Source organism: Tachypleus tridentatus, chromosome 7 (genome assembly GCF_004210375.1).
Source record: "Tachypleus tridentatus isolate NWPU-2018 chromosome 7, ASM421037v1, whole genome shotgun sequence".
In the NCBI taxonomy this organism is placed as follows: domain Eukaryota; kingdom Metazoa; phylum Arthropoda; class Merostomata; order Xiphosura; family Limulidae; genus Tachypleus; species Tachypleus tridentatus.
The window spans coordinates 93382548-93444416 of NC_134831.1; the positions used below are offsets into that span (position 1 = coordinate 93382548).

At 31.9% G+C, this 61869-nt stretch overlaps 1 protein-coding gene across 1 annotated transcript; it reads right to left on the bottom strand.

Moving 5' to 3' along the window:
- Positions 1–28897: 28897 nt before the first annotated feature.
- LOC143256210 (inhibitor of nuclear factor kappa-B kinase subunit alpha-like) lies at positions 28898–60240 on the bottom strand. The gene is made up of 11 exons (XM_076513095.1): positions 60107–60240; positions 58871–59088; positions 51498–51656; positions 49536–49625; positions 48400–48524; positions 44122–44229; positions 36288–36408; positions 34804–34995; positions 29815–30034; positions 29133–29234; positions 28898–28937 (listed from the first exon to the last, which is right to left on the bottom strand). Exons 2-9 carry the CDS (start codon positions 58967–58969, stop codon positions 29837–29839), a joined length of 1092 nt encoding a protein of 363 aa, XP_076369210.1. The 5' UTR covers positions 58970–59088; positions 60107–60240; the 3' UTR covers positions 28898–28937; positions 29133–29234; positions 29815–29836.
- Positions 60241–61869: the final 1629 nt, after the last annotated feature.

Below are 61869 nucleotides of genomic sequence, written 5' to 3' on the forward strand. Positions count from 1 at the left end.
AATATAGAACTGTCACTATAATGTACCTGTATGTAGTACCACAGGTGATCATAAAATAAAGACTGAATATCAGTATTCTGTCTAGTACAAACCTGAATATAGAACTGTCACTATAATGCACCTGTATGTAGTACCACTGGTGATCATAAAAATAAAGAGTAAATATCAGTATTCTGTCCATTACAAACCTGAATATAGAACTGTCACTATAATGTACCTGTATGTAGTACCACTGGTGATCATAAAATAAAGAGTAAATATCAGTATTCTGTCCATTACAAACCTGAATATAGAACTGTCACTATAATGTACCTGTATGTAGTACCACGGGTGATCATAAAAATAAAGACTGAATATCAGTATTCTGTCTATTACAAACCTGAATATAGAACTGTCACTATAATGCACCTGTATGTAGTACCACTGGTGATCATAAAAATAAAGAGTAAATATCAGTATTCTGTCTGTTACAAACCTGAATATAGAACTGTCACTATAATGTACCTGCATATAGTACCACAGGTGATCATAAAAATAAAGACTGAATATCAGTATAAACCTCAATATAGAACTGTCACTATAATGTACCTCTATGTAGTACCACAGATGATCATCAAAATAAAGACTGAATATCAGTATTCTGTCCATTACAAACCTGAATATAAAACTGTCACTATTATGTACCTGTATGTAGTACCACAGGTGATCATGAAAATAAAGACTGAATATCAGTATTCCATCTATTACAAACCTCAATATAGAACTGTCACTATAATGTCCCTGTATGTAGTACCACAGGTGATCATAAAAATAAAGACTGAATATCAGTGTTCTGTCTATTACAAACCTGAATATAGAACTGTTACTATAATGCACCTGTATGTAGTACCACTGGTGATCATAAAAATAAAGAGTAAATATCAGTATTCTGTCCATTACAAACCTGAATATAGAACTGTCACTATAATGTACCTCTATGTAGTACCACAGATGATCATAAAAATAAAGAGTAAATATCAGTATTCTGTCCATTACAAACCTCAATATAGAACTGTCACTATAATGTACCTGTATGTAGTACCACAGGTGATCATAAAAATAAAGACTGAATATCAGTATTCTGTCTAGTACAAACCTGAATATAGAACTGTCACTATAATGTACCTGTATGTAGTACCACTGGTGATCATAAAAATAAAGAGTAAATATCAGTATTCTGTCCATTACAAACCTGAATATAGAACTGTCACTATAATGTACCTGTATGTAGTACCACTGGTGATCATAAAAATAAAGAGTAAATATCAGTATTCTGTCCATTACAAACCTGAATATAGAACTGTCACTATAATGCACCTGTATGTGATCATAAAAATAAAGAGTAAATATCAGTATTCTATCAATTACAAACCTGAATATAGAACTGTCACTATAATGTACCTGTATGTAGTACCACTGGTGATCATAAAAATAAAGAGTAAATATCAGTGTTCTGTCTATTACAAACCTGAATATAGAACTGTTACTATAATGCACCTCTATGTAGTACCACAGATGATCATAAAAATAAAGACTGAATATCAGTATTCTGTCTATTACAAACCTCAATATAGAACTGTCACTATAATGTACCTGTATGTAGTACCATAGGTGATCATAAAAATAAAGACTGAATATAAGTATTCTGTCTATTACAAACCTGAATATAGAACTGTCACTATAATGTACCTGTATGTAGTACCATAGGTGATCTTAAAAATAAAGAGTAAATATCAGTATTCTGTCTATTACAAACCTGAATATAAAACTGTCACTATAATGTACCTCTATGTAGTACCACAGGTGATCATAAAAATAAAGACTGAATATAAGTATTCTGTCTATTACAAACCTGAATATAGAACTGTCACTATAATGTACCTGTATGTAGTACCATAGGTGATCTTAAAATAGAGTAAATATCAGTATTCTGTCTATTACAAACCTGAATATAAAACTGTCACTATTATGTACCTGTATGTAGTACCACAGGTGATCATAAAAATAAAGACTGAATATCAGTATAAACCTCAATATAGAACTGTCACTATAATGTACCTCTATGTAGTACCACAGATGATCATCAAAATAAAGACTGAATATCAGTATTCTGTCCATTACAAACCTGAATATAGAACTGTCACTATTATGTACCTGTATGTAGTACCACAGGTGATCATAAAAATAAAGACTGAATATCAGTATTCCATCTATTACAAACCTCAATATAGAACTGTCACTATAATGTCCCTGTATGTAGTACCACAGGTGATCATAAAAATAAAGACTGAATATCAGTGTTCTGTCTATTACAAACCTGAATATAGAACTGTTACTATAATGCACCTGTATGTAGTACCACTGGTGATCATAAAAATAAAGAGTAAATATCAGTATTCTGTCCATTACAAACCTGAATATAGAACTGTCACTATAATGTACCTCTATGTAGTACCACAGATGATCATAAAAATAAAGAGTAAATATCAGTATTCTGTCTATTACAAACCTCAATATAGAACTGTCACTATAATGTACCTGCATGTAGTACCATAGGTGATCATAAAAATAAAGAGTAAATATCAGTACTCTGTCCATTACAAACCTCAATATAGAACTGTCACTATAATGCACCTGTATGTAGTACCACTGGTGATCATAAAATAAAGAGTAAATATCAGTATTCTGTCCATTACAAACCTCAATATAGAACTGTCACTATAATGTACCTGTATGTAGTACCACAGGTGATCATAAAAATAAAGACTGAATATCAGTATTCTGTCTAGTACAAACCTGAATATAGAACTGTCACTATAATGCACCTGTATGTAGTACCACTGGTGATCATAAAAATAAAGAGTAAATATCAGTATTCTGTCCATTACAAACCTCAATATAGAACTGTCACTATAATGTACCTGTATGTAGTACCACAGGTGATCATAAAATAAAGACTGAATATCAGTATTCTGTCTAGTACAAACCTGAATATAGAACTGTCACTATAATGCACCTGTATGTAGTACCACTGGTGATCATAAAAATAAAGAGTAAATATCAGTATTCTGTCCATTACAAACCTGAATATAGAACTGTCACTATAATGTACCTGTATGTAGTACCACTGGTGATCATAAAAATAAAGAGTAAATATCAGTATTCTGTCTGTTACAAACCTGAATATAGAACTGTCACTATAATGTACCTGTATGTAGAACCATAGGTGATCTTAAAAATAAAGAGTAAATATCAGTATTCTGTCTATTACAAACCTGAATATAAAACTGTCACCATAATGTACCTCTATGTAGTACCACAGGTGATCATAAAAATAAAGACTGAATATAAGTATTCTGTCTATTACAAACCTGAAGATAGAACTGTCACTATAATGTACCTGTATGTAGTACCATAGGTGATCTTAAAAATAAAGAGTAAATATCAGTATTCTGTCTATTACAAACCTGAATATAAAACTGTCTCTATAATGTACCTCTATATAGTACCACAGGTGATCATAAAAATAAAGACTGAATATAAGTATTCTGTCTATTACAAACCTGAATATAGAACTGTCACTATAATGTACCTGTATGTAGTACCATAGGTGATCTTAAAAATAGAGTAAATATCAGTATTCTGTCTATTACAAACCTGAATATAAAACTGTCACTATTATGTACCTGTATGTAGTACCACAGGTGATCATAAAAATAAAGACTGAATATCAGTATAAACCTCAATATAGAACTGTCACTATAATGTACCTCTATGTAGTACCACAGATGATCATCAAAATAAAGACTGAATATCAGTATTCTGTCCATTACAAACCTGAATATAGAACTGTCACTATTATGTACCTGTATGTAGTACCACAGGTGATCATAAAAATAAAGACTGAATATCAGTATTCCATCTATTACAAACCTCAATATAGAACTGTCACTATAATGTCCCTGTATGTAGTACCACAGATGATCATAAAATAAAGACTGAATATCAGTGTTCTGTCTATTACAAACCTGAATATAGAACTGTTACTATAATGCACCTGTATGTAGTACCACTGGTGATCATAAAAAAAAAGAGTAAATATCAGTATTCTGTCCATTACAAACCTGAATATAGAACTGTCACTATAATGTACCTCTATGTAGTACCACAGATGATCATAAAAATAAAGAGTAAATATCAGTATTCTGTCCATTACAAACCTCAATATAGAACTGTCACTATAATGTACCTGTATGTAGTACCACAGGTGATCATAAAATAAAGACTGAATATCAGTATTCTGTCTAGTACAAACCTGAATATAGAACTGTCACTATAATGCACCTGTATGTAGTACCACTGGTGATCATAAAAATAAAGAGTAAATATCAGTATTCTGTCCATTACAAACCTGAATATAGAACTGTCACTATAATGTACCTGTATGTAGTACCACTGGTGATCATAAAAATAAAGAGTAAATATCAGTATTCTGTCCATTACAAACCTGAATATAGAACTGTCACTATAATGCACCTGTATGTAGTACCACTGGTGATCATAAAAATAAAGAGTAAATATCAGTATTCTGTCAATTACAAACCTGAATATAGAACTGTCACTATAATGTACCTGTATGTAGTACCACTGGTGATCATAAAAATAAAGAGTAAATATCAGTGTTCTGTCTATTACAAACCTGAATATAGAACTGTTACTATAATGCACCTCTATGTAGTACCACAGATGATCATAAAAATAAAGACTGAATATCAGTATTCTGTCTATTACAAACCTCAATATAGAACTGTCACTATAATGTACCTGTATGTAGTACCATAGGTGATCATAAAAATAAAGACTGAATATAAGTATTCTGTCTATTACAAACCTGAATATAGAACTGTCACTATAATGTACCTGTATGTAGTACCACTGGTGATCATAAAAATAAAGAGTAAATATCAGTATTCTGTCCATTACAAACCTGAATATAGAACTGTCACTATAATGCACCTGTATGTAGTACCACTGGTGATCATAAAAATAAAGAGTAAATATCAGTATTCTGTCAATTACAAACCTGAATATAGAACTGTCACTATAATGTACCTGTATGTAGTACCACTGGTGATCATAAAAATAAAGAGTAAATATCAGTGTTCTGTCTATTACAAACCTGAATATAGAACTGTTACTATAATGCACCTCTATGTAGTACCACAGATGATCATAAAAATAAAGACTGAATATCAGTATTCTGTCTATTACAAACCTCAATATAGAACTGTCACTATAATGTACCTGTATGTAGTACCATAGGTGATCATAAAAATAAAGACTGAATATAAGTATTCTGTCTATTACAAACCTGAATATAGAACTGTCACTATAATGTACCTGTATGTAGTACCACTGGTGATCATAAAAATAAAGAGTAAATATCAGTATTCTGTCCATTACAAACCTGAATATAGAACTGTCACTATAATGTACCTCTATGTAGTACCACAGATGATCATAAAAATAAAGAGTAAATATCAGTATTCTGTCCATTACAAACCTCAATATAGAACTGTCACTATAATGTACCTGTATGTAGTACCACAGGTGATCATAAAAATAAAGAGTAAATATCAGTATTCTGTCTAGTACAAACCTCAATATAGAACTGTCACTATAATGTACCTGTATGTAGTACCACAGGTGATCATAAAAATAAAGACTGAATATCAGTATTCTGTCTAGTACAAACCTGAATATAGAACTGTCACTATAATGCACCTGTATGTAGTACCACTGGTGATCATAAAAATAAAGAGTAAATATCAGTATTCTGTCCATTACAAACCTCAATATAGAACTGTCACTATAATGTACCTGTATGTAGTACCACAGGTGATCATAAAAATAAAGACTGAATATCAGTATTCTGTCTAGTACAAACCTGAATATAGAACTGTCACTATAATGCACCTGTATGTAGTACCACTGGTGATCATAAAAATAAAGAGTAAATATCAGTATTCTGTCCATTACAAACCTGAATATAGAACTGTCACTATAATGTACCTGTATGTAGTACCACTGGTGATCATAAAAATAAAGAGTAAATATCAGTATTCTGTCTATTACAAACCTGAATATAGAACTGTCACTATAATGTACCTGTATGTAGAACCATAGGTGATCTTAAAAATAAAGAGTAAATATCAGTATTCTGTCTATTACAAACCTGAATATAAAACTGTCACTATAATGTACCTCTATGTAGTACCACAGGTGATCATAAAATATAAAGACTGAATATAAGTATTCTGTCTATTACAAACCTGAATATAGAACTGTCACTATAATGTACCTGTATGTAGTACCATAGGTGATCTTAAAAATAAAGAGTAAATATCAGTATTCTGTCTATTACAAACCTGAATAAAAAACTGTCACTATAATGTACCTCTATGTAGTACCACAGGTGATCATAAAAATAAAGACTGAATATAAGTATTCTGTCTATTACAAACCTGAATATAGAACTGTCACTATAATGTACCTGTATGTAGTACAATAGGTGATCTTAAAAATAGAGTAAATATCAGTATCCTGTCTATTACAAACCTGAATATAAAACTGTCACTATTATGTACCTGTATGTAGTACCACAGGTGATCATAAAAATAAAGACTGAATATCAGTATAAACCTCAATATAGAACTGTCACTATAATGTACCTCTATGTAGTACCACAGATGATCATCAAAATAAAGACTGAATATCAGTATTCTGTCCATTACAAACCTGAATATAGAACTGTCACTATTATGTACCTGTATGTAGTACCACAGGTGATCATAAAAATAAAGACTGAATATCAGTATTCCATCTATTACAAACCTCAATATAGAACTGTCACTATAATGTCCCTGTATGTAGTACCACAGGTGATCATAAAAATAAAGACTGAATATCAGTGTTCTGTCTATTACAAACCTGAATATAGAACTGTTACTATAATGCACCTGTATGTAGTACCACTGGTGATCATAAAAATAAAGAGTAAATATCAGTATTCTGTCCATTACAAACCTGAATATAGAACTGTCACTATAATGTACCTCTATGTAGTACCACAGATGATCATAAAAATAAAGAGTAAATATCAGTATTCTGTCCATTACAAACCTCAATATAGAACTGTCACTATAATGTACCTGTATGTAGTACCACAGGTGATCATAAAATAAAGACTGAATATCAGTATTCTGTCTAGTACAAACCTGAATATAGAACTGTCACTATAATGCACCTGTATGTAGTACCACTGGTGATCATAAAAATAAAGAGTAAATATCAGTATTCTGTCCATTACAAACCTGAATATAGAACTGTCACTATAATGTACCTGTATGTAGTACCACTGGTGATCATAAAAATAAAGAGTAAATATCAGTATTCTGTCCATTACAAACCTGAATATAGAACTGTCACTATAATGCTCCTGTATGTAGTACCACTGGTGATCATAAAAATAAAGAGTAAATATCAGTATTCTGTCAATTACAAACCTGAATATAGAACTGTCACTATAATGTACCTGTATGTAGTACCACTGGTGATCATCAAAATAAAGACTGAATATCAGTATTCTGTCTATTACAAACCTGAATATAGAACTGTCACTATAATGTACCTGTATGTAGTACCATAGGTGATCTTAAAAATAAAGAGTAAATATCAGTATTCTGTCTATTACAAACCTGAATATAAAACTGTCACTATAATGTACCTCTATGTAGTACCACAGGTGATCATAAAAATAAAGACTGAATATAAGTATTCTGTCTATTACAAACCTGAATATAGAACTGTCACTATAATGTACCTGTATGTAGTACCATAGGTGATCTTAAAAATAGAGTAAATATCAGTATTCTGTCTATTACAAACCTGAATATAAAACTGTCACTATAATGTACCTCTATGTAGTACCACAGGTGATCATAAAAATAAAGACTGAATATAAGTATTCTGTCTATTACAAACCTGAATATAGAACTGTCACTATAATGTACCTGTATGTAGTACCATAGGTGATATTAAAAATAGAGTAAATATCAGTATTCTGTCTATTACAAACCTGAATATAAAACTGTCACTATTATGTACCTGTATGTAGTACCACAGGTGATCATAAAAATAAAGACTGAATATCAGTATAAACCTCAATATAGAACTGTCACTATAATGTACCTCTATGTAGTACCACAGATGATCATCAAAATAAAGACTGAATATCAGTATTCTGTCCATTACAAACCTGAATATAGAACTGTCACTATTATGTACCTGTATGTAGTACCACAGGTGATCATAAAAATAAAGACTGAATATCAGTATTCCATCTATTACAAACCTCAATATAGAACTGTCACTATAATGTCCCTGTATGTAGTACCACAGGTGATCATAAAATAAAGACTGAATATCAGTGTTCTGTCTATTACAAACCTGAATATAGAACTGTTACTATAATGCACCTGTATGTAGTACCACTGGTGATCATAAAATAAAGACTGAATATCAGTGTTCTGTCTATTACAAACCTGAATATAGAACTGTTACTATAATGCACCTGTATGTAGTACCACTGGTGATCATAAAATAAAGAGTAAATATCAGTATTCTGTCCATTACAAACCTGAATATAGAACTGTCACTATAATGTACCTGTATGTAGTACCACAGGTGATCATAAAAATAAAGACTGAATATCAGTGTTCTGTCTATTACAAACCTGAATATAGAACGGTTACTATAATGCACCTGTATGTAGTACCACTGGTGATCATAAAAATAAAGAGTAAATATCAGTATTCTGTCCATTACAAACCTGAATATAGAACTGTCACTATAATGTACCTCTATGTAGTACCACAGATGATCATAAAAATAAAGAGTAAATATCAGTATTCTGTCCATTACAAACCTCAATATAGAACTGTCACTATAATGTACCTGTATGTAGTACCACATGTGATCATAAAAATAAAGAGTAATTATCAGTACTCTGTCCATTACAAACCTGAATATAGAACTGTCACTATAATGTACCTCTATGTAGTACCACAGATGATCATAAAAATAAAGACTGAATATCAGTATTCTGTCTATTACAAACCTCAATATAGAACTGTCACTATAATGTACCTGTATGTAGTACCATAGGTGATCATAAAAATAAAGAGTAAATATCAGTACTCTGTCCATTACAAACCTCAATATAGAACTGTCACTATAATGCACCTGTATGTAGTACCACTGGTGATCATAAAAATAAAGAGTAAATATCAGTATTCTGTCCATTACAAACCTCAATATAGAACTGTCACTATAATGTACCTGTATGTAGTACCACAGGTGATCATAAAAATAAAGACTGAATATCAGTATTCTGTCTAGTACAAACCTGAATATAGAACTGTCACTATAATGCACCTGTATGTAGTACCACTGGTGATCATAAAAATAAAGAGTAAATATCAGTATTCTGTCCATTACAAACCTCAATATAGAACTGTCACTATAATGTACCTGTATGTAGTACCACAGGTGATCATAAAAATAAAGACTGAATATCAGTATTCTGTCTAGTACAAACCTGAATATAGAACTGTCACTATAATGCACCTGTATGTAGTACCACTGGTGATCATAAAAATAAAGAGTAAATATCAGTATTCTGTCCATTACAAACCTGAATATAGAACTGTCACTATAAAGTACCTGTATGTAGTACCACTGGTGATCATAAAAATAAAGAGTAAATATCAGTATTCTGTCCATTACAAACCTGAATATAGAACTGTCACTATAATGCACCTGTATGTAGTACCACTGGTGATCATAAAAATAAAGAGTAAATATCAGTATTCTGTCCATTGCAAACCTGAATATAGAACTGTCACTATAATGTACCTGTATGTAGTACCACTGGTGATCATAAAAATAAAGAGTAAATATCAGTGTTCTGTCTATTACAAACCTGAATATAGAACTGTTACTATAATGCACCGCTATGTAGTACCACAGATGATCATAAAAATAAAGACTGAATATCAGTATTCTGTCTATTACAAACCTCAATATAGAACTGTCACTATAATGTACCTGTATGTAGTACCATAGGTGATCATAAAAATAAAGACTGAATATAAGTATTCTGTGTATTACAAACCTGAATATAGAACTGTCACTATAATGTACCTGTATGTAGAACCATAGGTGATCTTAAAAATAAAGAGTAAATATCAGTATTCTGTCTATTACAAACCTGAATATAAAACTGTCACTATAATGTACCTCTATGTAGTACCACAGGTGATCATAAAAATAAAGACTGAATATAAGTATTCTGTCTATTACAAACCTGAATATAGAACTGTCACTATAATGTACCTGTATGTAGTACCATAGGTGATCTTAAAAATAGAGTAAATATCAGTATTCTGTCTATTACAAACCTGAATATAAAACTGTCACTATAATGTACCTCTATGTAGTACCACAGGTGATCATAAAAATAAAGACTGAATATAAGTATTCTGTCTATTACAAACCTGAATATAGAACTGTCACTATAATGTACCTGTATGTAGTACCATAGGTGATCTTAAAAATAGAGTAAATATCAGTATTCTGTCTATTACAAACCTGAATATAAAACTGTCACTATTATGTACCTGTATGTAGTACCACAGGTGATCATAAAAATAAAGACTGAATATCAGTATAAACCTCAATATAGAACTGTCACTATAATGTACCTCTATGTAGTACCACAGATGATCATCAAAATAAAGACTGAATATCAGTATTCTGTCCATTACAAACCTGAATATAGAACTGTCACTATTATGTACCTGTATGTAGTACCACAGGTGATCATAAAAATAAAGACTGAATATCAGTATTCCATCTATTACAAACCTCAATATAGAACTGTCACTATAATGTCCCTGTATGTAGTACCACAGGTGATCATAAAAATAAAGACTGAATATCAGTGTTCTGTCTATTACAAACCTGAATATAGAACTGTTACTATAATGCACCTGTATGTAGTACCACTGGTGATCATAAAAATAAAGAGTAAATATCAGTATTCTGTCCATTACAAACCTGAATATAGAACTGTCACTATAATGTACCTCTATGTAGTACCACAGATGATCATAAAAATAAAGAGTAAATATCAGTATTCTGTCCATTACAAACCTCAATATAGAACTGTCACTATAATGTACCTGTATGTAGTACCACAGGTGATCATAAAAATAAAGAGTAAATATCAGTACTCTGTCCATTACAAACCTGAATATAGAACTGTCACTATAATGTACCTCTATGTAGTACCACAGATGATCATAAAAATAAAGACTGAATATCAGTATTCTGTCTATTACAAACCTCAATATAGAACTGTCACTATAATGTACCTGTATGTAGTACCATAGGTGATCATAAAAATAAAGAGTAAATATCAGTACTCTGTCCATTACAAACCTCAATATAGAACTGTCACTATAATGCACCTGTATGTAGTACCACTGGTGATCATAAAAATAAAGAGTAAATATCAGTATTCTGTCCATTACAAACCTCAATATAGAACTGTCACTATAATGTACCAGTATGTAGTACCACAGGTGATCATAAAAATAAAGACTGAATATCAGTATTCTGTCTAGTACAAACCTGAATATAGAACTGTCACTATAATGCACCTGTATGTAGTACCACTGGTGATCATAAAAATAAAGATTAAATATCAGTATTCTGTCCATTACAAACCTCAATATAGAACTGTCACTATAATGTACCTGTATGTAGTACCACAGGTGATCATAAAAATAAAGACTGAATATCAGTATTCTGTCTAGTACAAACCTGAATATAGAACTGTCACTATAATGCACCTGTATGTAGTACCACTGGTGATCATAAAAATAAAGAGTAAATATCAGTATTCTGTCCATTACAAACCTGAATATAGAACTGTCACTATAATGTACCTGTATGTAGTACCACTGGTGATCATAAAAATAAAGAGTAAATATCAGTATTCTGTCCATTACAAACCTGAATATAGAACTGTCACTATAATGTACCTGTATGTAGTACCAATGGTGATCATAAAAATAAAGACTGAATATCAGTATTCTGTCTATTACAAACCTGAATATAGAACTGTCACTATAATGCACCTGTATGCAGTACCACTGGTGATCATAAAAATAAAGAGTAAATATCAGTATTCTGTCTGTTACAAACCTGAATATAGAACTGTCACTATAATGTACCTGCATGTAGTACCACAGGTGTTCATAAAAATAAAGACTGAATATCAGTATTCCATCTATTACAAACCTCAATATAGAACTGTCACTATAATGTACCTGTATGTAGTACCACAGGTGATCATAAAAATAAAGACTGAATATCAGTATTCTGTCTAGTACAAACCTGAATATAGAACTGTCACTATAATGCACCTGTATGTAGTACCACTGGTGATCATAAAAATAAAGAGTAAATATCAGTATTCTGTCCATTACAAACCTGAATATAGAACTGTCACTATAATGTACCTGTATGTAGTACCACTGGTGATCATAAAAATAAAGAGTAAATATCAGTATTCTGTCCATTACAAACCTCAATATAGAACTGTCACTATAATGTACCTGTATGTAGTACCATAGGTGATCTTAAAAATAAAGAGTAAATATCAGTATTCTGTCTATTACAAACCTGAATAAAAAACTGTCACTATAATGTACCTCTATGTAGTACCACAGGTGATCATAAAAATAAAGACTGAATATAAGTATTCTGTCTATTACAAACCTGAATATAGAACTGTCACTATAATGTACCTGTATGTAGTACAATAGGTGATCTTAAAAATAGAGTAAATATCAGTATTCTGTCTATTACAAACCTGAATATAAAACTGTCACTATTATGTACCTGTATGTAGTACCACAGGTGATCATAAAAATAAAGACTGAATATCAGTATAAACCTCAATATAGAACTGTCACTATAATGTACCTCTATGTAGTACCACAGATGATCATCAAAATAAAGACTGAATATCAGTATTCTGTCCATTACAAACCTGAATATAGAACTGTCACTATTATGTACCTGTATGTAGTACCACAGGTGATCATAAAAATAAAGACTGAATATCAGTATTCCATCTATTACAAACCTCAATATAGAACTGTCACTATAATGTCCCTGTATGTAGTACCACAGGTGATCATAAAAATAAAGACTGAATATCAGTGTTCTGTCTATTACAAACCTGAATATAGAACTGTTACTATAATGCACCTGTATGTAGTACCACTGGTGATCATAAAAATAAAGAGTAAATATCAGTATTCTGTCCATTACAAACCTGAATATAGAACTGTCACTATAATGTACCTCTATGTAGTACCACAGATGATCATAAAAATAAAGAGTAAATATCAGTATTCTGTCCATTACAAACCTCAATATAGAACTGTCACTATAATGTACCTGTATGTAGTACCACAGGTGATCATAAAAATAAAGACTGAATATCAGTATTCTGTCTAGTACAAACCTGAATATAGAACTGTCACTATAATGCACCTGTATGTAGTACCACTGGTGATCATAAAAATAAAGAGTAAATATCAGTATTCTGTCCATTACAAACCTGAATATAGAACTGTCACTATAATGTACCTGTATGTAGTACCACTGGTGATCATAAAAATAAAGAGTAAATATCAGTATTCTGTCCATTACAAACCTGAATATAGAACTGTCACTATAATGCACCTGTATGTAGTACCACTGGTGATCATAAAAATAAAGAGTAAATATCAGTATTCTGTCAATTACAAACCTGAATATAGAACTGTCACTATAATGTACCTGTATGTAGTACCACTGGTGATCATCAAAATAAAGACTGAATATCAGTATTCTGTCTATTACAAACCTGAATATAGAACTGTCACTATAATGTACCTGTATGTAGTACCATAGGTGATCTTAAAATAAAGAGTAAATATCAGTATTCTGTCTATTACAAACCTGAATATAAAACTGTCACTATAATGTACCTCTATGTAGTACCACAGGTGATCATAAAAATAAAGACTGAATATAAGTATTCTGTCTATTACAAACCTGAATATAGAACTGTCACTATAATGTACCTGTATGTAGTACCATAGGTGATCTTAAAAATAGAGTAAATATCAGTATTCTGTCTATTACAAACCTGAATATAAAACTGTCACTATAATGTACCTCTATGTAGTACCACAGGTGATCATAAAAATAAAGACTGAATATAAGTATTCTGTCTATTACAAACCTGAATATAGAACTGTCACTATAATGTACCTGTATGTAGTACCATAGGTGATATTAAAATATAGAGTAAATATCAGTATTCTGTCTATTACAAACCTGAATATAAAACTGTCACTATTATGTACCTGTATGTAGTACCACAGGTGATCATAAAATAAAGACTGAATATCAGTATAAACCTCAATATAGAACTGTCACTATAATGTACCTCTATGTAGTACCACAGATGATCATCAAAATAAAGACTGAATATCAGTATTCTGTCCATTACAAACCTGAATATAGAACTGTCACTATTATGTACCTGTATGTAGTACCACAGGTGATCATAAAAATAAAGACTGAATATCAGTATTCCATCTATTACAAACCTCAATATAGAACTGTCACTATAATGTCCCTGTATGTAGTACCACAGGTGATCATAAAAATAAAGACTGAATATCAGTGTTCTGTCTATTACAAACCTGAATATAGAACTGTTACTATAATGCACCTGTATGTAGTACCACTGGTGATCATAAAAATAAAGACTGAATATCAGTGTTCTGTCTATTACAAACCTGAATATAGAACGGTTACTATAATGCACCTGTATGTAGTACCACTGGTGATCATAAAAATAAAGAGTAAATATCAGTATTCTGTCCATTACAAACCTGAATATAGAACTGTCACTATAATGTACCTGTATGTAGTACCACAGGTGATCATAAAAATAAAGACTGAATATCAGTGTTCTGTCTATTACAAACCTGAATATAGAACGGTTACTATAATGCACCTGTATGTAGTACCACTGGTGATCATAAAAATAAAGAGTAAATATCAGTATTCTGTCCATTACAAACCTGAATATAGAACTGTCACTATAATGTACCTCTATGTAGTACCACAGATGATCATAAAAATAAAGAGTAAATATCAGTATTCTGTCCATTACAAACCTCAATATAGAACTGTCACTATAATGTACCTGTATGTAGTACCACATGTGATCATAAAAATAAAGAGTAATTATCAGTACTCTGTCCATTACAAACCTGAATATAGAACTGTCACTATAATGTACCTCTATGTAGTACCACAGATGATCATAAAAATAAAGACTGAATATCAGTATTCTGTCTATTACAAACCTCAATATAGAACTGTCACTATAATGTACCTGTATGTAGTACCATAGGTGATCATAAAAATAAAGAGTAAATATCAGTACTCTGTCCATTACAAACCTCAATATAGAACTGTCACTATAATGCACCTGTATGTAGTACCACTGGTGATCATAAAAATAAAGAGTAAATATCAGTATTCTGTCCATTACAAACCTCAATATAGAACTGTCACTATAATGTACCTGTATGTAGTACCACAGGTGATCATAAAAATAAAGACTGAATATCAGTATTCTGTCTAGTACAAACCTGAATATAGAACTGTCACTATAATGCACCTGTATGTAGTACCACTGGTGATCATAAAAATAAAGAGTAAATATCAGTATTCTGTCCATTACAAACCTCAATATAGAACTGTCACTATAATGTACCTGTATGTAGTACCACAGGTGATCATAAAAATAAAGACTGAATATCAGTATTCTGTCTAGTACAAACCTGAATATAGAACTGTCACTATAATGCACCTGTATGTAGTACCACTGGTGATCATAAAAATAAAGAGTAAATATCAGTATTCTGTCCATTACAAACCTGAATATAGAACTGTCACTATAATGTACCTGTATGTAGTACCACTGGTGATCATAAAAATAAAGAGTAAATATCAGTATTCTGTCCATTACAAACCTGAATATAGAACTGTCACTATAATGCACCTGTATGTAGTACCACTGGTGATCATAAAAATAAAGAGTAAATATCAGTATTCTGTCCATTACAAACCTGAATATAGAACTGTCACTATAATGTACCTGTATGTAGTACCACTGGTGATCATAAAAATAAAGAGTAAATATCAGTGTTCTGTCTATTACAAACCTGAATATAGAACTGTTACTATAATGCACCGCTATGTAGTACCACAGATGATCATAAAAATAAAGACTGAATATCAGTATTCTGTCTATTACAAACCTCAATATAGAACTGTCACTATAATGTACCTGTATGTAGTACCATAGGTGATCATAAAAATAAAGACTGAATATAAGTATTCTGTGTATTACAAACCTGAATATAGAACTGTCACTATAATGTACCTGTATGTAGAACCATAGGTGATCTTAAAAATAAAGAGTAAATATCAGTATTCTGTCTATTACAAACCTGAATATAAAACTGTCACTATAATGTACCTCTATGTAGTACCACAGGTGATCATAAAAATAAAGACTGAATATAAGTATTCTGTCTATTACAAACCTGAATATAGAACTGTCACTATAATGTACCTGTATGTAGTACCATAGGTGATCTTAAAAATAGAGTAAATATCAGTATTCTGTCTATTACAAACCTGAATATAAAACTGTCACTATAATGTACCTCTATGTAGTACCACAGGTGATCATAAAATAAAGACTGAATATAAGTATTCTGTCTATTACAAACCTGAATATAGAACTGTCACTATAATGTACCTGTATGTAGTACCATAGGTGATCTTAAAAAATAGAGTAAATATCAGTATTCTGTCTATTACAAACCTGAATATAAAACTGTCACTATTATGTACCTGTATGTAGTACCACAGGTGATCATAAAAATAAAGACTGAATATCAGTATAAACCTCAATATAGAACTGTCACTATAATGTACCTCTATGTAGTACCACAGATGATCATCAAAATAAAGACTGAATATCAGTATTCTGTCCATTACAAACCTGAATATAGAACTGTCACTATTATGTACCTGTATGTAGTACCACAGGTGATCATAAAAATAAAGACTGAATATCAGTATTCCATCTATTACAAACCTCAATATAGAACTGTCACTATAATGTCCCTGTATGTAGTACCACAGGTGATCATAAAAATAAAGACTGAATATCAGTGTTCTGTCTATTACAAACCTGAATATAGAACTGTTACTATAATGCACCTGTATGTAGTACCACTGGTGATCATAAAATAAAGAGTAAATATCAGTATTCTGTCCATTACAAACCTGAATATAGAACTGTCACTATAATGTACCTCTATGTAGTACCACAGATGATCATAAAAATAAAGAGTAAATATCAGTATTCTGTCCATTACAAACCTCAATATAGAACTGTCACTATAATGTACCTGTATGTAGTACCACAGGTGATCATAAAAATAAAGAGTAAATATCAGTACTCTGTCCATTACAAACCTGAATATAGAACTGTCACTATAATGTACCTCTATGTAGTACCACAGATGATCATAAAAATAAAGACTGAATATCAGTATTCTGTCTATTACAAACCTCAATATAGAACTGTCACTATAATGTACCTGTATGTAGTACCATAGGTGATCATAAAAAATAAAGAGTAAATATCAGTACTTCTGTCCATTACAAACCTCAATATAGAACTGTCACTATAATGCACCTGTATGTAGTACCACTGGTGATCATAAAAATAAAGAGTAAATATCAGTATTCTGTCCATTACAAACCTCAATATAGAACTGTCACTATAATGTACCAGTATGTAGTACCACAGGTGATCATAAAAATAAAGACTGAATATCAGTATTCTGTCTAGTACAAACCTGAATATAGAACTGTCACTATAATGCACCTGTATGTAGTACCACTGGTGATCATAAAAATAAAGAGTAAATATCAGTATTCTGTCCATTACAAACCTCAATATAGAACTGTCACTATAATGTACCTGTATGTAGTACCACAGGTGATCATAAAAATAAAGACTGAATATCAGTATTCTGTCTAGTACAAACCTGAATATAGAACTGTCACTATAATGCACCTGTATGTAGTACCACTGGTGATCATAAAAATAAAGAGTAAATATCAGTATTCTGTCCATTACAAACCTGAATATAGAACTGTCACTATAATGTACCTGTATGTAGTACCACTGGTGATCATAAAAATAAAGAGTAAATATCAGTATTCTGTCCATTACAAACCTGAATATAGAACTGTCACTATAATGTACCTGTATGTAGTACCACGGGTGATCATAAAAATAAAGACTGAATATCAGTATTCTGTCTATTACAAACCTGAATATAGAACTGTCACTATAATGCACCTGTATGCAGTACCACTGGTGATCATAAAAATAAAGAGTAAATATCAGTATTCTGTCTGTTACAAACCTGAATATAGAACTGTCACTATAATGTACCTGCATGTAGTACCACAGGTGTTCATAAAAATAAAGACTGAATATCAGTATTCCATCTATTACAAACCTCAATATAGAACTGTCACTATAATGTACCTGTATGTAGTACCACAGGTGATCATAAAAATAAAGACTGAATATCAGTATTCTGTCTATTACAAACCTGAATATAGAACTGTTACTATAATGCACCTGTATGTAGTACCACTGGTGATCATAAAAATAAAGAGTAAATATCAGTATTCTGTCCATTACAAACCTGAATATAGAACTGTCACTATAATGTACCTCTATGTAGTACCACAGATGATCATAAAAATAAAGACTGAATATCAGTATTCTGTCTATTACAAACCTCAATATAGAACTGTCACTATAATGTACCTGTATGTAGTACCACAGGTGATCATAAAAATAAAGACTGAATATCAGTGTTCTGTCTATTACAAACCTGAATATAGAACTGTTACTATAATGCACCTGTATGTAGTACCACTGGTGATCATAAAAATAAAGAGTAAATATCAGTACTCTGTCCATTACAAACCTGAATATAGAACTGTCACTATAATGTACCTCTATGTAGTACCACAGATGATCATAAAAATAAAGACTGAATATCAGTATTCTGTCTATTACAAACCTCAATATAGAACTGTCACTATAATGTACCTGTATGTAGTACCATAGGTGATCATAAAAATAAAGAGTAAATATCAGTACTCTGTCCATTACAAACCTCAATATAGAACTGTCACTATAATGTACCTCTATGTAGTACCACAGATGATCATAAAAATAAAGAGTAAATATCAGTATCCTGTCCATTACAAACCTCAATATAGAACTGTCACTATAATGTACCTGTATGTAGTACCACAGGTGATTATAAAAATAAAGACTGAATATCAGTATTCTGTCTAGTACAAACCTGAATATAGAACTGTCACTATAATGCACCTGTATGTAGTACCACTGGTGATCATAAAAATAAAGAGTAAATATCAGTATTCTGTCCATTACAAACCTGAATATAGAACTGTCACTATAATGTACCTGTATGTAGTACCACTGGTGATCATAAAAATAAAGAGTAAATATCAGTATTCTGTCCATTACAAACCTGAATATAGAACTGTCACTATAATGTACCTGTATGTAGTACCACGGGTGATCATAAAAATAAAGACTGAATATCAGTATTCTGTCTATTACAAACCTGAATATAGAACTGTCACTATAATGCACCTGTATGTAGTACCACTGGTGATCATAAAAATAAAGAGTAAATATCAGTATTCTGTCCATTACAAACCTGAATATAGAACTGTCACTATAATGTACCTGTATGTAGTACCACTGGTGATCATAAAAATAAAGAGTAAATATCAGTATTCTGTCCATTACAAACCTGAATATAGAACTGTCACTATAATGTACCTGTATGTAGTACCACGGGTGATCATAAAAATAAAGACTGAATATCAGTATTCTGTCTATTACAAACCTGAATATAGAACTGTCACTATAATGCACCTGTATGTAGTACCACTGGTGATCATAAAAATAAAGAGTACATATCAGTATTCCATCTATTACAAACCTCAATATAAAACTGTCACTATAATGTACCTGTATGTAGTACCACAGGTGATCATAAAAATAAAGACTGAATATCAGTGTTCTGTCTATTACAAACCTGAATATAGAACTGTTACTATAATGCACCTGTATGTAGTACCACTGGTGATCATAAAAATAAAGAGTAAATATCAGTATTCTGTCCATTACAAACCTCAATATAGAACTGTCACTATAATGTACCTCTATGTAGTACCACAGATGATCATAAAAATAAAGAGTAAATATCAGTATTCTGTCCATTACAAACCTCAATATAGAACTGTCACTATAATGTACCTGTATGTAGTACCACAGGTGATCATAAAAATAAAGAGTAAATATCAGTACTCTGTCCATTACAAACCCGAATATAGAACTGTCACTATAATGTACCTCTATGTAGTACCACAGATGATCATAAAAATAAAGACTGAATATCAGTATTCTGTCTATTACAAACCTCAATATAGAACTGTCACTATAATGTACCTGTATGTAGTACCATAGGTGATCATAAAAATAAAGACTGAATATAAGTATTCTGTCTATTACAAACCTGAATATAGAACTGTCACTATAATGTACCTGTATGTAGTACCATAGGTGATCTTAAAATAAAGAGTAAATATCAGTATTCTGTCTATTACAAACCTGAATATAAAACTGTCACTATAATGTACCTCTATGTAGTACCACAGGTGATCATAAAAATAAAGACTGAATATAAGTATTCTGTCTATTACAAACCTGAATATAGAACTGTCACTATAATGTACCTGTATGTAGTACCATAGGTGATCTTAAAAATAGAGTAAATATCAGTATTCTGTCTGTTACAAACCTGAATATAAAACTGTCACTATTATGTACCTGTATGTAGTACCACAGGTGATCATAAAAATAAAGACTGAATATCAGTATAAACCTCAATATAGAACTGTCACTATAATGTACCTCTATGTAGTACCACAGATGATCATCAAAATAAAGACTGAATATCAGTATTCTGTCCATTACAAACCTGAATATAGAACTGTCACTATTATGTACCTGTATGTAGTACCACAGGTGATCATAAAAATAAAGACTGAATATCAGTATTCTGTCCATTACAAACTTGAATATAGAACTGTCACTATAATGTACCTGTATGTAGTACCACAGGTGATCATAAAAATAAAGACTGAATATCAGTATTCTGTCCATTACAAACCTGAATATAGAACTGTCACTATAATGTACCTGTATGTAGTACCACAGGTGATCATAAAAATAAAGACTGAATATCAGTATTCTGTCTATTACAAACCTGAATATCGAACTGTCACTATAATGTACCTGTATGTAGTACCACAGATGATCATAAAAATAAAGACTGAATATCAGTATTCTGTCTATTACAAACCTGAATATACGACAATGTCAATGATAAACAAAGGATAGAAATAACTTGGAATGTTTAACTTAACATTTAGGTTCCTACATGAAACGAAGGTAAATTTTAGGACAGAGATATTATTATATGTATTATATATATTCAGATATATTATTTTTTATAAATGTCACTAAGTGAACTTCCAACAATACTTTCAAGTAGAAAGAAGAAATGGAAACATAATTTTTCTGCATGTGTATTATTCTAGTGAGTTGGTTTGTATGTTTTTAGAACTCCGTGGCACACTTTCCTCAGCTATTTTCTATCTTTATGTTTTCTGAGGTTTTGAGAGTCAACTTTTGCAGCTGTGGTTTATATGTGTACATTTATATGTTGAGTTTTCTCATTTTCAGAATATGAGTCTAATGAAACAAAAATAAAAATATTCTGTCTATTTAAAGTTGCTAAGCTAAGCCTAATTTGACAATTGACATCACATGGATATCTTTAAGGAACTCAAAAATACATCAATATATAAATTATGTTTAAACTTCTTGATCCTTCAATGGTTCTTTTCGATTCAACTCATTTGAGAAATGATCTTACAAACAACTTATTTTAAAACTGATAGTTACTTATTCATTGTTTAACATTAACTTTCTGGTTACTTATTTCTTTAAGTAACTGTATGAGTTTGTGGAACCATCATACACAATGTTTTTGTTTTTTTCTTCAGAGGAGAATTTAATTACGGATTATCTTCGTTGAAAAGCATGCAAATCAATTATTTTTTGGCTTTTTTATTAATGTATTTAGCTTCAGGGTAAATTACATAGTATTCAGTAATGTGATTTGATGTACTATGAGCTTGCAATGACCCTTTATATGCACAGCAACTAGTTTTTAAAGGTAATGGATACAAAAATAGAAATCCATAAGTCCAGGAAATCTTGAGCCTTAGTTTCACTAAACCTGGAGAGAGTTTTATGTAAAAATGGACTAAAAAAAATTTAATGATCAAATGTGTACAGATATAAACATGGTGTTCCTAATATTATCAACACTTGACGGGTGAAAAAAAAGACATTCAAACCAATAAGAAACATACTGCTTGTATAGCACAACCGGGTAAAGAGGTCAAATACATTCCTTTACATTGAGTTTGTTTGTTTTGAATTCTATGCATAGCTGTATGAGACAACCTGCATTAGCCATCCCTAATTTCACAGTGAAAGATGAGAGGGAAGGCAACTGGTCATCACCACCAACTGCCAACTACTGGGCTACTATTTTACCAATGAATAGTGGGATTGACTGTAATATATTACAACACCCTCACAGCTAAAAGGGCAAACAAGTTTCATAGGATGGAGATTTGAACCCACAGCCCTCAGACTACAAGTCAAGTGTCCTAACCACCTAGCCATGCTGAGCTGTTTTTGTGTAGAGATCTAAAACTTCTAGTACCAGTTTTCAAATACTGTTGGTGAGTTAACTGAAGCTATAAAGTATTAAACAGAGATGTAACTAGACCACTATTTTAGGATTAAAGGATAAGCAGGAAATAGGATGGACTGTTTTTCTTTCAAGTATTTTCTAATGTGTTTTGCTATACATGTAATGTAAACAATATATATTTAAAGGACATTTCATAAAAAGCAGTTCCTGAGAAATACATGTTTATACAGCAGAATAAACTCTATCATACTCCAATTCTACTTTGATAGTCATATTTAAATGTATTCTAAAGATGGCGGATATGGGTATTAAAACTTTAATTAAAATACAAAACAATGTTTTGATCTTTTTAGGTCATATTCAAGTTAACAAACTGTCTTTATTAAGATGATGAAAACCGTGTTCTGTATTGTTAGTTAAAGTTTTAATACCCATACCAGCCATATTTAGAATACATTTTACTTCAAGTGAGTTTCTCATTGTTATGAATCACATTTAAAGAACACAAAAAATCACTTGTACAATGAGGAAGATGTTATGAGTCAACACCACAGAACATAAAAAGTCACTTGTATAGAAGTAAAGTGTTATGAGTCAACACAACAGTTTTTGATAATGTAATAATGCTACTTCCAAAACAAATGATTCTTTGACACATTACCTCTCTCAATAGATTTAAAAACTGAAGTGAAAGAAAAATACACAATGTTATCCTTACAAGAGGAGAATTTTGGGAAACAAAGTGTTATGTAACAAAAATAAGTAATGAATTAATCTATGACATTTCTGATTTCAACTAAAACTTCTGAATCATTATGAAACCTAGGTATTCAAAGTGAAATTACCTTTAGGCCTTCTTTTTAGTCTATCATAAGCAGTCATCACGCTCTGAGTCCTGGAAGCATTGAAATGAGTGTTAAACAGGTTTTCTTTTATTCTTATATTGATGTGGGCAAGCACACAGCTAGCTTATTTTAAAGACTTAATTAAGCCATGACAAATGCTGTTACTAGACCATGAGAAAGTTAAAGCATTATCACACTGCTGACAGATAATCACAAGGCTAAAACATTAGCACACTGTTATTAAACTACCAAAAAGCTAAAACATCAGAACATTGTTACCAGAGCACCAGAAAACTAAAACATCAGCATACTGTTACCACACTTCCAGAAAGTTTAAACATTAGCACATTGTTACCAGAGCACTAGAAAACTACAGCATAAGAAAACATCAGAGCATTATTACCAGGCAAACAGAAAGCTAAAGCATTAGCATACACTTACCAGGCAAACAGAAACCACACATTTAGTTACTATACACTAGAGAACTAAAGCTAATACATCATCAACACACTGCTATCTTAATTAACTACTATAAAGGTAGGACAGGGTTGATATCATAGCTAAAGCACGGAAACTAATAAATATTGGAGTTTTTCAGACTTACCCCTCCAGTCTGAGTTATACAATGCTAAACAAATTCTACAAAGTAATTTCTATCTTGCATGCTTCAGAACGTCTAGTGGTGTAGCTGCACTATATACACATATTGCATTAAGTAGTTTACATACTTGTTGTAGAAAGCATTAAACATTATACTCACACTTCTTCAAGTGGATTAACCTGTTTTGCTTTTGCATATGGACTTCTCTGAAGATCAATGCTTTTTGTGTTAATAGTACTGGACCTTGACTCCAAAGAACCAACTGTTGCTTGCTGTAAAAACAAATCACGATACATGGGAAATTTAGAATATACTTTTACAAGTATACAAACAGTATCTTAATTTCCTATGGTTTACAGTTCCTAAAGAATCTGATAAACTCAGAAATACTTCATTTATGTTACTCTGTTTGTTTTTATGTTATTTTATTTATTCAGTTCCTTATGCAAGATTTTGATATACTGAAACTTAAATTAAAATCTAGTAATTATAAATCAACTCAGAAAAAAATGAACTGTTAAAATAATAATGTACATAATATCAATAAACTAAATAAAAAAGCCAATGTAAATATTCTACACGTAAAAAAATATTTTAGTATCAGCAAACAATCTACTAATCTAGAATATGACAAAAATCTATGAAATGTAAACAGTAGAAAAGTAAATGAATGAAAGTTTCTTGACAACTGTGTTAATATAATGTATTTAATTATTGTTATATTTAACATCTTACTTCCAATTTTTCAAGTTGTATTTATCACACAAGCTATCTTTAAAATGCCCTGTTTAAGTAGTCTCTTTGAGATAGTATATCTGTAACAAACTCTAACTTCATTTTCTGTCATAAAAATATAATATTAAGTTTTCTTAAATAATGCATATTTGTGGGTATACATCGTGATGTTTCAACAAGTATGTACATCATGATACTGCAACGTGTATGTGTATAACAATTCTGCAATGTATATGTATATATCATGGCATTGCACAGTTGACAAAAGTGACTACAGGGTAACATCAACATGTCTTAGCTGTAATGTTATAGTAAATGTTAAATGCGAGAGTTCTTTTAACTTTGATATTTAGCTACATATAGATACAAAATAACTGTTACAAATATCAACAAGTGTTAAACAACAATCACACAATGTATTAAAGTCTCTTGCAAATTATCTCTCACTGTCACCAACATTAACAGGGTTAGTGTTTATACTTAAAATATTTCAGGCTAATTTGTTTATATAATATCTTGGTTTAATGGATTATGATAACAGACTAACCATACTTAACACAAAGATCATCTGACCATTTACTCTAACAGTAATTATCTTTAACATAGACCATCGATAAGTTCATGTGGACAATTCTAGTCTCTAGTGATAGAAAGCTACAACATTTTATACAGTTTGTATGATATAAAACTGCTATTGTTATCCACAACAAACACATGTCTACTCTAACTTCAAGCACACTATGTTATAAGGAACACTTACTAAGTGGTGGATATTTTTCTCCACAATTTCAATGTTTTGTTTCCAACTTTCCTTTAATCTATTGCATGCTACATAAAAACAACTTAATCAATACAAAGTAGTAGTTATTAAAATATATACACACACACACACATATATATATATATATATATTAAAACTTTGAAACAGAAAGAAAATTAATTGGTATCAAGTAAAACCTTCCTTTAAAATCTTTTATCCAAACTGTTTTAATTTGGTGAATTAGTTTGATGTTTCTTGAGTTATAAATTTTTGTTTCAGAAGTTTTGTTTAAAGCCACACAAAAGGCTATAAGTAAACAGCATTAATTCTGAAATGAAACATTATAGAGTAGCAACTACTTCTGACACTGAGGCTAATTTTGCATGGTTGAATGGTGAGCATCAAACCATTACTGAAGGTTCTGAACACATTTTTGTTACAACATAATGTACACCATTAATTCTTGGCTCACAGTCTATAGGTTCTGGTAAATTTTCTTACAGCATAGCTTGCTTTAACTTATTAGCTACAACTGACATGATTCTTATAAGCATAACTGTACAATCTAAAAAAATAGAGCTATCACACATGTGGGTTAAAAACCTGAATTCAAAAGGTAATACCATGAGCAGTAAAACCACAATATCTTACAAATAATGTACTTTAACTACAAGATGATGTAATTATTGATTTGACACAATACTTCAAATTGAGTTAACTGCACTCTATTCACCACAGAGAATCAAACCCCCAAAACTTGGTGCTGCAAGTCCATAAATGTACCTCTTGGTCAGCATGTCCAGGAGATTAGGGTGCTTGACTCGCAAGTTGTAAGTTGTGGGTTTGGTTTCCTATCCCACCAAACATGCTCCCCCTTTCAGCCATGAGGACATAACACTGTGACAGTTAATCACACTAATCGTTGGTAAAAGAAAAGCCCAAAAGTTGGCAGTGGGTGATAATGACTAGTTGTTTTCCCTCTAGTCTTTCACTGTTAAATTAGGGGCAGCTAATGCAGATAGCCTTTGTGTAGCTTTACACAAAATTAAAACCAAACCACATCAAACTGACCCACAGAGAGAAACAAAAAATGATAAAATGTTAAGATCAAACTGAAAGATATCAATTAAAACAAGCAAAACTAAAACTGATTCTTGCAAGACAAAATATTCTGAACAATTTCACAAAATTTCACTGACTTGTTCATGAGAATATCATGAAAAATTAAAACAAAATTGAACAAAAGGATCAGTTGAGATATACCCAATATTAACAACATTGTAAAATTGTTTATTGTAGAAAAACCTGGAATTTCTATAAAATTATTGACTTAATTTTGTTTTATGTTAAAATGAGAAAAATTATGTAGGGAATAAATCACATATGATATAGTATTGAAGAAAAACTGGAAGTAGAGTAAATATTAACTCATTAATAAAACCACATGTAAACCAATAAATAATAATGAATCCAAATAAAACAAGATAGTGAACAGAAGTAACATGGGAGTCTAAATTAGAACTACAGCAAAATCAAAAAGAGCAAAACTAGTTACGCCTAAGCAAACAGTACTAAACAAAGGATAATCTAAGAATGAACAGAAAAACTGAACAATAAATAGGCACAATTGTGGGGGAAGTCTGAGTGGGCCCTAGATCAGAGGTTCCACCCAAAACAAGAAGATTATTAATGAGATAAAATAAAAAATGAAATAAAAGTAAGGTAATAACATGGTTAAACTAACCGAAGACACACCATGTTAAGCCTAATCAAATGGTATATGAGAAAAACAATGAAGATTAATTACAAATCTTAACATAATTTAGTATTAACAAATTAAATAAGCTTATGTTACAAAATTCAAATGACAAAAAATAATATCAATAAAACTGTAAAATATGTTGTTTCTCCAAAGTCGACAGATTGTATGGCAAATGATGGACCCTAAAGTGAGGTCTGACAGTAGCTTGGACAGTAGACAATAAAACTTTCAATGAAATAAAATGGAAACTGTTAATGTAGGGATATGAATGAAAGCCATTATAAACAAGGGAAAAGAACATAAAATCTCTATACAGGGTCAACATCTACAGAGGGTGAAGAAAGTGGTAAATCTGTTTAATGTTCAATCACCTGGGAGATAGTGCTAGTGTGGCAGAGTACTCCCCAAAGTGCTAACATCAGCTTTGGAATATGACTGGAATAAAATGAAAGCAAATTAACATCCCCATAACTTCTGTAAGTTATAATAGAATGAAGATTACTTCTGAGTACAAGCACTGTCAAATGAGAAGTGATAGTTTTGTAGAGGTGTATACAGGAAGTCCCATGCACTGTGCTCCTGTTTGTTGAGAGGTGACACGTGAAGCATGTTGGAATGACTTGATTCCAATAGGGGGAAGCAGAAGGCTTATAGCATAAATAAAATGTTTGCAAATAGGGGCAGCAATGAACGAGAAAAGCTAATGTTCAGGGAAGTACTGTATTAGTTTGTTATAACAGTAAAGTTTTACTGTATTAGTTTGTTATAACAGCAAAGTTTTAGAAAAAAACAAACAGTCAATATGAGAGTCTATTAATAGTTTAATTTCAAACTTATCAAACAACAACATTTAACTATTCAAAGGTTGTAACCCACGTGTATATTCGAAACTGATGTAACAGCAATTATGCACAATCATACAAAATATTTATTCAACTTACACAGACCAGCACTTTTAACTTGTTCTTCGTATCTTCTTAGGTCCTGCTGAACACTATAAAAGAAACTGAAAGCTAATGTTTGCCTTACTTTTAACATCACCTCCTTATAAAATAATAAATCCTTTAACTAATCAGAAAGATCAAACCATTTATAGATATTTATATAATTTCAGTGCCATATTGATATACTATGAACCATACTATGGAATTATAAAAATAACACAAAGACTTAAGATACTTTAACTAACCTTGACTGGAAAAACTCTGCCACTGCTGACAACCTACACATTTCTGTCATCATTTTCATGTTCTTTTTGTGAATTTTTGAGGTTTTGGACATCATATACATTCTGAAGAATAAATAAAAGTCTCGTTTACATCAAGTGAAATAGATCAAAACTAGATGAAAGGTACAGATACAGAAGTGAGATAAATCAAAACTAGATGAGAGGTACAGAAACAGAAGTGAGATGGATCAAAACTAGATGAAAGGTACAGAAACAAAAGTGAGATAAATCAAAACTAGATGAAAGGTACAGAAACAAAAGTGAGATAAATCAAAACTAAATGAAAGGTACAGAAACAGAAGTGAGATAAATCAAAACTAAATGAAAGGTACAGAAACAAAAGTGAGATAAATCAAAACTAAATGAAAGGTACAGAAACAGAAGTGAGATGGATCAAAACTAGATGAAAGGTACAGAAACAAAAGTGAGATAAATCAAAACTAAATGAAAGGTACAGAAACAGAAGTGAGATAAATCAAAACTAGATGAGAGGTACAGAAACAGAAGTGAGATAAATCAAAACTAGATGAAAGGTACAGAAACAGAAGTGAGATGGATCAAAACTAGATGAAAGGTACAGAAACAGATGTGAGATGGATCAAAACTAGATGAAAGGTATAGAAACAGACGTGTACAAACTTACAGCCGAATTCTGTAGCTGTTAATTAACCTTCTACAACATAATTTTTCTTGTTGACAAAGATAGACAGCATAATGCCAACTCTTTTTTGGTCCTCATAAGAAACAGGAGTTTTGGGGTTCCTCATCATTGTCTCTACCATAGGATGATAATTAAAATTCACTTCTTCATCTGCAAACTGGGGTCTTCTGTCAAACATGTATAACAGCAACTCTTCTCCTTCCTACAATAAAGATAAACTGAATATAGTTGCTTTTGCTAAAAATAATAAGTTAACTACAGACCTGAAATGTAAACAATCTACATTACTAACTGTTATACTTCAAGTACTGTTATTCTTACATTTCAACATGATTTAAACATTGTGATGTTAACATAGTCTGACAATGATGTTGATACAAATAGTATTAACCTTGTGACTAATCTTTCCAAGCATACCGTTTGAATGATATCAAAGTCTAGTCTCTTGATATCTCGTATCATGGTTCTTACTACAGTTCCACAGTGAACTGTCCCAGAATCTCATTTTTTTTGCAAGAATACAGTGAAATCTTCACAGGTTCCATACGTACAATGTAATAAACTCAAACAAAAAAAAACTTTACAATCTACACTACATGTTCACCTTCTACAAGTGGAAGAGGGCATGTAAATGTTCAAAGAAATACTATATTTACAATACATGCTGCATGTTTCATCTCTTTATGAGTAAAAAAAATTTTATGGTTAAAAATTTTTTATAACCCTAAAACTTCATAAATTTCTTTTTTTAGAAATATTCTATAATTTATGTTATTTTTCTTTACTCTAACTTCATAACTGGCATAAAAAATTAAGAAATAGTTATAAATTTCTTTCTGGAAGGCCTGCAGGTTGTTAGAACCAATCACAATTGTTTGCCCTGAGTAGCTTAGAGCTGTAACATTAATTAATAACCTAATTAATTGGATCATTTTCTTTTGGCTCACAACTGTTAATGAAATTTAACCCTATATTTTTATACTCACTGTACTACTGCTTTAAATAATTTATATTTAATTAAACAATGCACCAAAGAAAGTATAATAATAATAATAATGAGAAAAAGGAAAGAATATGTCTGACTGTCTAAGGTTGTGACAAAAGCCATTAAAAATTCAGCTAGGTTCATCAACATGCTTCCTGGGGAACAACATTTTAACTGGAATTATCTGTGCAGCCACCAATTTAATTTAACAAGTCACTGGAGTAAATTAAAACCTTTCTATCAGTTATAAACATAGTTTTAAATGTTCAGAGAAAACTACTGGTAATTTGCAAAAGAGAAGATGTGAAAATTATTTTTTATTTTATGTAATTAGATAAGATTAAAGACTTATAAAATTATGTTTTGATTGAGTAAAGAAAACATTATAACTAGTAATTTACATTAAATTCTATACTTGTTGAAGGTATAATCAAAACATTAGAGAAGATGCAAAGATGAGAAATGCCAAAGTTCTCATACTGGGGAGAGATTGACTATTTTTGTATATTTCCTTATAAATAACACTAAACTTTGATTATCTATATTTTGGTGCAGAGTTTATTCATATACATTGATAATAACATAGTTTAAATTAAATTTTAAAAATAACTGTAAAAGGTTGTGACATGCACACTTTGACCTGCCTAAGGTGAAAGGGTTAATCCAGCAGTTCTTTCACCAAGTTCTTACTTTTGTGAAATTTATCATCACTGATGAAATCCATTAGAAGTTGAATGCGGAGAGCTATGTGCTAACTGTATGCTGTTGAGTTTGTTATGGCTCAAAGTTCCAAGCTAAATAACTGCGCTCGCCTTGCACATGCAATATCTTTGGGTGCATATTTAGTATGCAGGGGATCAAATCTCATGTGTCCTGACAATTTATTGTGTGTATGGGATGTGAGAGATCAGGTTAACTAGGACATTGACACTTTCAGAGTTAGACCAGTATCACAATGAATGACATTAAGTTCTCGTCTCTATACATACACTTACATGATTAGACCAGTATCGTACTGAATGACATTAAGTTCTAGTCTCTATACATACACTTACATGACTAGACCAGTATCACACTGAATGACATTAAGTTCTAGTCTCTATACATACACTTACATGATTAGACCAGTATCAGACTGAATGACATTACGTTCTAGTCTATATATACACTTACATGATTAGACCAGTATCAGACTGAATGACATCAAGTTCTAGTCCAAAGATAGCAAACTTATGGCACGGGTGCCCAAAGTGTCACATGAAAAAATTTTGCTGGCATGTGGCATGTATTGCCATCTCTTGATTATTTAAATCCTAATGTTAATCCATAATAAATATATAATGATTATCATTATTGCCAAATGCAGCAGTGAATGACTTTATCCAACCTGGGAGCAGTGAGCAACGTTCACAGGAAACATCCCACGCCCTCTTGGTGCCAGCCTTGAGGTTACGACATTGCATAACACATTTTGAAATTCTTCACAGACCCAGTAAACACATCAGTATTTGAGTAAAAATAGAAGTAAACTGTTGGTATTGGTTTTACTCTGCTTATATTTTTCTTCTGTTTGTGAGTGAATACTGGATATTTAGTGATAATAATGATAAATATGCATTTATTTTTTGCAGTAAATATATGAATTATATTGTTAAAATTAAGTTATTTGGCGTGGCATGCATATATTTTTTATCAGTTAGTTAATTATAGATTTATTTTTATATCAATGACATAAATTTTCAGCTGCTGTTATGTTGCAGTAAGTGAAATTATCATATTTAAGTTAATTGGCAAGATATTTTTTAAACTGTATTTACCCTTTTCAGCTTATCAGAATGTCAGCTTAACCAGCAAAGAAACAAAACCGTTCAGATGGAAGGAGCAGCAACAGAGATTTACAATAATCATGGACTAGAAGATTTGTCATGATCAAACACGGTGATAAAGCATTATGTATCTTATGTTATGGAACAGTGGTGTGCAGGACTTCTGTAAAGTGGCATTATGAAACTGTTCATAAATGGTTTTGTGATAAGAGTGAGCAAGAACAAAAAAGAACCCATTTCTCATGAAGTCAGTAAGAGCAACATGCAGTCAAGTGTTTTGATGACATTTGTTACAGGTAGTTCCAATGTAGTTGCTGCTACTTTTGAGATTTCAAAGATTATTCTTCAACATGGAAAACCACTTGGTAATGGGGAGTATATTAAAGATTTATTGCTAGGATGTGCTTATTTCTTTTTTAATGGTTTTCAGAAAAGAAAAATTATTCAGTGCATTAAGGAAATGCCAGTGAGTAGATACACAGTAAAAGACACAATATTAAAGATGGAAACAAACATAACAGAACAGCTAACAAAAGATATCGATTCATGTAAGTTCCTTTCTATTTATCTTGATAAGAGCACTGATGTGACATCATCAGGTAGGCTAGACATTATTTCTCAGTTTTGTAGGGGTGATGAAATATGGGGCAGAAATACATAAAGCAGTAGTAAATGTATTATCCAATTGGCAAATTGACTTTCAAAAAAGTTTCTATGACAACTGATGGTGCACCCAGCATGATTGGTAAAGAAGCAGGTTTTGTAAATCTGTCTGGAAAATATGTTGGAAATCCTCTGGTAGGCTTTCATTGTATTACAAACAAGAAGCTTGAAAAAAGTGATAGAAAGTGTAACTAAGATAATTAATTTTATCAAATGAAAACTTTTAAACATGGTGTTTACAATGGTACTTTTAAATATTTCCCAAACCTATAAAAAACATGACAAATTCTGAAATTCACAAGAAAATATACATTTAGAGCTTGCATATGCAATTTTCAAGCATCATTAATTCAACTTTTGAAGACTTTTCTTTAAGGTTTGATAAGTTCAGGTCATTTGAAGAAACTGCAAAATTCATAAAGTACACAGACAGTGTAACATTAGACAAACTGAATTGGAAAAGTTGCAGTGGATTGACTTCGATAATTCCAAGATGTAACTGACTGATTTACAAAGCAGCTTAATTTGGAGGCAAAAATTTGTCAACATAGGGACCGAACTAGAAAATATTGAAAGAGATTGGTCAGTGACTGAAATAACACAGAAAACGAGGTTCTGAAACTCTGAAATTCTATTAAACTTTTGACTGAAAAATGTCACAATGACAGTATTAACAGTATTTTCATCAACATATTTATGTGAATCACTATGTTCAGTGATGAACTTTGTAATGTGTAATTATATGAATAAACTTGTTGATGAAACTAGTGCTGCATGCATAGCTCTCTAAACAACAAAACACAAGTCTGATGTAAAATATCTGTTCCCATTGGTGCAGCAGCAAAAGTCTCACTAAAAGTAAAATGTGCTTATTTTCCTTCCTTTCTTTATTTTTTTATGTCACATAATATGAACTAAAGCTTATCATTTCACACAATGTTCTCTGTTAAGAGTAAAACAACAAATAAACAAGAGGAATCCTTCTTTTCCTCTATAAAAAGTCTGTCATTATTGTTACCAATTTATCAATTTTATTTCTTGTCAATTACTATAGGTAATAATAAGATGTAACTCTTAAAGCTGTTATATTTAAAATAATTCAGAATAATGATAAATGATAATCTGATGCTAAAAATTACAATGGGCACATGAGAGAATTTTTCAGAAGATTATCCCCAATTTGGGCACACACTCTCAAAAAGGTTCACCATTCCTGCCCTAGTCTCTTTATATGTATACTTACACGATTAGACCAGTATCACACTAAATAACATTAAAATATAGTCTCTTTATATGTATACTTACACGATTAGACCAGTATCACACTAAATAACATTAAGATATAGTCTCTTAATATGTATACTTACACAATTAGACCAGTATCACACTAAATAACATTAAGATATAGTCTCTTTATATCACATATACTTACTTGATTAGACCAGTATCACACTAAATAACATTAAGATATAGTCTCTTTATATCACATATACTTACTTGATTAGACCAGTACTGACAGATACTTTTGTCTGGGTCAAGGGCAACACCTTGCGGTAAGAGCAGTTCTTGCTCTGACACAGGAATTTGAGTGTCTTCTTCGATCCACTGCTGAAGATGAAACAGTTTGGTAGTATCATCCACTTCGTAAGATAACGTCTTACAAGTCTTCACCACAAATACTTCTATTACCTGAACAAATGAGATAACATTTAACCTTTGTGGAATCATAATTTTTCATATGAACAAGAATAAAAAAGTTTGAGCCCAATCCATTGTAAGATTAAAATAACTCAATTATCCAGAGATATATATACTAGAAGAAATAACCATCAATATGAAGGAGCTTTCACTTGATTTGGGAGATATCAATGAAAAGAAAAATTAACATAGAAAAGAATCTAATGCTTCAGTCACCATATATCACATATTTAACACTTGATAATATTGAAGGCTAGAAAACAAAAGTGAATGACATCAGAAGACTTAAACTTCTAATTCACCAGTTTCTGATAACAAGTTATATCACTCATGAACATCACTATTATTGGCACGGAACTCTACATCTCAGGTCATAGATTGCTTTTCTTCACACAATGATCTCTTATCATTGTTTCAAATAACTTTCCACTAATTATAACACTGGCAGCTTGATGTTTATTAACATACTGTGATGAAGGAGTTTTGCCCCAACTTATACATGTTGTTAGCTGGTTCTTAAGAACTAGATTTATTTTCTTATATTTCTTTTTAAAAATGAAAACTAAGTTGTTGGTCATGTGAATTTGTAATACGATGGAAGTACGGAAATTATTATTATTATTTTCCAGAATACTTTCCACAGACTGGATTCTCTTGGAGTCAAACACTTTATTTATCTAAAGATGAGAACTGTATGGATGACACTGCTCATACATCTTTTCATTTCTTGATGGTATTCTTAGCTATAACACCTACCCAACACTACATATGGGAAACTGTATAACACCTTCCCAACACTACATATGGGAAACTGTATAACACCTTCCCAACACTACACACTAGAAACCAAAATATCAAAACTTGTTATTTTTTTAATAGTTAGTTTTCTGACAAACCAATTTATATTATGTGGGCATAATGTTTTGTTTGTTTTTTTATTATGTAAAGATACGGCTGAGAAGAAAACCTTTCAAAAACTGATAAAATATACTACTTTAATTCAAAAACATGATTCTCTATTTAGTGTACTGGTTTTCAGCAGCACTCAGTTTAACACTTCTCTATTTAGTGTACTGGTTTTTGGTAGCATTCAGTTTAACACTTCTCTATTTAGTGTACTGGTTTTCGGTAGCACTCAGTTTAACATTTCTCTTTTTAGTGTACTGGTTTTCTGTAACACTCAGTTTAACACTTCTCTATTTAGTGTACTGGTTTTCAGTAGCAGTTAGCTTAACACTTCTCTATTAATTCACAGAGAAATAAATAAGTTAGACAGAAGGTACCTTTTTATCCAGAATATCTTTTAGTATATCAAATGCTTTTCTTCCATTTCGGTGTCCTCTAGTATGTGGATCCCATTCTAACATTATTTGAAGCCAGTCTTCCAAGTACTTCTGGAAAACCCTAATATAATGGTAACAATAATACTAAAACTTATATTTTTAGACTAGTAATTCAACCCTGTACTTCCAGAAGGCAAGAAATCCTTTAAACATGACTTCTTGTGTTATCACTTAACACACAAAACCTATTCCTAAACAATAATCACAGAAAAAGGAATGTTCACTGTCCAATAGTAGTGTGGTTAATGAGTTACTTTAACTATTACAGGCCACAATATCTGTATCTTTACCTCTAAAACTAAGTTCTCATTAATGACAGAAAACGACGTGCATTCAATACATCATGTTTACTCTAGTCAGTTCCTTAACTCTTTTGCAACAGTCTTGTGTATTTTACTCAACTTTGTGACCACCAGATAACCATGAAGATATATATCCTATAATTCTGAAGCTCAATGATACTTCATACATCTTCACAAAATTTGGAAAGTTTTTAGTAAACATTAAGTCTTTTACATACAAAAAGTCAAAACTATTAATTAATCATTTTTACTAAAATTTTGTCAGTAAATAGATGAAGTTGGACTCTTGAATGCTTTGAATACAAAGTGATTTTCATGTTAAGATTAAAAATACTTTTTTCACTTGAGAATTTTCAAATTTCATATGTGTAATATTTAAAACCTCCTAAATAAACATGAAATTTTTATTTTCTAAAAAGCTTTATATTTTAACTGTTGTTTTCTCTACCACAACTCTATATACAAGATTGGTCAATTTGACCAACCTAGTAACCACCATAAAAATTAGCAAATAAATCTAAATTACCATTTGCTCTTTCTAAAAAGGCTGCAAATTCGAAGAAGAGACTACATTTGTTTATTCTAAATAACTTAAACCTCATAATTCTATTGATACCTAATTTTACTGCTTTCTTGGCCTTTAAACAATATCTAACTAATAATCCCATCACACGTTGTAAATCACTCAGTAAACATGCATCTAGTATTACTCTATCAAATTACATAATGCACAAGCTGCTGGTAAGTATACCTCAGGAAGAAATTTTATCAATATTTTTTTTTCCATTACCTTAACTAATCTAGTCTGATAAGTTTCTAATTTTCACATTTTAGTCATTTTATAATAATAAAGAATGAGTACACATGAAAAACAAAAAAATTGTAGTTAGTTAATTCTTATTTTTTTCTGTTGACTATGGATAAAATGAAACCTACATTTCTCATACTAATGATACTATCACATTAAATATTGTTTAATTAAATTATGCATCGAAACACACAGAATAATAATATGCATAATACAAACAATGCCACATAATTATATGTTTTCTGGCTTCCAGACTGTGTGATAAGAATCTTCAAAAATTCGGCTAAGCTCATTAAAGCAATTCTTGTGAGAACAAAGTTGAAATTGAATTATGAAATAGATCATGCCCTAAACAGAAAACAACACAGTATAATACATCATTTGATAGGTTAAAATTGGCTATTTATTGGTCATGAATAAAATACTATAAAACATTGACAATTATTGGCAATTTCTGAAAGAGAATATGTGGGTGTGGATAGTGGGTTGATTTTGTAGTTTAGGTTTCCACAAACAAACAAAATTAAAGGATATAAAAATTATGCTTTGCCTAAGTAATATCTATATTATAATCAACAGTTTATGATAATTTCATTCTTTTTGTAAGGGCAGTAAATAAATGAGAGAAGAGAAAAATCCTCAAGAGCAAATGTTACAATCCTCATACTACTGGAAAGTGAGGATTTGTTAATAAATCCTTATAAAATTAAAAACTTAAAACATATATAATATTAACATTAGATTTATTAACTATGTTTCTAATGTCAAGTTTACTTGGAATCACTGATAGTAACATAGTTTGAAATTTAAATAGAACTCTGTAAAATACTGTGACATGCAGACTCTAAACTACCTATTGTAAAAGGGTTAGTTGAAAATTTGGGGAGGAACAAACTTTAGCTGGACAGTATAAAGTTCATCTAACCAGAAACAATTTAGATGTGATAAAAAGGTACAGCCATAAAATGACTGATCTTGCAACTTAAAGTAATGAAATCAGTATTGGTCAACAAAATGGTAGCTACAATTATAGCATTGATAGTAATTTTATCACAAAAAGTTCTTGAAAATCATGGTGCAGTTTGGCCACCTATTTGATTTTATTCCTTTAAGTACCACTCTCAATCCTTTTCTAAACCACACCTAAGGTGTTTTTGATATCATGAAATTGTGTCAATACACACCAAAAACTACAGCAAGTAAAAAAGTGATACTCAAGAGTAACTAATATCAGCTTTAGGATTGTAATCATAATATTCAGAACAGACCTTTACTTTACAGAACCAATCAGATTCTTTAAAATATATGGTGGTGGTAGGTAGGTAGGTATTTCATGTTTATTGGCACAAAGCTACTAAGCAATCTGTGCCAAACAAAATGTAGTATACTATAATGGTATATGGAAATGAAGGTAAAAATATGTAAAATTAAGACCTGCCAGGAAGACTGAAGCATTAAGTTCAATCTTGCTGTCAGTCACCTGAAGTTGACCTTTCCAGTCCTGGGTTCAGGTCAAAACAAAATGAAAATGTGTGAAAGAAATCATGCTAAAACAGTGTATAGTCCAATAAAAACCTTAAATTAAGTTTAAAAGACCAATGACTCTTAAAAATGTAAAAACATGAGTGAGGTGGCCAGTATCATCTAAGACATTGGCTGAGGTCAAGGGCAAACCTACCTTAAAAATATGTTTAAATTGGCATTGTCTTTCTTGGTTGTAACAATGGCATGATAATAAAATATGTATGATTATGACCTGAGTGCAACACAGACCACACATTGGTGCATCAGTACTAGATAAAAGGAAGTGGTTAATTAAAAAACTGTGACCAATGTGTAGCCAAAACAACTTCCTCCCTTCGATCTTTACAGAAACAAGGTGGACAAAGAGCTAAAGAAGGTTTGATTTGAGAAAGCTTATTATTTCATTGCTCACTCCAGGTCAACTGCCAACTGATGTATAGTCAGGTTTTGATAACCGGACCACAGACCATGTATGGAACATGGATGGTGGTGACAGGGCCAGAGCAAATGGACTTTGCCGCTCTATCAACTAGCTCATTCCCACAAATACCAAGATGACCTGGTATCCAAAAAACCTGGACAGAGAGAGATGGGTCAGTTTGTTTTGGATATTGATAAGAATAAGATGGTAAATAACATGGAATGGTGTTAGAGCCAATAGACAGCTGAGTATAGATTGAACAATTCATATATTGCATAGTTTCAATATGATTCAGGGCAAGAGAAACAGCATGCAATTCAGAAATGAACACAGAAACTGTAAAGGGTATTCTGTGTGCTACAATAAACTGTAACAAACCATGGCAGAACCTAGAGAATCACCCTGATTATGAACCATCCATATACATGGGAAAAGAAGGATTTTTTGAAAGATGTTCAGAAAACAAAGAGCAATATTTCCAATCATGAGTACCGACCTTCCTCAGATGACTCAAAGATAGGTCACAGTTGGGCATAGTAATTAGCCATGGTGGATGTGACCGAACTGTTGATACTGCTATGCTATTCAAAGATATATCTAATTTTTCTGATTGCACCAGAATATGAAGGCTAAAAGTCACAATGGCAGATTTACTATTATAGAAAAGTGTAACCCACTGAGGATGGAAAACACAGCCCCAAGTAGAATGCTGTGGAAAAGAGCAAAGTTTGGAAGCACACATAAGAGACAGTTGCAAATGGCAAATATACAGAGGGGATTCATGGGACTCCACATAGAAACTTTGGACTGGAGAAGTACAAAAGGCCCCAGTGCAAAGCCAAAGCCCCTGATGGTGGATAGTATCCAGCATTTTCAATGCTAAGATTCTGGCAGAACCATAAACCATAGTCAAGTTTGGATCTGATAAGGGCAAGATAAATTTTAAGCATCAAGCATCGAACTGCTCCCCATGAAGTGGAAGAGAAAACACAGAGAATGTTCAATGCTCTTATACATTTGACACAAAGTTGCTTGATATGAAAAGTAAAGTTTAATTTACAAATATAAGACCTACGAACTTAGCCTCAGGAATGACAGGTAGTACAGCATCATCAATACGAAGTTCTAGGTCTGGATGAATCATCCGTTGGCAGCATAAATGTACACAGTTTTAGAGAGAGAAAGTTGAAAACCATTTGCTGTGGTCCACTTAAGTATATGATTGATTGCAGTTTGTAGTTGCTGTTCAATAAACCTCATGTTTGATGACTGACATGTGAAAGTCATCAACAAAAAGACCATTTGCAGCTGTAGGGAGTAGCTGTTCATTAATGGCATTATTCTTGATAATGAAAAGTGTGACACTCAGAACACAGCCCTGAGGAACTCTAAGTTCTTGTGGAAAAAAACAGGAAAGTGTTGAGCCCACCCAGACCTGGAATCGGCAGTTCATTAAAAAATGCTTAATAAAAAGTGGCAAATTGCCATGCAATCCATATGAGTGAAAGTCTCACAAGATGCCATATCTCCATGTTGTATCATAAGCTTTCTCTAAATAAAAACACAAATAGAAACAAGATGTTGTTGCTTCAAAAAGGCTTCTCTGACTTATGTTTCAAGGCGAATTAAATGGTCTATCGTGGAGCATTGTATTCGGAACCCAAACTGAGTGGGTGAGAGAAGGTTGCTTGATTCAAGTAACCAAACGAGATAAGCATTAATCATCCTCTTTAAGATCTTACTGAGACAGCTTGTCAAAGCAATGGGACAGTAATTTGAAGGAATCTTTGGATCTTTCCCAGGTTTAAGAATAAGGAGTACAATAGCTTGGCACCAAGCACCAGGAAAGACATTCTCCTGCCATATCTGGTTGAAGACAGCCAGGAGAATAGTTATGGTGGTGGTAGTTTTCCTCCTCAAAACAGTGTTAATAGCTTCCTTTATACTAACACCATGGAATTTAGATTAACAGATTCTTGTCATTGTCCACATGCAATCTGTACAGCTGTATCAATCATCATTATTTATGCCAATTGCTTAAACTAATATTGCATGACACTAAACCCTCTTTAATTTGGATAATTTTATAAACTAGTAAATTTGTACAATGAATAATAAATAATAACCATCCACTCATATGATTCCTTTGAAAACTTTAGCTGGAACTGTTAATTTAGTTTGCTTGGCCTAACCAATACTTATGTACCTGCACATCCTTTCACATTACAGTTGTGCTGCTACAAATCAGCCATCTTTAATCCAAAGAATAAAATAGAACTAAAAACTGTCCACTTTTACTGTTAAGTAAAGCTATAGTAAACATTTCAGAACAACAGCTCACATGACTTTTTGAGTAGCCTTGCACAAAACTTCTGGCCAAAATTGAGCATTTTTTGTTGAATAACATTACACATGTGGTTTATATTCAAACTCAATCTGACACATAATTGTTGGTTGTAAAGATCTACCAGTGTATCAAATCTAAAATAATTCACAAAGTAGATTTTCCTGTGAAATACATTTTCTGTACTTTCAGTATAAAGAATAAAAAGGGAAGACATTCTAACATGTGGGATATCTTCACTAGCAATTTCTAACTCAGCAGAGAAAGAGGGAAGATATTTGGTCATAACTGACAATACTCCTATAACATCTCATTCTTCAGCCATTTTAATAACTATTTACAAAGAGATTAGGAATAGAATAACAGCAAAAATGATAAACTCACAGAAGATCTACATAAACCTTTCTGTAAATCATTTCACTCCCTTTAAGGTAACTTTAAAGTCGTGTTAGTTTCATGTTGCTTAATCCTAATGTTCATTAAAGAACATTTATTCACTTTTGAGCAGTTTCAGTTTCATGTTGCTTAGGCCTAATATTTCTTAAAGCACATTTAGTTACTTTAGAGTAGTTTCAGTTTTATGTTGCTTGAGCCTAACGTTCCTTAAAGTGCATTTATAGTTACAAAAATAGCAACTTTAGTCATTAAAAGTAGAGAGTATGTTACCATAACATAAATAATTGCTCACACTAGGTATAATAAAAACTTTAGTCATTAAAAGTAGAGAGTATGTTACCATAACATAAATAATTGCTCACACTAGGTATAATAAAAACTTTAGTCATTAAAAGTAGAGAGTATGTTACCATAACATAAATAATTGCTCACACTAGGTATAATAAAAACTTTAGTCATTAAAAGTAGAGTATGTTACCATAACATAAATAATTGCTCACACTAGGTATAATAAAAACTTTAGTCATTAAAAGTAGAGAGTATGTTACCATAACATAAATAATTGCTCACACTAGGTATAATAAAAACTTTAGTCATTAAAAGTAGAGAGTATGTTACCATAACATAAATAATTGCTCACACTAGGTATAATAAAAACTTTAGTCATTAAAAGTAGAGAGTATGTTACCATAACATAAATAATTGCTCACACTAGGTATAATAAAAACTTTAGTCATTAAAAGTAGAGAGTATGTTACCATAACATAAATAATTGCTCACACTAGGTATAATAAAAACTTTAGTCATTAAAAGTAGAGAGTATGTTACCATAACATAAATAATTGCTCACACTAGGTATAATAAAAATGTAGTTTTGTTAGTTACAATATGTTACCAGTAGAAACATTTTCCTTTTTAACACTACGGAAAATAAAATATTTGTTTGTCAGTTAATCAATTTTTAGATGATTAAAAATATAAATAGAAAAGTGTATTTTATTTAATAAACTAAAACTATCCCTACTAAGTATTAAATTGGTTTTGATTGCCCTCATCCATCTAATAGTTGAATAGCAACAAATTTCAATATTGATTCAAACTTAAAACAAATAACACAGCTAAACCTGTTAATCTCTCATACAAACTGTTAACCTAACGAGTTTGAGCCATTAATAACATTTTAAATACTTAACTGTATCAATTTCAGCCAAAAGCAATTTTTCCCTTCTAGTGTCAGATAGACAAACCCACAAATAACAGTAGACTTGGGCAGGAAATAGTGGAAGTGTTCTGTAGTTGATAACTTAACTGAGATTTAAGTCACATACAAAACAAACAGACTGGGCATGTTTAAGGGACAGTGAAAACAGTCCTTATTTAGACAGAACAAAATAACCAAACTGTATGTGTGTAACTACACAAACAAATGCACAATCACCTCTAATGGATCACTGACTTGTTTCTCAACTTTCCATCTCTCTGCCAAACTAGTCATGATGAAAACCAAGTAGCAGTAAGCTAAGAAAGCAGTTGAAATCAACAAGTAAACCTAGTTTCTTTAAACAGTTGACAATGTCACCTTGTGACCTCTGTTCTCTCACAGCTTTGGTTGAGAACACCACCAATCAACCAGCAAAGATATTACAGTGGTAATCTTTCAACCCAGATTATGTATCCCTGCAATACCATCTCAGACATGAATAGACATTACCTACTATAGAGAATAAAAAATTTCAAACTCTCTCTCTATCATTAAACCAGGTATGAAACATGAATAATATTTCTGCACAAGTTAACCATATTAATTTAATCACAACAGCAACATTAAAAAGTCAAGCAGATCTGAGTTTTGTAACAACAAACACCCTGATCATTAAATTATGGCCAGATACTGAAAGTATTTTTCTCATTACATGTAAAAAATACTGCAATTAAAAACATATGTATCCCACAATTACAACACAATTCAATCTACTAACCTTGAAATATTATTATATGGAGACATTTCTTCTGAGCAGTGGATTTTTCCTTCATTGTCTAAGTACATTGTGATAGTTGATGACGACTTCTTTTCAGCAAATGGTATCCTATAAAATGTTAAACTACATTAGCTTAGAAATATAATCATTTAATACTTAAAACTCATTTTTGTAAGGAGAAATAAAAATCATTCATTTCATTTAAGTTAGATATTTTATTAGGATATCTGCTTTGAAATTATAGGGACTAATTTTTAACTTTTAGTGATAGAGAGTGCTGTGTTATTTAAAAGTTAGTGTTTCTGAAATACTAAACTTTTGACTTCAAATAATACTTGACTTCAAATGTATCCTAGGTTTTGGGGGTAACTGAAAAGCAGGACCCAGAATGAGGTGTATCCCCACCACATTGTGGGTCCTCCTTTTTCAGTCACCTCCAAAACCTAGGATACATTTTATAATCACACATTGTAACTTGTACCATGGGATCTTTTTTATAAAATGCAGAATATTTTAAGTTTAATGTGTTTTGTTTTGGCTTTAAAATTTATGGTTATATACATCAGTTAGTAATACATAAGTCTCGAGACTTTGAACTGTATGCACATTGAAAATAATATTTCATATATACATGACAAAAGAAACAAATTATTAAACTTTCATATTCACATACAATGCCATTTCCTTCTTCTCTTTTAGTAACTTTCTACATATTATTGTATCAAACATAAAATATACTGGAATGATGAGTTTACACAAAACCACAAAAATCCTGGTTTACTAAACCACAGCTCTTATTTTGGAACTTTTATAATATATTATTATATACTGATATGCTTTTTTAAAACATTTTCCATATGTATATATAACTAGTGCATGTTCTATGGTTTACTCTTTAATCAATGATATAATCCTCTGAATGTATTTTTATGTATGAGTGTCAGATCCCAATTGTAAATTGATTCAAATGCTGCACATAGTGATACAGTATTGTATAAAGGAGGTGAGGGTCCATACACTGGATCAGATCCACGTAAGATTGAGACTGTTACAAGAAATATTGTCGTTATCACAAAGCAGACACGAGACACTTTCAAGATTGTAGTTGCCCCAAAGTTGGTAAGTAACTGTTTAAGTTTTGTTGATCATAAATAAAATATTGATTTTTTGTGGAAAGTTCCCCAATTCACCATGCAGGTTTGGATCTAATAACAGAATTTGCAATTTTGTTCGTACACAATACTTTTGTGTTCAATGAACTGTAATCTGAGCGATTTTGTGTCAATGCTATTCAGAATTCTTCATAGATTGGCATGTTTTCAGTTCAATTCTGCATTTATGTATACTGCACTTTGATATGTTTTATGTGGCCTTTATGTGTTTCATATACCAGCTATAGAAAGATATGTTGTTCTTGCTAATCAGATCAAGTCGTGTATCATGCTACTGAACCATTTTGTCATATTGTGTATTTTCAAACATATAAAGTTGAAATCATTTCTTATGTTTTTCAATGTGATGATGGAATTAGATTTCAAAACAGTTTTTAAATAACTTCTGATACTACTACATTTTTAACATTGCTTATAAAACTTTGAATTCCACCTTATATATCATTTTAAAATATTTTAAGAGGTCATTTAGTATAATCACATTTTTTTTTCTAAATAAAGTAGTTAAGTTGTATCATCTTTGTTCGTGTAAAATTGGATTAAATGTGTTTCCATTGAATTATATATTACCTATTGCACACTGTGACAAAAATTTGTACTAATTCTATCACATAGATAAATTACTTTATTCTTATGAAATTTATAGACAATTATTTTCACAATTAATTATTTTACTTAGGAATACGTTAAATATCACAATTACTTTTTTAACAATGATATTTAACAAATAATTAAGTTTTTTTAGAAATAAATATCCATAATAAATCAAAACTCTTTCCTAAGCCTTATTGAATCTGATTGACCATGACGCTTCTCTTATTACACTGGCATAAACTCTTCCAGAAGCATGTACAAGGTTAACATCCTATAAAACTTGATAATGTAATGTTTAGTATTTTTCTGATTTACAATCAATGCTACCAAATAATGCTTGTTTTCATCAACAAAAATACAGTAGTTTTATTAGAACAGCTTTGCAAAAATTTGTAGGAAGAAAACAAAGGAAATACATAAAATTTATGTTATTGTCCTTTGAGTAGAATTTGACAAACATCACTGAAATTGAATGACACAGCATGTGTGCACTCTTGTAACCCTATCCAATAGTAGAAAATCGGCCTTTAGGAAGTGATATGTCTCTGGTTTTTTCTAGTGAAGCAGTATTTTGTGAAATAGTCACATTTCAGTTATAATAGAATATATGTACATGCATTGTTAGTTTTTCAAACAAGTTCTTAACTTTCAGTTAATTTTATTAAAACACAAAAAACAATCACACTTTCTAGTCATGAACTTTCTATTTGTTTGCTGCTAGCCGTGAGTTGTTATACCTTGCCAAATTTTACACATGTAGAATGTAACACAAAATAACTTTTTGAGGTTTCATATATGCATTTTGAAATAAAAAAATGCATTTTAAAAATCAATAAATTACTGTATCAATACCAATAAATTACACTATAATTTACCTGGCTTAGTACCTAAGTTGTCAATACCAAGAGATTACACTATAATTTACCTGGCTTAGTAACTAAGTTGTCAATACCAAGAGATTACACTATAATTTACCAGGCTTAGTAACTAAGTTGTCAATACCAAGAGATTACACTATAATTTACCAGGCTTAGTAACTAAGTTGTCAATACCAAGAGATTACACTATAATTTACCAGGCTTAGTAACTAAGTTGTCAATACCGAGAGATTACACTATAATTTACCTGGTTTAGTAACTAAGTTGTCAATACCAAGATATTACACTATAATTTACCAGACTTAGTACCTAAGTTGTCAATACCAAGAGATTATACTATAATTTACCTGGCTTAGTAACTAAGTTGTCAATACCAAGAGATTACACTATAATTTACCAGGCTTAGTAACTAAGTTGTCAATACCAAGAGATTACACTATAATTTACCAGGCTTAGTAACTAAGTTGTCAATACCAAGAGATTACACTATAATTTACCTGGCTTAGTACCTAAGCTGTCAATACCAAGAGATTACACTATAATTTACCAGGCTTAGTACCTAAGTTGTACTTGGATCATTGAATATATGATTCTTTTCACCTCAATAATTTCTTATCTTACCACTTGGAATGTAACATGGAAAGAAAGGGTTTCCTGTATAAATATTTTGCAGAGGCTCAGAAAACCATGTGGAGGACAATACAAATTTTCATCTGGTTATTAACACATTACAGAAAAAAGTAGGCGTACATAAGAAAGTATTTCCAAAAATGGAAAATGGTGGGTTGAGCTACTGTAATTCAATAAATGTGGCCATATCTCAGCAAATAGAAAAAATAGAAGGTTCTTATTGCAGAGATGCCAACTATTTCAAATGACTGAGCACAATGATTGTAGACAGAGCCCCTACAGATATCGTACAACCACTGGATACAGTTTTGAGTCATCCATGTCTGTGGATCCATCTGTGGCTAAACTGTAAACACTGTTAATAAGTATGCTTGAAATCATTTTGTCATCTTCAAAACCCAACATTTGTGCAATGGCTGTAGTTTTGGTTCTAGCACAGCCATATTTTTTTGCTATATCAGAGTCTGGGAACATTTTTCTGAATAGATGTCCTGTATGATCGGCTACAGCTAGGAATAAATTATGAGCAATGACGATTTACGTGAACATCACTTCTGCATTTATGGTTTCATATTCTGAATTCTTACTCATAAATGTCATTATCTGCATCATTTTTGTCTTCACCTCAGCCTTTTCGTGGTGAGATGCTGATTTTGTATGTCTGGAACAATCGTTTATCCTGCCATGCACCACAGAAAAAATAGATGTGACAAACTGTACAAAACACATGACTGTCACTAAGTTTTGATGCAATGACTGGATATTTTGCACTATACTCCTTCCTAAATTTTTGATTCAAAGTTTTAGTCCTTTTAGATTTGCCAGAAACAAGACAATCTGGTGAACGAGGCCTCTTTTTTCCATCTTGTGAACGATCGCATTGGTGTTTCTATGCCGCTTTGAAAACGAGAAATACCCATCTATGTGAGCGCTGATTGGCTGACAAGCACTGATGATGTAACTATGGATTCTCCCAAATAACAGAAAAGGAGAAAGAAACTTACCACTGTGCTGGTGACAGAGAGGGAAGAAAGGGGCGATACCCAACAATTATCTCATGAGTAACAAGACCCAGACTCCAGTAGTCAACTGTATAGGAATACCTTTTACTGTGGAACAGTTCAGGGGCCTGTAATGCACAGAACACAGACATAAGACTTAATGCAAAGTATGATGAAAACAATATTTGAGAAATTCTTTTTGTACCTGCTGACATTTAAACACCAAATTTAATAGTTCTAATCTGACCATCTCTTTTTATTAACTTTTCAAAAATATTTTATTAGATTTAAAATTTGCTATTACATAATTCAACCAGTTTTTTAAATCATTGAGTATTTTTACAAAATAAGACATCAGAAATAGCTGGTATGAGAAGTGTTTGAAATTCAAATTGAAAATCTTTCAACTATCAGTTCTGGATTTAGGAATGTGATGGGAGACCCCTTTTACTGCATGAAAACCAATTATTCACCTAGTCACATGGAATGAGTAAAGTTCTCATTTTATATCTACAGTGTTCTCTTGTGACACCCACTTATTGTAAACCCTTTGTAATAAAAACTCAATGTTTACAAGTGGTATAGTAGCTGTTGATATTTTTTATCAATACAAGCTTGAAATCAGAATTGTAAGAGTACCTTTAGATAAAATCATTCAAAAAACTCTTGCACAAAGTAGAAACAAGAACCTGTGCAGAAAATTTTTACTCAATACTAGGTATTTTGAAGAATTAGAAAGATTATTATAGGAAGCACTTTAACATTACCAAAACAGAAACAAATAATCTAGAACATCTTCAAAAAAGCTACCTCATCATCTTTCCCTCCATAGACTAAACTACAACCTGCACACACTGTGGAAGTAACAGAATAATAACAATTTATGTATATATATATATATATAACTGATTCACTCCTAAATTATATGCATAAAAAAAGGAAACTTTTTGTGTTAGTGTTCTAAACTGACAGTGAAATGAAAACTTCTAAGATAAAGTACTTCCACAAAAAATTATTTCCATCAGAAAATAAACACCTAAAATAAAAAGATAAAAAGGATTTAATAAGATGTCTCATAACTCTTTATTATAAACAATCTTATAAGTAGCTTGTTTTAAATTAAATTATATAAAACTTACCAAATATTGTAAAGTTCCCACGAATGATGTGCAAATGCTCCCTTGGTCCAATTCTTTGGCATAACCTAGATCAATCAGTTTGTACTGCAACTGTTGAAATATAGTGGGAAATCACAGTATTTTTAGGCATAACCATCAAATGAAAAACATTTTTTTTCTTGTACAAAAGATAAACATTTTTGATAGAATTATTGATATTATAATACAAATATTTTTCACAATATAAATTATTATAAACCTTTGTAGTCTTTTTCAACCTCAATATTTTTTATTAACTTACATTAACATTAAAATAATGTGATAAATTAGTGACTCACTTTTCTTAAAATAATGTGATAAACTAGTGACCCACTTTTCTTAAAATAATGTGATAAACTAGTGACCCACTTTTCTTAAAATAATGTTATAAACTAGTGACCCACTTTTCTTAAAATAATGTGATAAATTAGTGACTCACTTTCCTTAAAATAATGTGATAAATTAGTGACTCACTTTTCTTAAAATAATGTGATAAACTAGTGACCCACTTTTCTTAAAATAATGTTATAAACTAGTGACCCACTTTTCTTAAAATAATGTGATAAATTAGTGACTCACTTTCCTTAAAATAATGTGATAAATTAGTGACTCACTTTTCTTAAAATAATGTGATAAATTAGTGACTCACTTTCCTTAAAATAATGTGATAAACTAGTGACCCACTTTTCTTAAAATAATGTGATAAATTAGTGACTCACTTTCCTTAAAATAATGTGATAAATTAGTGACCCACATTTCTTAAAATAATGTGATAAATTAGTGACCCACTTTTCTTAAAATAATGTGATAAACTAGTGACCCACTTTTCTTAAAATAATGTGATAAATAAGTGACTCACTTTCCTTAAAATAATGTGATAAATAAGTGACTCACTTTCCTTAAAATAATGTGATAAATTAGTGACTCACTTTCTTTAAAATAATGTGATAAATTAGTGACTCACTTTCCTTAAAATAATGTGATAAACTAGTGACCCACTTTTCTTAAAATAATGTGATAAACTAGTGACCCACTTTTCTTAAAATAATGTGATAAACTAGTGACCCACTTTTCTTAAAATAATGTGATAAATTAGTGACTCACTTTCCTTAAAATAATGTGATAAACTAGTGACCCACTTTTCTTAAAATAATGTGATAAATTAGTGACTCACTTTCCTTAAAATAATGTGATAAATTAGTGACTCACTTTCCTTAAAATAATGTGATAAACTAGTGACCCACTTTTCTTAAAATAATGTGATAAACTAGTGACCCACTTTTCTTAAAATAATGTGATAAACTAGTGACCCACTTTTCTTAAAATAATGTGATAAACTAGTGACCCACTTTTCTTAAAATAATGTGATAAACTAGTGACCCACTTTTCTTAAAATAATGTGATAAATTAGTGACCCACTTTTCTTAAAATAATGTGATAAACTAGTGACCCACTTTTCTTAAAATAATGTGATAAATTAGTGACCCACTTTTCTTAAAATAATGTGATAAATTAGTGACTTACTTTTCTTAAAATAATGTGCTAAACTTGTGACCCACTTTCCTTAAAATAATGTGATAAACTAGTGACCCACTTTTCTTAAAATAATGTGATAAATTAGTGACTCACTTTCCTTAAAATAATGTGATAAATTAGTGACTCACTTTCCTTAAAATAATGTGATAAACTAGTGACCCACTTTTCTTAAAATAATGTGATAAACTAGTGACCCACTTTTCTTAAAATAATGTGATAAACTAGTGACCCACTTTTCTTAAAATAATGTGATAAATTAGTGACCCACTTTTCTTAAAATAATGTGATAAACTAGTGACCCACTTTTCCTAAAATAATGTGATAAATTAGTGACTTACTTTTCTTAAAATAATGTGCTAAACTTGTGACCCACTTTTCGTAAAATAATGTGATAAATTAGTGACTCACTTTTCCATCATTTTCTTGTAACAGAATATTTTCTGGTTTCAGATCACGATGAATTATACGTCTCTTGTGTAGGTATTCCACTGCTGAGGCAATTTGGTGGAGAAATATCCTCACATTCTTTTCTGGTAGACCACAACAGTTTTCTGGCTTTCCAAATTTCTGATGAAGATTAGCAAACAAAAATTATTTTAAAAGTTTTCTACTAGTACATAGTTAATGCTTCTGTAAAAACGGCTCGTTTGGGTTGAGAACATTTTTTACGTAGAGGAGCGAACCCCAAACGAGCCGTTTTTACATGTATATTTTTCTCTACAAGTGGGTTTTCTCTTCATCACTGAGTTAATGCTTCTATTTCTAAAAAGAAATCTGTACATAGTTTGAAGAAATTTACTGTAAACAGACTATACAATCTATAAGTATAAAACATGTGTTAACAAAATAACACAAGAGGGAAAATGGCCTAAAACATCATTAAAACAGACAATGTCTTCAAATGATGATAGTGTTTTCTGAAATCAAAATATTACATATTACAACTATTAGTAAACTGCTAAGATTTCTTACTTTGCCTATCTTTCTTGCTTGTTCCAGCCCTTTATTCCCCACTTATGTGCTCATGACAATATTGGTCTCATGACACTCTACACCTACATGAATGCACTCTCTATTCTGACACTGTATATAAGCACCTTCTTTAGTTACTATTGTCACTTTTTCAAGACTGACCCAATCTAGAGTCTCTAACACCAGCTCTTAGTGGGTAGGAAGGGTAGGAGTGTGTTAGGAGGTAAATATTATTGGAAGTACATTTTCAGTTTAAGAAAACGTTAACTTACGAAACACACACTCGTCTCACACTACAGCTACAATCCAACATTGATAAGATGGAACAACCAATGAGGGCATTATCTATTTTTCCTATAGAATGCATTTACATAGATCATGGGTATCTCAACAGAAGATTAGCACCCTAGTGGGAAAACTGCACTAAATCCAGAGCATGCACGTTCTTCACCTGGAAAATGATTCAAAAACCACATGTGGAATTCCACATGATTTATCCTCACTATCAGCCAGACACCGACCAGACAGCTGAGGTACCTTTGCTCGGGGTTGTAATTATAGGGCTACAGTTCCTAAATACAATGTTGGTAGCTTGGGAATTTGAACTACAGTATATGTGTGTGTGTGTGGATGTGGATACCAACTTTTTAGTTATAGAGTGATTCATTCCAATCCACCAGAATCATAAAAAGAAGCCAAGCAATATCAACGTGAGTAAATCCTCTCTTCAAGTCCTAAATGCCCCATACTAGAAATGATGGAATCCCATTTACCATATTCAATTTGAGGAAACAGAACTTATCTAGTCTGGAATTATGAACATTCATCCTAATACCCCAAACATGTGGACAAAGTAAGCTCCACTTACCCCCGAAATGACGGGAGAAATGCAAAACAATCAGTGCTCATCCAAGGACCCAGGAAGGAGCAATCACACTGCATTCAGATTTATGAAAAGACAACAGACTCCCTCCTGTGTACAGCAGAGCATCTAATCTGCACCAGTATTACCCTGGAAAGGACAGAAAAACAATATTAGCAATGAACATACATCTCCTTATAATCTAGCAGCCATGATTAAGACAGCTACAAGGGGTAGATGAAAATCCTGAAAGGAAGATACTGCCAGATAATGCAAATAATGTGAAATAAAAGTGTTATGATTCCACACACCAGCCCATACACATCTTTCAGTGGACAATTCAACCAGGCTGCTAAGAACACAGAAATGTGATAAAGCTAATGATACCCGACTTCCAGAAACCTCCTTTCTTCCAAAGAGAGCCCAAAATAAGCAATATGGATCAGTTTTTGCACTCATCCTGTCAGAATAACTGGGGATAAATCCAGCGAAACAGAAGTTTCTCATTTAATAAAAAAACATTGTTTAGCACCTCTAAAAGCTTTAATGTGAGCAACACTTCAAAACTTTCACTGAACATAACTGGCTGCCAGTGTTATAGGTAAGAGAGACCAGTCTGGGTATAGAAGGACATAGATCGAATGATAAAGCATTCTGTGCACATGCTGCACAAACAACTCTGACTAGTGAAGTCCACAGGCTGGAAATAACAAAAAATAAATTTTAAGGAAAGTTGACACAGACCATGAGGCTAAGGGCTCAAACAGATGTTGAAAAAGAGCATGTAACACCACCTTTGTCCCAAACGATGGTTTCATCTAACTAATTTGGATAAAGAGAGCCTAGAATGACTGGAGGAGACAAGAGAGCACTGGGGACTCAATAAAATATTTGTCTCTTTCAGCATCTGAAGGAAGCATCTAAAGAAAGTGGTTGTGGAATACATGAAATCCCTGTTGAAAAGCCAGGTCAGAAATGTGGCCGTGGTTTGCACGTATGAATGAAGCATGCTTAGCCTCCCTGCAGTCTACCATTGTTGATATGTGTACCATTTGTATCAGTAAATGCTACTCGTGGGATGACACAGAAACTGAATAAACCCCAACTGCACACCCTCCATGCATCAAACTTGAGCTCCATAAAGGATGAGTGTAAGATGCTGGATTGTGACTGCCTCAACAGACATCTAAAGAACTGGTCACTCCTAAAAAGACCACAGAAGTGGAAACCTGACATAAGTTGCAGAATTCAGTGCTACCAATAGAATGGGACCAAGAGTTGAATGAATGATTGTTAGGACTCTGGGTTGAAGATCAATAGATTGATGGGCACGTAAGTGCACTCCAATTATGTCCTGACTGAATGCATCTATTGTCAATGCTTAACAGTAATAAGATGCTGGAGACCAAAATGCCAATGAGTGGCAAATGCATTGATTATCTGTGTTCCAAACAAAGAGCAAGTCCTAATAAAGTCCATAGTTAAAGCATCTATTCTGTTGGAAGAATCCAGTTAGGTTTAGACAACTGAATTGCAACTAAATTTCCCATCCTCCACAACACAGCAAACTAGTAGGATGATATGGTGGAAGTGGACCAAATACAGAAGATCCAAGTTTTGGTAACAAAGAAACCTGGACCCAATTTCCTCTCGATGAGAAGTGTAAGACATGACTATAGAATTGTTGGAGTAAAGCATGATGACTTTTCCCTCAAAATTTCAAACACTGAAACATTTTCCTTTCAACAGCAAGAAGCTCTAAAATATTGATGTAGAAAGAAGTCTTGTCATCCATTTAAAGATCCTGGAATTCCTGACTGTTAAGATATGCAGCCCCATCTTTGAAGCAGGGCATCCATGAAAAGAAGGATCTCTGGATGAGGTGGAGGCAGAGGAATGCCAATCATAGTATTGTTCTGGTCTAGCTTGATTCAAGATCGAAGATCTCCACCCTGAATAAAGAGATTGTAGAATCCAGTGGATCACTCTTCATGATCCATTGGTCATGTATAAACCACTAAAGGAATCTTGTATGTGCTCATCCCAAAGGAATAAGAGATTTGAGTGTGTTTTCTTACAGCAAAGCCACATTGGGCTATCTGCTGAGCCCACCGAGGGGAATCGTACCCCTGATTTTAGCATTGTAAATCCGGAGACTTACCGCTGTACTAGTGGGGGGGCAAGAGATTTGAGTGATGCCCATATCCACAAAAGAGAAAAAACCATGACTGCCTATTCATAGTGTGGAACAACATGAGAGTTGGCTGAGCCTGACTCAGATACACATTGAGAAATACACCTAAATGGAGTATATTGTTTTAGAGTAATAAGAGATGTCTCAGCTCTGATAAAAAAACCATGCCTTGGTTGTTTTGGAAAGCAGTATCTGGGTGTGACCTTCTAATAACTGATGAGATGGTGCTAGCAATAGCCACATGACCATGAAATAGCACGTGCACAGGTCCAAAGAACAGGGATAAAAAAAGGTTATGATTTAGTAGAACACATATAGAGCTGATGTTAGTCTGAAGGGCTGAGCCTTGAACTGCAGCACCAGATCCTTGTGCACAAAATGTAGATAATAGCAGAACAACTCTGCTATGATAGCATGCAGAAAGACAATGGCAATATCCAACTTGGTCATCCACAGTCCTGGCAAAAAATACCAACACAGATTGAGGAAAGACTTCACTGTGAACTTTGGAGGAATTGATTTAGACAAGACTGGTTGATGACCAGATGCCAATTGCCAGTCTTCATGGGCACAACAAATAGAAAGGAATAAAACCCAGGAGGAACTGAAACAACTTTATCCACTGCTCCCTTGACCAACAAGTCTCCAATACCCATGGAAGGAAATTTCAAAATCCAAGGATCTGCATGGAGGTGGAAATCCAATACATTAGGAGTATAGTGGTGATGGAGATGTGAAATAAATGATTACTCTTGATGCAAGGACCTATAGTACCTATAACTCTATGGCAAAGGTTTCCCATATATCTATAGATTCTCAGATTCGAGTCTCCACAGATCCCAAAAGCATACAGTGAGCCACCACCATCACTAGCATCATTACAAATTAATAGAGAAACCTTCTGTATATGAGTGGAATGTATTATGGGCTCCAACAGGCTAAGGGGTTGATGTTAAGGGTTGGTACACTCAAACAGAGAAGGAACTATGACCCTCCCTGAAGGAGCCAAGGAAATTCTTGAAGCCAACGTCAACAGGGATGAAAATAGATAGGCAACATCGATCCTCAAATCCAAAGAGTCTGGAATGGGTGCAAAAATCATCAAGGGTTGAAGAAAAAGACCTCGAGTAGCTCACCGAGGGTGGTAGCAGGTAGATAAACATCTTCCAACAACTCATTTCTATACAACAAATCCCAACAACACACCAGCCAAGAAACTAGGGAAAGTGCAGAATCTAACAATCAAACCAAGGTGGTTATTAACAATAGTCCTATATCATAATCAAAGTAATATGGGGATCACTGAGAGGCTTTCAATAATAAGATGGAGGGATTACAAATACCACAGCACTGTAGATAGGGTTAAACAAATACTCAAAAACTGTGATCTCTTCAAATTGACCACAGACTCTATTCTGAAACTCCACATTTCCAGATGCAAGTCTATTTTCTGAGAGACTTAATGTGCTTCCATCTAGTGATGGTAGATGAAAACATGTTGTTCTGACAAATATAACAAACAAGGCACAACTCTTCCGTCATGTAACTGAGCAATAAACCTCCCTGCATGAACTGCAATACCTGATGATAGAAGGAAAACTAAGGATTTTGTCTCATACCATTCCACCATTAAGGAAGGTACACACTCAAAACCAACCTGGGAAAGACCCAAAACATCATGCATCAATATACAAATGGCCTCATGAGAAGTCAAATGAGTGGAGGAAGCCACTAGAAAAAGTGAATCTGAATACTCTCCTGAATGTCCAGGATTGTCTGCAAATGTTGCCTCTTGATTTCATGTTATTTCTCCATCTCACCACAGATAAGATCATGGATAGCCTGAACCCAGTTGTGAGCAACACTAAATACCAGGGGTAGGAAACGAGAAACTTGAGTTACCTCTGTGCTAGATATGTTAATCCGAAAGTTTGTCATAAGCTGGCTTCACAAATGAAGGGATTTTTTTTTTTTTATCTTGTTACAACACACAGGCAACACAAATAACACTCAAAAGTATCTCCAATGGTCATACTACAGAGAAACCCATTGGTGAAAACTTTGTTGAGTAAAAGTGAGAACATTATCTGAAGGAGGTGCTTATATAGTACAAGATAGAGGAGACATTGACACAAGTAGAGAGTGTCATGAGACACACCGCCAAGGTCAATTAAGTGAGGTATAAAAGACTAGAGCAAGTGAAAAAAATATCAAACCAACATTTAGATGAATAAAGGAAAAGAAACCCTAGCAGTTTGGTAGTACCTGTAGTGTAAGGGGAGGTAAATACATGTTGGAACAATGCTTTAAAAAGTATGATTAATTAACCAGATTCATTTGAAGTTTTGCTTTAAGTTCATAGTTCACTCTGATTGGAAATTAAAATAAATACTTATGAATGCCCAACCAAAGCTCAAGGTTTTGAAAACCTGGAAATAATTTAACTGGAATTTTAATTTTAATTGGAATTCTAAGAAACATTCTTGTAAGTCTAACTTTGCACTTCAGTCTGTCACACACACACACACTCTCTCTATCTTCTATCACACTGCAAAGTCTACAAGTAACTATTTTAATATTTGTTATTTCTATTTTACTTTATTTTAGTATTTTTTTATAATCATAAAATTAACACTGTAAAATAATAATAATGGCAAAAAATTTAGCTCAGACAAAAATTATTCCAACGATCCTAAAATATTTTTATTAACATTCCAAAAAGTCCCTTGTCCATAACGTATTCTAATGCTTATAAACATACCACACAGTGTTACAGATATTTCAAAAATCCAACCTGATTCCATCACACAAATACAGACTACAAATAAACTATGAACAATGGTGCTAATATTTTAAGAGTTTGCTTTTGTTTGTTCACTTCAGACTAAGTTTTTGCTATTGTTAAAAAATTTGTGATATAAACAAAAGTTAGCTGTAAACAGCCCCTCTTTTGTGTTGTAAAATAGGTGTGGTTGGAAAGAGAAAGCTGAGACCTCTGGTGTTGTAACACCAGTTTAGTGCTAACCCAACCTTCAATGTAACTTAAATGAAAATATAAATCTGTGTTGGGCAAAGAATAAAGTTAAGTATCCTGAATGTCACAAGACATATTACAAATTAGCTGAAGTCTGAAGTGCCCATTACCTTGACATGAAACCACCAGATTAGTTAGCTCTAGAGACAAGTTTCTAACTTCAAGATTTTCTTAGAACAACAATAGGAATGGAGTACAACACAGGCAAGAATTCACCACCTTCTAGTAAAATGAACAATGCTGAATTCATGGTGTTACAGAAAGTAATAGGGACTGTAATAGTATTCAAAGGAGTGAGGCAAAGCATGACTACAGAAACCTAGAGACAAATAATCCAGGAGCTTAAATGCATCAAATGTTATACTAATAACATAATCTAAAAATCTTAACCTTACTATGAAAACTTAGAACAGTCCTGCAATAAGAAGTTAGGGTCAGTGAGGATATAATTAAAAAGATACAAGAGTATTGCATAGGGTTACTGGTGACATGTTTAAAAAGAGAGGGGAAGACTTATGATAACAACAATAAAACTACACAGTAACTTAACAGTGAAAACGTTTCACAGTTGTTCATATTTTCTGAACTTTATTAGAAAAAAAACAGAGTATATTTTTATAAAAAGCTTTTTTATTCACAAAATGTTCTACAAAATAAAAATTAATTGCTTAGCATTATTGTTTAATAGCACAGTTTTAATGGAATTGGACAAACCTTACTTTTCTCAAATCACCACCAGCACAGTACTCCATAGCAAGGAGAGGAAGGTTGGAACTACTGGTGTCCAAAGCTGAAGGAACCTCGAGCAGTGATAACATTTGGATGTTTTAATTTCCTCATGATTTCAACTTCTAGCTTCCACCTTTGTCGATGTTTTGGAGTCATCATGGCATCATTTCCAGCGACATTCTTTTATAGCAATTGGTTCATTTGTCTTCTGTGACATAAAAGACAGCTGGTAATACACACTATTACAAAAAACAATGTTAAACCTTAGTTTATTATTATTAATAGTCCAGTTTTTTTATTTTTCTCTACTGGTTTACAGTAAGTCTTAGATATTATTTAAAACTTAAAAAACTAAGTGCTGTCAGTCACACAATGTGCTTACATTTTGTAGTTTAAGTGAAATTTGAAACAAAACAAAGTTACTTGATGGCTATCTTTGGCAGCCATCTCTAATTTCAGAAAGAAAGTAGATAGTCAACTCCACCCACCAACTCTTGGGCTACTCTTTTACCTGTAAATAGTAACACTGTCACATTATGACACCCCCCAAGAATGAAAGGTCAACCATGTTTAGTGATGAGGATTTGAACTGCAAGTTGAGGAACATAACAGCCAGCAATATAAAACCCTACATTTTATAGGAATGATAAGTAGTGAGACATTACATGGAATCATTGGTCTACACTTAATGAATCTGTTCTGTAAAGTGCAAAGTTCACCATTGTCACAAATGTCCATACTGTACCGTCCTCAGTGTATTATGTTTCTCTATGTAAATGCATGTTGGATATGATTCTAGCTTCTTCTTCTTCTACGTTATTATATGTCTTTTATACAACTTCAAGTATACTGGGTGTGATTTTAACACAATTACTAGCTTTTTTTTTTGCTACACTGTGTACAGAATGCATTTCTTTGACATCTAAAAAATACAGCAATATTCTAAGGTCTATTGTTAATCACCTGTTCTGTAACAGTTGCAGCTTTTAACAGATGGTCCAATCTTTGGACAGATATCCATCATTTGTAACGGTGGTTTTGTCTTGCTATAGATACAAGATTTGATTAACACATGAGTTTAAACAGAAAAGTGATGTTTATTTCAAAAATAACAGACTGCATATTTACATTCAAAATGTAATAAGTATGTTTTATTTATTCCTATTATTCGTGATTGTTAAAACACAAATCAAATGGAACAAATGAATGTTTAATTCTGAACTAACCTGATTTCTCCACAGATCCACACGCCCGAACCCTCCTGTTCCAAGAACTTTCTCTCTCCTCCAATCACCTTTGACATTTTCATCTTCATCTGATGTACTAAGACTTGGTTTCTCTTGTTGTTTCATAGTGACATCTGTTTTATAGTTACACAGGTCACTGTAGTGTAAATAAAATTAAAAGAACAACTTACATACTGTGTACCTTATAAGAACTTGTGCCTGAAAGTGTAATAACTCGTGATGATGAGAAACCCACTCAAAGTAAAAGTGTATCTTAGGATGGCCAGTATGGGTTTAACATTTTTACTAATAAAGCAGAGAGCAACATTTCGATCTTGTTAACCTGAGGTTGACATAAGAAGGTCAGAAGTTGTTCTCTGCTTTATTAGTAAAAGTGTCAATATCCATACGAGCCAACCTGAGATACAAAGTGTAATAACATTTCAGCTACACTGTATCCACTACATCCAGAGTTGATATCTTTTGCTGAATATTAGGGCTTTTTAGGGTGTCGATTGGAATATAACAGAGACATCAATGGTCTACACACTACCTATGTCATTATTTACAACATACACAACCAGACATTCATCATTAATACAGTGAACAATGTCTACAATAAAAGATATAAATAGTTACCTTCTTAATGTTGGTTCTAAATAGATTATTGATATAGTTATTGTACTCACAGATTAACAGTGATAACATTCATACTTCAGAATGAAATAATAATTTCATCATGTTTTATTTTTCTTTGTTTCTATGGAGTAGCCTTCACTGCAAGTTTATTAAAATAAACAAGTGTTCATACAGAAACACTTCTATACATAGAGAGTGTTCCAAGTTATATGACAAATATAAGGGCAGTAATACATGTAATATTTAAAAATCATTTTATGTTTCATTCTAAAAGTAGACTTAAAAACTGATCTTTTTGCTAAAATTGACATAATAAATTTCAATATTTCTTTGGATAATTAAAATACCCAGTACAGCAGGTAAAAAACTATAAATGCATTTGAAGATATCAAAATTAAACCTTTTTCAACCAGACACACAAGTTAATAAGAAAGACAACATTCATGAGAGATTTCAAGGCGAGCTATAGTAAATACATACACACACACATCATACATGAAGATTAAGCTTCCACAATCAATTAATTTACTATGTGCATACTAAGATGTTTCACTAACCAATTTGATTATTACTGTAAACTAACAGAAAGATCACTGAAACTGATATTGTATTTTATAAACATAATATCACAAAACTATCATTATAATTTTCATCATGCAGCCAGTCTCGTTTGAAGCTTAGATTGGTTAGAAAGATATTTTATAGTGTTATCTATCTTTCCTATTTCATGGTAAGAATTTCAGAACTATGGGACACAAATACAGATGGCACAAGGGTAGGAGTTATCTTCAACTAAGACTGCTTTATTTTTCTAAAAAGGGTGGTTGGCCTTTGGAATGGATTGTCTTCACATTTTGTACTGTAGTTAATTTAAGAGAGTTTAAGGGTTTGATAAATACATGAATGACAAGTGCTGGTTCAAAGTGTTTTTATTTTAAAATTTAATTTAGTAGGTGAGATAGAGATGAACCAACAGATCTTTCATTGTCCTTAAATTACATTTATTTGTAAAACAATAGTTCACATTTTTAAGATCAGTAAAACATTTCAGACACATATTAAGAGAATCTTATTTTGGTAACAGAATGATTAACTAAGAGCCATCTTATAAGAGTTTAAGAGGA

What these genes read in the sequence shown, in the direction of transcription:
- LOC143256210 (XM_076513095.1), bottom strand. Translation starts at nt 58,969, where the DNA reads ATGTTATCACTGCTCGAGGTTCCTTCAGCTTTGGACACCAGTAGTTCC. An exon ending in TACAAGAAAATGATGGAAAA is followed by an intron (nt 49,626 to 51,497) that starts GTGAGTCACTAA and finishes ATATTTCAACAG; the next exon opens with TTGCAGTACAAACTGATTGA. An exon ending in GTCAGTACTGGTCTAATCAA is followed by an intron (nt 30,035 to 34,803) that starts GTAAGTATATGT and finishes TCTTTATTGTAG; the next exon opens with GAAGGAGAAGAGTTGCTGTT.